Raw genomic sequence first — 72,089 nt, forward strand, 5'->3', positions numbered from 1 at the left:
TTCCTGTAGGCCTTTTTAGGTATTTTCAGTCACATAGTGCCTCAAGCTTGTTTTAGGGTTTCATTCAAAAGATCCTCCCAAAATCGGCATGGGTGTTTCCTACAAGAGCCAAGCTTATGTACATCCCACATAAGACCAGCTTTGCTGGAGACGATGCCACTGCACTCTCATGAGTCTAAGCTCAACCTCACGAGCCTGTTCACAGACCTCTCAGCAACCACCCGTCAACCTCTCAGTTGGGTTTTATTTGCACTGATATTCAAAGCGAGATCACAGCGATTATTATTTTCTTTTCTAATAACAAGGTACTGCACCAATGAAGGCCTCTAGCAGTCAGAAGATGTGGATGGATGAGTTAGCAGAACAGACTTACGGAGCTCTTGTTTCATCCCTGGTTGGCCTGGAAAGTCCTTCCTGTCAGTTTGAATGGCAGTTTGAATAGTTGTGGAAATATTTTGTTTAAGCATTTTCAACTAATGAAAAATATTTTTACATCACTGAAACAGCAATGTCTAGTTTGCTTCACAGAGGTGGCCCCAACCACTTCATTTTGTGATGCTAAAGTTTTACACTGCAGCTTTCATTAGCTGCTACATTTTGTAGGCTTAAGGCTGCCTTCATATTAAAGGTGACATGACTGAACTATGTGTCCTGTGGTGCCCCCAGAGTTGTGTGACATCCATCATGGACTGTGAGATGGCTTGATGAGACATCTGTACCACATTGAGGAAAAAACAGTCAATAGGGAAAGCTATACGTCATAAAAGGCCACCTAGTGGGTTGTGAAATCCATTAAATATGCAAATTATTTAGATTAATTTAAAAGACTAATATTCCAGATGGACCAAACCATCTTGCAGTGAAATACACTGATATTTAGGTTCAAAAATCTTATTTGTCTTCCTCAAATCAGTATGTCCTCTCCCTCACACATATTTTGATTTTATGGAGACACAAAAGCAATTTTCCAAAAGGGAGTTCTAAAACAAGTTTCATTATAAAATATTTCCCAGTCACCCTTCCTGGTATGAAGATACTGCAAGCACCATGATCCTCTAGAGCGATAAGCAGTAATTCTGTTTTCCCAAGGGAATTAACAGCTGGGGGAATAAAACCAAGGGTAGATTTCCTTTCAGTCTCAGAAACAGTTAATACCATTGACAGAGCCTGGCCTGATAGGAGAGGCAGACACTCCCTTGCCTCACAAGTGCACACCAGCTCTAACGCAGGAAGAATCGATCAGAAAAGCAGATTTTAAAAATCACTCTGAAAATCATCTTGGAATAATCATTAACCACAGGAAAGCAGCAGAGCCACAAAGCAAACCTTCCAAGCTGCTCAGCAGCAGCAGCAGCAGCTACAGACCATGACCCCAGAGAGCGAGTCAGCTCTCCTGACGCAGCATCATCCGCTCTCAAAGACTAAAGTGACGTGTCCCCTGCTCTCCACGTGCTCCGCACACCGGGAATGAAGCCGCAGCACTTTAAACAGGAGCCCGAAAATGACACCTGTTCCATACAGACACCACCGAGGGACTTGCAGAGTCAGTCCCTTGCAGCTACGCAACCAAAGATCAGTTTTCAATGAAATATTACTTACTTGAATCAATGTTGTCTTGATTCGTCGTGAAGGGTGCAGCAGGCATAAAATGCGATATTGATTTCTGAGATGGAGCCTGGTCCTTTCTTCATGGCCATTTCAAAAAATGCAAAGTATTTCTTTTCTTTCACACCAGAGATCATGTCACCTCTGCAAACTGGAGGTCAAGGCCCTTTTATGTTACCTCATATTTATCACCTCTCCTTTTTTACTTGTGCTCTTCTCTTCGTCTCTCAGTTTTTCTTCCTCCTCCTTGAGTTTTTATTGCCTCTTCGGCTCTCCTCTTAGCTCCTGTTCTAATTTCTGCCTTTTCCCCTGCTCTCCTGAGTGCTTTTAGATTCTGATCTAATTTCTCATGTCTTCTCCCAGTGCTGCTCTCTCTCCTTTCTCTCTTCCTGACCCTCACCTGTTCTTCTTTCTGCATCTCTGCCTCCAACTCGGCTTTCTCCCCCTATGAAGCGCTGGTGCTGGATTTTCTTCCTTTCCGTTTCCCGCATTGCTCTTGGGCTGTTTTTAGCAGTCATTCCAATAAAGTTTTCCCTGTTGTACATATAAATACAATGTCCCAGCCTCTCATAATAATACATCTTTTTTTTTTTTTTCTAGGTTGCCTCCAATTTCCATGATTAGTGTGCATATCTTTTTAATGAAACTGTAGAAACGAGGAATAAAGCTTCCTAAATCTATAATCACACATCCCATGATATATAAAGGTTACTGTGTTTTCCTGAAGCCAATGTGAATTTAAGTCTATCCCACTGGTTTGGTTTAATTAATTTAGGAGGAAAAGAGGAGTACAGAGCAGAAATGATAATCCTAAAACCTTCTCTCAGTAGGTTGAGACATGCAGTAGGAAAGAACTAATGTATTTTCCAGTTGTATTTCATTGCATCATTTTATATAGGAAAACCACAATTTCCTGAATACACTGCTGGCTAGAGCACTGAAATGAATATTTTAACCAACAAAAGTGGCATGAAGTTTTAAACAACAGTTCAGACAGGCTATGCCTGAAAACTACACGTCTAACACTACGACTTCTGTGATACAACACATGGGCTCAGAGGAAGGTACCTTATATCCTGAATATACAAACTATGTTTCTAAGCAGCTAGTCTGCTTTGCAGAGGTTTGCAAACAATTCTTACTTAGTGTGTGAGAGCCAAAGAGACTGCAGTGCATAATCACATGCTTATAAACACTCAGACAGTGAAGACTGTCATTCCTCACCCTTTATGCTGATTATATATATAGTAACAATTTGGTACCATAATCATATGAAACCAAAGCTTAGATTTAGGTCTACACTACAAATACTTGTGGTTGCAAGCTTGAAATTCTCTTTCAGTTACTCTGTGTTTTATTTACTTAAAACATACTCTGAAAATACTTACCAGTAAACCCTTTTGTTAAGGTGAACTTAAAAAAGGACTTGTTCACACTGTAAACATGATTTTTTTTCCTTTAAGATTAAAAAGCAAATAAAGTAAAGCAATGTCTGGTATACCATGTAATGCATATATATACACTCATATATATCTGTATTTACAATATATATATTTACATGCAGATCCTCTAGAAGTAACACTAACCAATTTTCATTATATTCATATTTCAATTAAATCATCTTACTTATTTCCCTCTATATGACATGAGCTGCAGAGCAGACTAGGGAATTTTGACATTCCCATTTCATTCTGATCCCTTCTCCTTGGATATAGTAGCAAATGCCAGTATCTTCTGCCAGTTTATGGAAAGAAGACCTTCATTTTTGTGTTATTCAGACATGGCTGAATGAAGAGTGTGGATGTGGTGGTGTCTCCTGTGCTGAGAATAGTCCCCAGGTGGGCAGTAATTCAGGGTACCCAGTTGGAGAGTCCGATCCAAAACCAATTAAAAATCCCGTATAGGGCTCAATTAGCTTCAGCTCAGCTTTGACCAAGGAACATGCCCTTCTTCTGTGCAGGAAATCAAATTTTGGGAGCAAACAACAAGACGAAGATGACAAGTGCCTGTAGCTTGCGCTAATTTCCATTCTATGTGAGTTCTGTGGAAATCAGTCAGTCTGTGCCTCATCTCAGGAACGGTTCTTTAAACCTCACATTGTTGCCTGGAGTTATCTGGGTTTAAGCAATGGGACCTCATGACTTGGTTTCTGCTTCTTTAGGTGAGTTACAGCAGTGCTTAGCCCAAATTAGTATATCCTGCAAGACGGAGTGCAAAGACACTGCGCAACACAGGCACATTTCTCTTGCAGAGCTGTGTTTGGAAGGACTTAAGAACTTTGAGCACTTTAAAGCTATTACATGGTCAGCCTCTGAGTTAAATATGCCTCAGCACTGACACTGATCTCACAGGAATGCAACAGCCTTCCCCATAAATCCCATGCTAAGGCTTTTTTCTCCGCTGTTCCATGATGTGCATGTCCAGTATAAGATTTCTTGTGATAGACTTGGTAACAATTCACTGAGCTCTGTGTCAAAGGGCTGGAAGTTGTCTTCAGGAAGGTTTTGCTGAAAGCAATGTCGCTTCTCAAAGAGTCTTCAATGGAAAATATTTTATTTCACTATAAATGCCTTGGAGGAAGAATTTAAATTTGGTACAATCTAATATAACATGTCGTTTTATATTCTAGCATTCCACCAGGCAGAGGTAACATAGTTCAACTAAAGCACACTTTTTTCCAACATGCTGCTTAGCTGGAATGGGTGTGTGCATTTCATATATATTTTTTCTTTGATTTCTGTCTTCAAATATTTTTTTTTCAATTTACAAGTTTTAATTTTTGATAAATGTAACTACTTCTGCTTGGCAAATAGAAAGCTGAATGAAATTTGCTGCAAGCATATTTCTGAGTCAGAAGCAATTACATAGCTCAGGAAAATAGTTTTTGGAGCTGTTGTTGTTTGGACTCATTGCTGTGATTACTCATTAGTATCAGCTTGATAATACTGTGTATTTTAGATACCTGGAATTATTTCTACACCTTGATAGGAGAGTGGAGAGATCTGAACCTAGTACGTGCCTTGAATTTGAGATAACATTGAATATCAATCCAGGTTTCAGATATGGCTGTACCTGAATCAGATGTTTCTGATGTGTCTGTACAAACTCAGGCTATTGAAGAGTATAAGAATTAGGTGTGTATAAATACTTTCTAGAGTGTTGTGTGCACTAATACATACTATTTTCTAAGAGCTTTCTGAACCTTGAATAAATATTGCTTGAGCAAAAGTATGCGAATTATTAATAGAAACTCTAATCTCTTTCCCTATCTAATATTCTTATTTAACCCTAACTATTTTGATACCTGAAAATCAGAAGAATGAAAGGAGTTAGTTTTGCCAAAAAAAAAAAAGGGAAATAGAATGTTCCAAAGCATGAAAGAAAAAAAAATTAAGAATTACTTTCAATACAAATCAAAGAATAATACATCTCGGATTGCCTAATCCTGGCTGTTTAACTTTTAATGGTAAAATCTGTGCCTTCCGCTAACTCTTAGATATTCTTCCATGACTGCTCTCTTGTTTTATGTATGTGAACCAACCTTGCAATATAAGGTGACAAACAAAAAAGATGGAAAAATATATAAAACAGGGTGGGGAAAGGTCTGCTTGCTACCTCAGGCTTTAAAACTCTCCTTACACACTTCAGCACGAAGTCTATTAAAGTGGAATATAGTGGAAATACAATATACAGCAGTGAATGTCTCCAAAACAGCAATTTAGCACTCAAGCTGAGGGCAGTTCTTATGCACCGACTTTTAATACCGAAACGATTTGTGGTCTCACAAGTTCCTGCCTTGGGCAAGAATTGTGCCGCCTTCTAATGGCTCTAGTTTGTTGACTGTCAGAATAACGGAGAAATTGGTAGCAGAGGGCCTGGGTGCCGTAAACAGCTGAGGTGCCATGTTAGCACGGGATGCTCCTGTATCACCCACACCACTAACACCAAAGAAATCTGATGCATTGGCCAAGGAACTAGAAGGTAGGCAGGGTAGTAATCTCAAAGTTGTGATACTAAGTCATTTGCAGGGCATGGCACACTTATAGGGATGAAAAAAGCCAATGTCTTTGAGGGTAATGTGAGGTTTTGGATCTTAATTTTGTTTTTTTGGAAAAAACAGCTTAACCGTTTGGGGCATATCAAATCTTTTCAGAGTTTTGGGGCAGCCAGAAATATGCAATCATCGGATATCATTGGGATTTTAATAAAATATAGAACTAGTGCAAGTGTTCACAAATCAGTAAGGTGCGAAGTTATGTTAAGGTTAAAGTATGTTAATGCTTAATAACAAGCAAATATTAATAAGTTTTGAGTTATAGAGAAACAGGGCGGGAGAGGTGGACCAGGCAAGGGGCCAAGAGACCTTTGTCCTTCCAGCTCTGCCATTAACAAAAGTCACACATTAACTTTGCTTCCCCTCTGGAAAATGAGGCCATCTACCTGTCAAAGTGACTTGGGGATCTCTAGGGGTCAGGTAATTTTAAAGTCGTCACTTACGCATGCTGATATTGGTTACATCTCCTGGGGCGGGCCTGTACAAAACATATTCTCACACATCATTTTTATTTAACGTGCCTCTCTTTCCCTGGATTCATTGAAAAGAAGACGACTCAGGCTACGACTGAATATTTTTAAAATGCCAAAAGGACTTGGATAGTCCCGGGCTACATCAGTAAGGAATAAAAGCGACCCAGTCCCCCTGAATTTTTTTGTGACCTCAGTCAGATAGCAGTATTTCTGGCCTTCTTTTCCCCTCTATCCCAACTCCAGATCAGCCATTTACTTCAGGTCCTGTCCCTGCTTCTCTCAGTCCATCTGAACACCTGAATGGCTGTTACTTTCATAATTCGCTTGTCTCTGACAGGAGCGGAGGAGTCTTTTCTCAAGCGCTCTCAGCTCTGTGCACCAGCAGGCAGCAGACAGTGCCTGATTGCGCTGGGACCTGCGAGCAAACTCCGGCTCGCTGCTGGTGGCTGCGTGCCAGAGAGCGCAGCCTGCGAGAGCAAAACCCTGCTGGAGGGTGAGCGGTAGAAGGGACACGACGGCCAGCTCGGGTCTGATCCGTCAGCGGGGCGATCTCCGCCGAGAACGGGAGCCCACTGGGGAACCGAGGCAAAGGGGAGTGAGGGGCAAAAAGAGCTAATTATCTCCCTATTCCCCTTGCATGCCTGTTAAAGAGCGCCCAAAATAGTGCCTGTTTATGGATGGGAATTTCCCCCCCTTCCTGTAAGGTTAAATGGACATCGCACCCGTCGCTTTGGAATCGCTGTTGGAAGACGGGCTTGGCTGGAAGCCACCTCCTGACAGTGCAAAGCAGGCCTGAACCACAAAGTTATATCAAAACATGAACTTCTCACACATCCAAATGTGCTTGGTTCCAGGACGTGGGTTGACACCATCTTTGCTGCATCTATACGGGGATGATGTGTGAATAGTCCTATTGCTTCATACTGTCATCAGTGTAATTGCTTCCGTTTGGGCGTCCTTTGGAAAGAAAATCTCCTGTCATGATGGCCAACGTGTGATGCTCTGTTGCACAAAGCTTCTCTTCAAAGTCCCTCCAAGACTTCAGTTTTCACCTGGAGATATCCTTGTTGAGCTTTGATGATGACAACTTCCATATTCACACTTCTCATTATTAAGGCAGCTTTAACTCCACGTTTTGGTGAAGGAGTCTTTCCCAAAATACATATCAAAATGCAATATATTTGAGAGAGTTGGGTACAAGCAGTTGGTCTGATCCTGCTGCTTCTTTCACTCCCATTAGTTTTATGCTTTTGCAGCCCCTTGGCTTCAGTGGGATTGCTTCTGATTAGAATTAGATGAGTACCATATTTTCCTATCACCTATGGATCATCTATAAGAACTGATTCATCGGCCTGGCAGTTTATTCACGTCTGTCAATCATGTGAGGGAAAGTTTAGTCCGGGGCCTCCTCTTTTCCAGTAGCCCCATTGCCTCTGATTGCCCCCTCAGTTGCTTCCCTTGCCTCAATATCCTCCTGCCTTGGAACCTTCCTTTGGGTCCAACCTGCCATCTCCCTGCATCACTAAAGGAATATTAGTGTTCAGGCACACTCACGGCATGCACATGGTGACTGATTATTGCTCTTCAGAAAGTAAAAGAAGTTGGTCAGGTCAGCTTGAAGGGAAATTTCGGTTTTCTGGCTGAAACTAAGTTTGAAAAAAAACAAAACAAACAGAAGAACTTCCATTAGATGAAATGTTTCTTCTAGTTGTGAGGCTTTTTTTTTAGACTTTTAAAGTGTAATTATGTTTGACTGAATTTGTTCTAAAATGTTGTTCTGAAAGAAAAAAATGAAATGATTTCTTTCAAGAACATTAAAATAAAACATTGTGACTTTTTCATTGCCTCCCAATAAGCAATTCATGGAGTTTACAGTGGAGTCTGTAAATACATTTCTTAGAAGACAAATACCTTCAGAAATCTAATCTTGATTAACATGAGCAAAGAGGCAAATCAGACCTTGCATATCTAAGGAATTGGTTACTCATCCTCAAGGTGCAAAAAGCGAGCACAGGTGAAGGCCAGTGAAGTGGGTCATCATTTTTGGCAATTAAACTCTTTTTTGGAAGTCAGGTACACAGCTGTGATAAACTACAGAAGAACTCTTGTGTCTAACAGACTCATATAGCAAATCACTGGCAGAAACAGGAGTACAACATACTACATTTGATTCCTTGCATTGTGTAGTAACCACTTGAAAACATGAATGTATATAGCCTATAGCCAGTACTATAATTTTCATTTTACATTGTGATCTTTCCAAATTTTTTTAGGGAAGACTGCATGGAGCAATCATGGATCGGATGCCCTCTGTTGAACTGCCACCAAAAATGTGGTCTCATTTTGTTAAGAAAAAGTCCCATAACTTTTGGCCTCACATACACTTCAGCTCCTGTCAGAAGAAAAATGCAATGAATAGTTCTGTGTGAAGAAAACAAAATGATTATACTTGCAATGTAATAAGCAATTACAAAGGGCAAATTACTTGCACCCTCTGTAATTTTTTATCATTAGATAATTAACATCAGAGGTATTAATGATCATTTTAACAAATTACCATATAATTATAATGTGTTTCTTCATTTAGTCATACATATAGTACAAACCCTTCTAAGATTTGTGTATTAATTGAAAGTATATTATTTATTGGCTTAACTGAGTAGCACCCCACACTGATAACTAAACCCATTAAAGAAATGCTGGGCTGACAGTAACTGGCTGCCAATCTGTTGTTACCAGAGCAATTCTTAGTGGATGCAAAAGTCGCTGACCGAACTCAGATTAAGGATCAAACGAAAGACTGGAAGAAATCACAATATTCACTAGAATCAAAGACCTAGAAATGCTCCATCTCTGACTTGTATGAACTTCATCAGGAATTAATGCTAAGAGTGGAACAAATGCACTCACGAGTGTACAGGGCCAGAACATGCTGGTGGCAACGATGCTCCTTAAATTAATTAATTTCATAACATTTCCATAATACAGTTTAACTTAGTGTACTTTTCGTAATCTAATTTTAGTTGAATTGCTTTGCACAATCTGCTCAAAATGTGTTTACGATTCAGAATTGTTAGAGCCCCATTTTCATTTTTTGCTTTGCTGCCTTTATAAAATCTGCCTAAATTGGTGAAATAAATTAGGGGACTGCTGCCAAAATCTTTTTTTTTACTATCCTAACATATAAGCTAATGCACTTGGGCCAGGTTTGCAGCACTTGCTGCGAATCCTCTCCTAGAGGTGTGCGGAGAGGAGCATGGCTGGAGGAAGCATGGCTTTGGGAGAACGCTGCAGATTTTTCTGCAGGAAGAGGATTTTTGGATTTGTTATTATGAGGAGGGGGGCTGGAAAGCTGGTTCCAAATTACCCATTTCCAATTTGGGAACAGATATGGCCCATGTGACCTAAGCATCTTGTCAAGACAGCTTGAATTTGAAACTGTGAATATGCAAGTGGAGGAGCTACAGACCCGAAATGATTCACACAGCGATATGACATATTTTTTCTGAATAGGCTGAAATTCACCCCTGGGCAAAAGGCCGGGAGAAAGCTCTCAAAACATGGCTCAAATGAGGTATAAGAAACCCCATGGCTTCACCATGACCCCCTTGAACAGGATCAATTGCACATGCAACATATATATTGAGAAAATCAAGATCCACTTGCTGACAGTTCATGAAGAGGGAAACTGGAATAAATTATTCATTACAGAACTACTCAGCTTTGGCAATAAATACACAGGTTGAGGAAGAATGGGAGCTATTCTAGCTGTAATGGTGTGTTACGGCCATTTTCAAATCTGGAGGCCTTAACTTGGTAACCAATTGATGATAAGCTGCTATTTTCTTAATTTATGTGCCTCCTGTGGGACTCTGCTTGGATTCTTCCTGCCAGGAACCCCTGTGTTCACAGGATTCGGTACTCGGAGGGATGAGATAGGGAAATTGCTCCTTTTTAAGATGAGTGATGGTTTTGGTTCTATCTAAACGTTCTTCATACCTTGGTGACCACTTATTTACACTAATGCAAGTTGCTAAACAAGGTACAAGAAGATCAGGGCTGTTTTTCTGTAAAAGTAAAGACAGATAGGTATCCAAAGGCTTTCCAACATCAACGATATATATATACATATATATCTGTGTGTGTATATACACATATATACACACACACACACATACATATATACTTAAATCGCAGAGTTTGGCTATCTACCTAGTTGTATAAAACACTTAGCCCCTTGGTTGCCTGTGTTTGTTTATGTATCAGGGATCCGAGGGATGGAGCTCCTGGCTGGACACGTTGAGTAGGGTTCAAACTCTCGTCCCACTGAAGTCAGCAGCTCAACTCAGCACCTTCCAGGGCAAGCAGGGCTGTGCTCTAGAGAGCACTGGCCATTCATTTTACACGGATATTGAATCTTTTTTTTTAATTAAAAAGAATATTTTTTCTGCCACTGCCATTTTCAGCTGCCTGAATGACTCCGATGACACCTTACAAAGTTGCCTTTACGTTGGTGATATTAGTATTAATCATGCATTGCTTGATACAGTAATTGAATAGTTTTTACGCAGATGATATTAACTGATAAAATATGGCATCCTCATGAGAAAACATTACCTTGAAATATTAGTGTTACAATATGTTAATTTCTGTGGAGGATACGAGTACGGATATATGAGGACATGTAAATTTCCCAGCACTTCTGCTGACAATTTCCATGTCAACATAATTCTTAGGAATTTGTACTCACTATTTTGTGATGACTTATATGATGATGTATAACAACTTAAGGGGGTTTTAAAATGCAGTATTTTGACTAATGCAGTTTAGTAAACAGCACACAGGGCTGTTGTCTTCCTCTTGATTCCCGCAGCACTGACAAGAGCTCGTGGTACTGCTAGGAAGCCACCAATCCGGGTGCAAAATGCAAGAGAGGGTGCCCAGACTGCTGTGAGGGCTTTGCAGCTCAGCCCTCAACCCCTTCTACATGTTGTTAGTGAGGGAAGAAAATCTGATGCGAGGCAACAAAATCCCTGCTTAAGTATTAGAACCTGAGGATCATACTGAAAAAACAAAGAAACAAAAATAAAACAGAGAAGTTGATGGCCACATAAATGGCCAAGCGGAAGCTGTACAACTCTTGTGAAGCTGTTTGCAAATTAACTCAAGTTTGAAATTCATGATCTGCAAAACATAGGACAGAAAGTCCATCCCGTCTATAAATAAATTCTTAATTCTTGTCTCTCGGATGTTTTCTTTATGCCATAGGATGAAGGAGCATCCTCCCTGCCCCCACCCAATAAAAAAAACAAAACCCCCAAAACCAAAAGAGAATGGTTTTCTATTTATTGGAATATGTGGCATATATTGCAATAAACTGTGTCAGGATCCACGCTGACCCTGACCTCTTGGACTCCAAACGCAGGGTCCACCCCACACTGCTGCATTTCTTGTGCTTGCCCTTAGTGTTTTGCACCAACACAACCCCACGGCCTGGCTGGATTCTGACTCGTGTCTCTGCTCCCTGTGATTTCCTTTAGAAAAGCCTATACTCCCAAGATAAAAATGGAGCTAAAGAGAACAGAATGGCACCTGGAAGGCAGAAGAGATGATAGCAGCCAGGGCTCTGAATCCACAAACAGGCAGCTAACCTGGCTGTCTCTCGTGGGCTAATCTGTATTAATTGGTGTTATTTGTGTCTTTGATACTCAAATACAGACCCTGGGGGTGGGAGTTCTCATGAAACAAGTGGCCACTTGGGAGAGCCGTCCCAGGCCCAATCATGTCATGGGCTCATTTGTCTCCCACAGTAATTCACTACTCACTTCAGTCACTTTAAATGTAAAACAGCTGCTGCTGCTTATCCCTCTTTCAAGGTGCCTACCAGCAGCTTCAAACCAGCCTGAATGGGTCCCATCCCATAATAGTCTCCCACACAGTGGTCATTTGGAAACAATTAACCCTTGATTTGAGATCCTCTTAAAGAATCCTTTTGGAGGTTTTTCTCCCCTCTGCTGTAACCTGTTCCTTTATTCCCTCTGCCCTTGGATGGGAATAGCCTTCTCCTTTGGGACCATCATGGATCCAGCAGCTCTCTGTAAACAGTAAGCGTGAGTTTGGTGTTTGGGAGAGTTGGAGAATTGTTATGGGGTATTAAGTCATGGGATTATTGTGTGTGACTATGCTGAAGAAATTTGGAGTTACCAAATCAAAGCAGATTTTGGTACTTTGTTGAAAAAAAAAATTTGGCTCTCCCTCCCCACTGCAGTAGCTGGGGGTTCTGCTCATGTTGCACATGTCTGGCACCACACTGCCCTGTGTCTTGCTCAGTTCCTGGTGTTATGATGAACTGGAGTTTAATCTGTTTTAAGGAGAAGTATCTGAGTTTGAGCTAATAAAACATCAATTTGTAACAGGGAGCAAAAGGCTTTGTGAGAAGTCTGCGTGTGTGAATCTTTGAGACCCGCTTTGCCTGGGGTGTTTAATGGTGCTGGTGACTTTTAGGGTGTTTTCTGAGTGCTTTGAAACCTCTCTGCGTTGGGCTCTCTGCTTTCCCTGCAGTCTGTGGCTTTAGACCCGTGGCCTTTACCGCTCTCATGGAATCACCCAGCCCCAAATTCCCCTGGCAGGCAGCCCCCCTCCTCCTCCTCCTTCTCCTCCTCCTCCTCCTTTCCTCAGGCCTTGCTGGCCAGATGCGGTGGCCCCTCGCTGTGACGCTCAGCTGGCAACACCCTTGATCCAGGCAGGCAGACACTCAAGACGCAACTTGCGTCTTGAGTGTCTGCCCTGCCTGGATCAAGGGCTCCCGTCTGCCAGCTGAGCGTCACAGCTGAGGGCCACCGCATCTGGCCAGCAAGCGCCTGAGCGAAAGGAGGCGCGCACGCTGGTGGGGACGGCGTGGGGGCCCTGCAAAGCGCTCACTGTCCAGGCACCGAGCCACTAATCACAGTTTACATTAGGCAATCAGATACTTTTCCACTACTGAATGATCTGTTCTTCTGTGTTGTGTTTTTTTTCTCCCTCCACCTTGCAGGGTCTTGCGTGTGTATATGGGCTACCTATGCTCTGTGCTTCGTATCTGTACTGTATCTTAAACTGTATCCACAATATCTATAGCATTAATGCTGGCTCAGGCAAGGACAAGGTGCCCAAATCATTGCTGTCCTGATTCCTCTTACCCCTTTCCCCAGCCTGACTTTACACTGAATTACTTGACCATTTAATCTATAGGTTATGGAGTGAGGATGGTTACAGAGAAGTCATGTAGAAAGGCAAAAAGGAAGACTAAGTATTGTACAGCACTCTATAGGTGGGGAGGGTCTGTCCTCCTATGGAATATGTAGCAGTCTATAGAATGAGTGGATGTAATGAATGTTCTCCAGAATTGTCTTGAAGAACCATAGGTTTTAGAGAAAATTCTCTAGCATGTGGCTGGCATGATCCGTCTTTATAGGAATGTTTCATTATCATTAATATTCTGTAGGAATGGATCTGTCATCCTTATATATCAGGTCTGAGTTCTGGATTAGTCTGGTCATGGTACTGTACCTAGATATATGTTCATGTAAGATAAGTGTGCTGTTGCTGGATGTCTAATGCATGTAGCTTCATTTACAATAAGGAGAACTTAGATTTGGCTATGACCCAAAGTTTCTAATTCCAAGGAGCTGCTGATGTTTTGGAAAACTTGTGTGTCTGTCAGAATTAATAGCTGAAATTTTAGGTATTTTTCTGAGCCAAAAAAAGGTGCTTTTAAAAATGTGCTATGTTAAAACATTAGATAGCAGTTAGGTGCCAATTTAAGGAAAGTATATAAACACAGAATATGAAAATTCACATTTTTAATATAAACATTGAGCTGATATTAACAGAAATGTTTTGATACTGGCAAGATGAAATCATTTTTTCTCACTGGTGTGTATTGCCACATTTTTCTTGATTCCTACAAAACATTTTTATTTTAATGAAACTATAGTTTCTAATGCATAATTATAGTCAAAGGTGGGGTGGAAATGCACCCTGTAAGGGGATAAATCTGGAGTCACAGCTGACATAAATGAACTTGCAAGACATTGTGCTCTTGCTGAGGCTGGGAGGAATTGACTCCTGAAGCTCAAGCAAAGCATGGAGCAAAAAGGTAAATTCTGAACTATAATTTTTTAGGCTAATATATCATCTCTCACTTCTCAGACATCACTATGAGATATAACTTTTAGCTGAGGCTCAATCTCCCTATCTGAAAAGTGGCAATATTGCTGCTTTTTCACCCTAAGGTCTCTGCCTAGGTAAAGCACTTGTAAGTACCAGTCAACCTTATTATCCAATTCGTGTGCATAAACCCATGACTGATGTGAAGAAATGGGCGCACATACTGTTGTGCAGATACAAAATTTGGGGCCCAGATTGTAGTTTCACGGTTCCTGGGGCAGAGCTGAAGCTTGCACACTGTATTTCTTTCCCTAGAGAACCTGGGATGCAACAACAAATAAACAACCTTGGTGACAAAATGTGAGCTTTGTGAAGTAAAAGGACCTTTATTAGGTAAATATATTGTATAGCTTTAGCAAGCTGGCGCGTGCATGCACACACACTTAGTGTCTGAGTGAGAACAGAGAGACCCGAGAAATGTATTATGCATTCAGGCAACTCCGATGTGCCACTAATAAAATTAAGTGTTGGAACATAAATGTTTTAATTTTAGTGCAAATGCTCCAAGCAATCCCCCCTCCTGTACCCTTTTTTCCCACCCCCAGCCTAGACTAATCCATTTAGAGACAAATTTACATTTTATTTCTCCAAACCCTATTAGCATTAATATAAAGGTCAGCACTGAAAAGGCAGCTTCAGAAGCTAATGTGCCAGTGTGCTGTGCTCTGTGACCAGACGAGGGCACGTGGGTCTCTCACCCACTGAGTCTGACATGAATTTTTAATTTAAGAGGGAGGTCCCACTCTCCAAACACTCTCATATCTCCTGGAGATGAGCAGGCCACCCTCTGGAAACCGAATGGGACGACTTTTCTTCATATTTGAGGGTGGGAAAGGGAAAGAAAACCCTGTGAAAGGCTCTTGATGCTGTGGAAAAGCTGTTGACAAGATTCAGGGGCTTTTAGGAAAAACAACATTGTGTTTTGAAACAGTCCTGTGCCTCGGGCTTCCCTTTTCCCCAGCTTTATTAACAGGTTAGATGAGGGGCAAGCACAAGCCACATTGCCTAAGAGTTTCGGCACCTCTTGTCTTGTTGTTGGCTTCAAATTTGAAGTCAGAAATCTCTATCAGGAATATCCCCACTGCTGAGTGATTACAGAGCCATGAAGAGAAAATTGCTCTGGTTTCAGAAGTGTAAAATGTTTGTACTAGAGCTGTATGAACTTGATGTGGTTTGTGGTTTGGTTCCAACTGAGAACCCTGCTCTGGGAAAAAGCTTACCCAGAATAATCCTGTCGAATGTACTAGCTCTTCTTATGTGTATAAAGTTACATGCACGCTAATTTTTGGAGGATCAGAGCCAAGGATCTTGACTGTGTATGCTGGACATCTAATTGACTCGGGGCTTTTTGTCTGAATCATGTGAATTTCATCTCAAGTTTCAGACAGATGTTTGGTCTGAAATCCTGTGTCTTAACATGGAATGAAGTCAGCTTCATCGGGATCAGGATCCTGCAAAATTTGTGGGTTTTTTGTATAATCACTAAACACACCCATAAAAGCTAAATACTCTGAATTAATCATTCCTTCAGCCAAAGTGCATTGTGCATTGCACTGATTTCTTTCCTTAAACATTGTGGGCATCACCACAACCACTGTTCCAACAGAAAAAGCCAAAGATTTCTTTACTTAAAAAAAGAAAAACCACTCTTAAAAGCATGAAGACCCAACAAGGGCCCAAATCACTCTGCTCTGAGTTGTCTAATTCAAGAACAGACTGATGGAGCAGGTGGACATGCCAAATGTCATTAAGTTTGCCAGAGCCCAGCCCTGAGGAACACGAAGGTGAGAAGTATATTCTACAACAAATGACCCCTGACTGAGAACTCCCTGCTACCAGTCCCCCTTGCTTTTAAATTAAACCAGTAAGCCTACTTGAGTGTCTAACTTGAGTGTTTCATTTGATTCCACTCCAGGGGAAACAGCCTCTCAATTAACCATTTAGTTTCGTATGCTAGGCCAGAGCATGGAGGTTCTTGGAGCTGATGTAGGGAATTGAGGCAGGAGATCTGAGCTCGATTCCTGCCTCTGCTATGTGGTGTAGTTGAATTGTTTCACCCTGTGCCTCAGTTTCCTGAAATTGGTTTTAAAACTCTAGGTGGAAGTAAATGTCTACTGTCTTTTGTATGTTCTCCTAGCATTTCTATATCCTGTTGCATTCAAATTCTTGTGTTGATAATATTAAACATCTTCCTTGGGTTCCTTTTCAGAAGCCTATAAATAATCATTCAGCAATGAATAAACAAATAAAAAAAACCCAGATGTGTCTCCATAGGTAAGGACTGAAGGAATGCCATAGTTTTCATGCCATCGCATAGGCAGACATTTGGAAGATTAGGGAGTGCTGAATGCATCGCTGTGGATCAGCACAAAGTTATTTGCAGTTGTTTCTGTAATCACGTTACTCCGGGAGAAAATTCACAGTATGTCTTGCTGTCTCCATGCTCCCCAACCATGCACCCTGCCACCTGCGTGCAGTGCTGGGCAGTGTTAATGCCCTGTGTTGTGGCAGGAGCTGTACAAATTGGCTGGCTAAACACCTGCTCTGTTTTTCTTCCTTTTTTGTGCTTAGGATTCTCTGTATAGCTGGATGGATTTGCCTTTTTTCAAATCTATTCAGATTAAGAGGTCATACCTAGATTTGGTCTGTACCAAAAGTGGAGCTAGACATCTAGGTTTGAAAGACAATTTTCTGTCAACTTAACGAGTTGGAACTGAAAAATCAGAGCTTCTAATCCACACTGTTTGAATTAATGTAAGAAGCTCAATTTCAGGCTACAGAAGTGAAGCCTACAAAGTATGCAATTATAGTCATAGCCTTCAGGAAGAAATGGTTCTGTTGTTCTTTTTCTCACTGCTGTGGTCAGCTGCATGATTTCTTTTCCTCTTTAATTTTGGAGGAAAAGTGTCTGGGAATTTGAAGTTCAATATTCATTCTTAGCTTAATTTGATAAAGGAATGATGTTTACCTGATTCCCTTCTGCATACATGTATGGTTAGAAATTCCTGCTGTCCCCTCTTGATAATTCTGAATGCGCTGGGAAATTTCATCCTGCCCTGAAATAGCAGTATTAAATCCCTACGGGTTTGATGAAAAAAGGTGGGCAGAGATGAGGGCCTGCTAATGTACCTCTTCAGGGAAAGAGCATCCGTTGAGTTCAGTCCTTATTAGCTACCAAAGAATTCACATCAGGGAACCACTGTGGATACTCTATCCACAGGAGAAGCTTCAGCTGATGTTTCCAACTGCCTAGACTCCAGAGACTCCATGTACAGCCTCTGATGATGCCATTTGACACCAAAATGCCCTAGTTAGTGGCCTATTTTCTGCTTGAAAGGATGGTTTTGCCATGTAAAAAAAATGGGAAAGCTGACTCTAGACAAAGCTCTTGCTTTCCCAATGCTTTTGAGGGATACAACTCCATGAATGTCAATAGTTGGTGAAAGAAGCTTGCAATAGTGATGGATAATTCTTGAGAAGGTTTAATAGGAGTGCTTAATGCAAATGGGGAGACAGGTCTTCCAATTCTGAACCTGGATGATTAGAACTATATATGAAATGCTTAACCTTTTGCATAGGAAATCTCAAAAAATTGAGATTTGTTCTGGAGATCCCTGTTAATTGTTTTCTCTTGGGCAGGCTCTAGGAAAGCAGCAGTCTCCTGGATCTTTTTTGCTCAGTGTTTTGTCTAAGGTTAATTGAGCCCAAGCCCCCAGTAGCGAGGTACCTGACTGTTAGGTTTATTGCCTGTGCCACTGACTTGGCACAGTATGGGCCACGTCTTCTGGCAGTGTAGATCTGTTCAGCTCCACAGAAGTCAGTGGAGCTACAATAAATGTGGAAGCTCTGGGTTGTGAATGTGTCCCATAATGCTCCCTACAGCTCTCAAAGTCTGGCCCAGCTTCACTAAATGGAAAAGTTGGAACTAGCTTTTTTTTCAGGCACTGGTTTATTTGCTGATCTTGAAAATCTCCTTTGGGGATTTGAAGAAGGAGATCTCTGAGTTCTTAATATCAGAACATCTTGAGATGTCTAAAGGAATTCTTGTTGCTGACAGAGCTTTGAGTTGCTCTTTGCTATAATTGAAACACATAGATGTGACTCCCCATCTAATTTAGATCAGATGGGGAGGAGGGAAGGAGTAGCCCTCAGCAGTTAATTCCAGACAAGGTGATTTTGGATTCACTAAACCCGAGCTTATGTATTTTAGTTTAATAGTGACCTACCCTTTGTGAACACATGTAGAGGAGAATGGGTGTCCCCTGATGACATCTGAATGGGGATAGCATGACTCTAGAGAAATAAATAAAACCAGGCACCCAGCAGTGAGGAAAATGTCAAATTAAAACTCCTTTAAGAAAACTCTCACTCCTATTTGCTAAATCACTCATTCTGTAAATGTCTCTGCTGTGGGTGCTACCACATATAATGTGATCAATAGTATTATTCTCTAGTGTTTCTCCCATTGACTGGTTGAAAAAGATGCCAGGTAGAAGAGGAAAGGGGGTGGGATGTGGAGTGAGGGGGCTGGGAGGAGGAAACTGTACTTGATCCTTATGGAAGTCAGTTAAAATTAATTGGAAAAAGCTTTTAAAGACCTAAGATGAAGACCAAATGTATCTCAGACCTGCGGCCTCATCCCCGACACTGAATGCGAAGGTCATTGCAAAGCTGTAGATTTATGCGGAAGGCTTGGGTGATGGAAAATGAGACAAAAGCATTTGGATTTTATTATTCCATTTACTCTGACCCTGGGCCATAAAGGGTTTGGAGAGCCTGTTTTATGTATTCAGCTGGTTGCCACACTGACAAGCATTTGGAGCCACTTAAATAAACCACCCCAACCCACAGCTGCAACAACACCATATCAAATACAGGTTAGAGTTGAAATGTAGAGCCAGCAGCACAGCGTCTCCAGCAGGTGCATGCAGAGTGTTTTTTAACCCCCTTGGTTTTGGAATAGTTCCCTTATTTATCTGTTGGCTTTGATTTAAAGACCATTTAATCACTGGTATAGATTCGATACTGAAGCCCACACTCACAAACACCTCTACCAGCTGAACAAGCCACTATCTGCTCTGCCTCCTCTTTGCTGATATTTTGAGGGACTAATGTAGAGTTTAAAAATCTCACATTTTGGTGCAGAGCAGGGCAATTCTGTCCTGTCTGCCCCTTTCCCAGGCTGTTCTGTACACCCACTGAATCCTTAGGATTCCTGGCAGGCACTGCTGCTTCGAAGCACTGAGACAGGAAAGAATAATGTATTGAGAGGGGAAGCAGGAGTAAGTTTAGCTTAGAAAGAGGGGGAAAATAGAGCATGTGTTTGGACTGATGACAGCAAAACTAGGTATCCAGGCGTGCTGGGAAAAAGCAGACAGTCAGCCACACATCCACTCACTCAGAAATCGGTGGGAAACCTAATATTGAGTTTCTTAATGCATCTTGCACACTGTATGTGTAGTGTGTGGTGCTGTGTAAACACGCTGACATTCTGCACTGGGTATGGGTGTATGGTTCCAATGTGAAGGGGGATAGGCAAGCTTAAGAAGTTCACAGAAATTCAGGTTTCACAAAGAATTTGTCTTTATCTTGTCTTCTCTGCTCTTGTTCCAGCTTTCCACTGATTGTGTGATTGCTTGTACTACTGCTTTCAGATGCCAGCATTGCCACTGTGAGTGCAACTTCTTGTAAGAACTGACGCATTAGCTCTCGCAAGCCAAGATGCTCAATTGTAGGATTTAAGGAAAGAATTCACCTTGAAATAGGGATCACAACTATCCAGGGCAAAACATTTAATAGCCAGGAGAGCTTAAAAATGTCAAGAGAGTGTGTCAAATACATTTGAGTAACAAAGCAATTGCGATCTCCTCTCAATATCCCACTAGCTGGAGAAAGGGGCTAATTTATGTGCTGTGAATTTTGCACTCAGCCTTCTTCCTAGAGGCTATTCTTTCAGAAAAGAGTTGAAACACATGACGGCTGAGATGAATTGTTGGAAGAGATTGCATTGTGCTAGGCTGTATTTTCTAATCCTGGCTAGATAAGCAGAAGACAAGGGTTTATAGGACTTTTAATTCCCAAATTCAGTTGTTTATTTTCTACTGTAGCACATTTTCTTAGGGATTAAAGTCTCTTAATTGACACCTTTAGTTATGTAACACTAGTAATATTACAATAAAAAGTAAAATAACCAGAATGTTCTAGTTTTTTTGTGCATTTTGTATTTTGAGTGTCAGGCATTGCATCCTCTACGTAATAATCTGGAATGAAGTAGAGACTGTTAACATTTTATTAAATTCAAGCGCTCCTTCTCAGCTAAGCATTTTTCATTGGAGTGAAAGGACAATAATATCAATTCTGACTTGTATAAAGAGAATGCAGTCAGCCCTATCTTAGCCTCAAAGATAACACTGTGATAGACATCTGTCATCTGGAGTAGATGCAGGCTCAAGCCAGAAATCCCAGCTTGTATGCTCCTGCATTTGGAGGGAATGATGGTCTGAAACTGAACATGCGAGGTGAGGATGTTGTCTTCACAGCTCCTACCTGACAGTCACTCACCAGCGGGCAGGAATGGGCCCCTATGTCTCATTCCATAGCAGACAGCAGGTGAATGGTGCACCAGCAATGCCCTTTCTCTCTGTCTGCGATGAAGTACGTGTGTGATGAGATCAGATGTAGACATGTACCTTATAGACATGTAAAGTTACACGAGGCAAATCCCAAGCGGAGTCACCTTGCGGGCTCCTTGCCCCTGCGGAGGCCTGGTGTCGCTTTTGTCTCTTCTGCTCTCTGCCTAGAGCATGCAACAATTTGTCTCCTGATTTCTGAAATGCTCTCATTTAATTAATGTCACTGGGCTCAGCTTAGAAATATGTGAGTGAAATATAATTGTGTGGGACAGAGAGCTGAAGGAGATGAACTGAAGCTCTATCCTGGCCTCAGCCTCAAAGAAACTGAACTGGAGCCAAATTTGGTGTGTAGCTGCTACCCGTAACGTAATCCAAATGAACTCTTGATCCAGACCGTTTGAGGGAGTTGGGAACTTATGCTTGGTTTTTTATTTGGTAATTATTGCTGTAATTTCAATATTAAACTTTGGGGCAAACTGAAATTCTGACCTAGCTTTCTAACATCTGAAATGAATTAACTGATTCTTATTTGCTTTCTTAAGTTAATTAATCTTACTGAATTGAGTGGACTTGGTGCTGTAGCTGCTTCACTGGGGAGATTCCCCCATGTTTTACAGGCATTTAGCATTAGAACTGGGTGGAAGCTTGAGTTTTCTCTGAAAAGAAAATGTTCAATTGATTACTGAGTAATGATCAAAGGAATATCATTACACAATTATATTACGTTATCATGCACAATAATATTTTGCAAAAACCAAGGTTTTGTCTGAGATTTTCTTACTGAACTAATGAAAATTGATATACTTGTTGCATATGAACACACAAATGAGATTTGCTACCAGATAATATTGTCTACATTTATATGATTGCTAGTAATAAATACTGAATAAAACTTATTGGGGCTCATAACTTACATGGTCACTGCTATGATATCAGTTGCTGGAGAAAGAATTGGAAAAGCCTCACATATTATTTTATTGTTAAAACTTGTCTTCCATAAGATGTTCACACTTTCCAAAGTAAAGAGCAATTAGGTCAGACAAAATGATAACCAAATCTGTCTGGTTTCCAGCATCCACAATTGGTTCTTTTCTGTTCAGCCTAATCTCCTTTTGCCTGTGCTGATAGGGAAAATGCTGGTACGTAGCAAAACTGGCAAATCTATACTGTGCCTGAAGCCAAGTATTGCAGAGCTTAACTGTGATATCCATAATGGCCACAGAAGCAGGTGAGAGAGATGGGAGGAATGAGCTGAATCCCAAAATTGCTACATTTTTATGTGGAAAACTGGGGTTTTGACCCATGTATTTGCTGCTGATTGTCCAGTGTTATGTGAGTCATATGGCAAGGCAGCTTTGTATTACTAGCTTACTAACCTAGTATGGGATTACTTAAAACAAATGGGGGGAAAATGTATATATAACCACATGTGCAGAGATTCCTGCTGATCAGTGCCTTTCCCTGAAATTGGGACAGTTGCATTTTAATTGACTTTTTCCCCTATAGCATTGCATTGGGAAATCAACTCTGATATACTTGTAGCAAGGTGGAAAACACTTGAACTCTTGTCAGGTTTCTGTAGAGATCAGATGGTATTTATTTGCTGTGGTGTTCTCTTGGGCTAGATTCAAACTCAGGTTCTGCAGATTACGGGGAAAATCTTTGGAGCCTCAGATGGATTTTACGCTGACTAAATTTAGAAATATTAGCAATTAAATCTGAAGTTGGGTTCCTTTTTCTTGGCATTCCTATGAAATGTTGCATTAAGGAGAGACAGGGCAAAAGTAAGAGCTGGTGGACTAGGCGAGGGATAAAAGATTCATGAATATTTCTGCTAATAAAAAGTGCTGAGCTTGGCCTATTTGATTCATAGGGTCATATTATGCATTATTTTTGAGTATTCAGATGACCTCCAGGAATTTGTAAAACTTTTATGAAAGTAGAGAAATCCTTAATATTTTAACCCAATCTATGCTTTTAAAGAGCACCCATCATATTCAGACCCAATTTAATTCCAATGCTAGAGAAAATATTTTCTTACAATATTTCTTATTAGTCTCAGTCAGTTTGGTAGCCTATATATTTTTGATCTTTCCTAAAAGAAATTGCAACCACTTCATTTGTTTTAGTAATTTGATTTTTCAATATTTATTATCCATCATTCATAAAAATGAGTTGCAGGCAGCTAATCAGAATGGAGAAGAAATTCATGTAAGCAGGGTAAGAAATTGCATCTTTAACTTGACTGGTAGTCAAAGCCAAAATGGTTTTGAGTGTCCCATCATCTGGATGTTATACAGATATTTGTTGAAAAATTGTCAGAAATAACAAATATGAGTAGAAATCATATCCATTTACAAGCTATCAGGTAGTTAGAGGAAAAAATCATCATAAAATTACCAGGAAAAAAAAAAAGGAGGGAAAATTCCTGCCCAATTGCCTGCCATGTAACTTTCTGAAATACTTTTGCTCTTTATGGGTCCTCTAGCCAAATCCAGGCTCTGAACAAAGCCCAGTCCGTGCTGAGGAAACTGCTTTCTAGCTGCAAGCATAGTGACCATTCCTGCAAACAAAGAGAGGAGAAAATATGTAAATTTAAACAAATTCAGTTCTTTTTCTTGGGGAAGAAAGCTTTCATGTTGTTTGAAATATCCAGACTGCTAGAGTAATGTTCTTACATATAAATGGAAATCCTTTTTGATATTTACACTACTGATTTCTGCACTTTCTTTAATCTCTGCTTTCAAATTAATAGACAATAACATCAGATTCCTTCCTTGGCTCACTCAGCACTTGTGCATATTTACCCAAGTGTCTAGAGTGGAGATTGTACACATATCTCTAATCCACCTGCCTATGTTAGTTAAAAGCCCAGATAAAATCAGCAGCACTTAAATCTTAACCTTTTAAGTCTGAAATGTTTTCAAAGTCTGGGCTCATGGCAACTCTGCTGAAGAGGGGGAGAGAGGTGGAAGTTGAATGTAAAACATTTCACAGCTTGAACTATTGTTTCCTTCCAGTGGATGCTAAGCTGGGCAGTCCTGCAAGAGTTACTCTGAGAGCGCTGGTAAAGCTGCCCAGCTCATGAAGTTTGCACTCTTTTTGAGTGCTCCTAGGCTCCCTGAGTTGGCTTTACTTCCCTTCCTATCCATAGGCTGCTCCTGGAAATCCCAGCAAGGGCAGGAGCCTGATTGTGAGCCAGGGTCTTGTGCTCTCCCTGTCCCTTTCTCCAGGGTTTGGGTCTAGCCTCTTTGGAGGCTCCTGAGTGGTTCAACCCCTGGTTGGCCCCAGGATGGCAGAGATCCTCTCCTGGTGTGTTGTGCTCACGTTTTCCTCCGGTGGCATCAAGTCTTCTGTCTCTTCCCATAGGAGCTGTGTCTGAGCCAATGCATGGGCCTATTCCTTGGGAATGAATGGCTGGTTCAGGTTGGGGAGATGAATAGGGCAGTAAGGCAGCTGAGGTCAGTTATTTAGTGTGAAAAAAAGCCTTCCCTGAGCAGTTTTGCCCTCAAAAGTGTGGTACAAGAGAGCACAAAGGTGCATCACCCTCTACAGCATTCTTCAGGGAGCACTTTAATGAGGAAGGAGGACGAGTTACTTGAGATGTTTGTGGAGTTATGGGGACAGTCCAGCTGCAGCTCCCTGGAGCCAGCGCTGCCCTCTGAGCACAACAGGCCGGAGCTGTTTGTTGGGTGTTTGCAGGGTGTTCCTCCAATCTGCTGCAGCTCACCCTGAGACACGCATCCCTTGTGGGCCCAAGTATTAAGTCTTATTTTATTTTTTTTATTTACTCCAAAGCTGACAGAGGGGAAAAGGGCTAGCTGGGAACAACGAGGGCGAAAGTATGTGTGCATCTCTCTCTGCCAGTCTCCTTTTTCTCTCAATCTACCCTCAACAAGGGTGTCTATAGAACATAGCATAATGCTGTATTGTTTGGGTAGGGATTTAATTTCACTCCATCACAAGCTACCATCGGAGCCCCTGTCATTGCAATTTGTCACAGCTTTTTGTGTGCTATATCTCACTGAAGTCACATCTCCTCGGCCCATTGCATAATCTCCTAGTGTGGAACAAAGCTCCCCAACATAATGAAAGAGGTGAAATCAGGAAAGGGAAAGTCAATGGTTACCGTTATCACTATAGAGCTCACTCCCACCGGCTCTGCAGGTTGAGCCGCACCAAGCAAAGCGGAGTAAGAAGGACATGCTGTGTGTGTGTGTGTCTTTTTTCTAAGCCCATTTATTGAACCTACAGGCAGCACCATTGGCTGCTGAGAGATGTAATCCTATTCCCTCCTGCAGACCACCAGCCATAAAGAGGCTGCGGGATGTCCCACTGGCCCACCGGGAAGTTGAGAGCCTCCAAAATAGATATCACTGGGAAGGATGGGGAAATCGCTTTGCTTTAAAGCAGGGGATTGACTCATGTCTCAGGCTATTACGTTATGCTTAGGAGAGAAAACCCTGAGCAGTCAGAAATGAGATAGAATAGGATATTTAAGGGGGGGAGGGGGGTGAGAACATCTGCCAAAATAAGCAGGATTTTATTTTTTTATAGGAGGGTGGTCAGGACTCTGTCATGTGTTGAAGGCTGAATTGCAAAATGTAGCTTAACAGAACTACTTAGATCTCAAAGGGAGTCATATGGTAGTTTCCAAGGCTGCTCATGTGCTCAGAGCTGCACATCTCGCTGCACTGCCCCACTGAGGACCTCAGTTTTCTCCCTGCACTGCCCTTGGGGGGTGACAGCAACATCTTTATGTTCTTGCTTCATTAAAAAATTAGAAAAAAAATTAGATTTTGCTATGGTATGACTACAAGCAATGTGTTGGCCCTTCAAAGGCAAAATAGAGAGGCTTCATAAAGTCCACCAAGGACTTGGTTATTGCAATTGATTCCCTGTGGAAGATCTTTGTATAGAAGAGAGGCTAGGGGGTGGTCTGAGATAATGTTATCCTGTGAATTAGTTATTCCTCACATGTCAAGGCAGCTCTGCCTGCTCAGAACTTGTTATATCTGTCCACTATTCTCTGTAGTTGATGCCTGGATGTAGATACCCAGGGAAAACACCTCACCAGGCTGGAGTTCACAGGCATAAAGGCATTGATTCTTGTGTGCAGTTTACCAGATTCAGTGCCAGAATTGTACTGAAAAATCATTTTGAGGGCTTAAGAAATGTAAATAGTATCCCCTATGAGGGGTTTCAATTTCTCCAAGAGAAACAAAACAAAAGAGAAATCTGAAACATGAAGTGTTTGTGGCCTTGGGTGAACTCTTTAGTATTCTAATTTCTCCTAAAGGTTACTTTCCATTCAATAGAAAAATTGCCTCTCAGTTGCAACTTTGCTCTGAGAAGTTTCCAAATTTTGATCGTTCCTAAATGCTATCCTTTGATGTGAAATAAAGTATGAGGTTTTTGCAAGACATGTATCAATTTGACATCAGTGTAACATTTCTTAAGTGGCTCATTCAGGAGTGAAGCCCATGACTAACAGGCAAATGGCAGAAAGATACAGGGAAAGATGGTTTTACAAAGGAGAGCAATAAGAAAGGAAAATGTTACACTGTTTCCACCGGGTGCTTTATAAGGAAGATGAGGGTAACAATGAGTCACTATGGAAAGGATTTATGGGGCTATGGAGCTAAAAGTCTGTAAAGATTAAAATTCTGATGAAGTTTGGATTTGGAATGGTTTCTGAGTTTAGTTTTACCCAGCACACTGTCCAAGTTATTAATCCCCTTGTGTTTTTTAAGCTGGGTAACTCGTTGTCGATTTGCTCCCTGGGCCAATTTCAGGCCCGCCGCCCCACAGCCTGGTGTAATATTTCTTCAGGCGAATCCCTGGGTGGTCTTGTCTTGTCCTGTGAAGAGTGAGAAGCAGATAGCAGGAGACTTTCAAGATTGCTGTTGCAGGCATCAGTCTTTGAGTGGAAAATAATCCACCTGGAAGGACGCTGCCTTTGCGAAGAGGGGCGGCCAGAGCTCCGATGGGGAGATAAGTTACACGCTGAAATGTTTGCAGGGTAGGGGCAATTTGTCAGGGAGAGGCAGGCTTTGTGATTTGGGCTCTCTGGTGTCTGTTAGCAGCATCTGCCACTCGCATCCACTTGCAGCTTCTCTGGAATCTCGGCACTAGTGAGCAGTGCCCTTCAGTGTGCTGTGAGGGCAGGTGATGGGCATCAGCCCCCTGACACAGCCCAGCGATGTGCTGACGAGCTGCAGAACGTGTCTAGTGTCCGGCTTTCCTCGGGAATGGCCACACGATCTCTTGTAGTGGGAGGACACAAAGGGAGCCCAAGCGGGGCAATCCCGAGTCAAAACAGTAAGTGCTCCACAATAGTCTCAGCTCCGGAGCTGCTATCAAGCACTCTTTTCCCCTGTCACATCATGATTGCTGACATGCTCTTGGAGGAAGAAGAATGGCATGAAAGAAGCAACGAGTTTAGTTTGGGGTGTCTGTCCTTACGGGCAGGATTTTACCTCCTGTGAATGCTGTGAGAGGCGAGATGCCAGTGGAGAGATGCCTGCGGTGTGGGACACAGACCCAGTGGGCTGAGAATGGCCGTGGAAGCCTGGGGTTGTCCTCTGTCAATCCTGTGATGTCTCTGAACTGCTGATGATGCTGGTCTTGCCTCTTGCCCCTAAGGCTGAGTACTCTAGGTCAGATTCATTGTAGTTCTAAGATTTTTGCAAGCATTTTCTCTCCTGGAGCTTTGTGTGCCAGGAGAGGATATCATCTTTCATGGAGAAGAGTATGGTACTATGCCTAGGCATTAGATTTTGGAGAGGAAGTTGGAGAGTTTGTCACTTCCCCACATAGTTCCTCTGCTTTTGCTGTTATAGCAGTTAGCATAGGGTAATGGGATAGGATGGAGCTAAGATCCTTTTTCTTTTGATGTTGAAACACTTGTACAACCCTTACAAAGAGAAGGGTCAGGATGTTCACAGCTCAAGCTCAGCTGTCTGAATTTATCCAGATTACCTGTGCTTGTGTTAAGACAATGAGTCATAAGAGTTGACGCAACTATTTCATGCCCCAGCTGGAACTATCACTAGAAGATTTTCGTATGTTGGTCTGGCATGCTCAAGTGAGCAAAATGCACCTGAATGGGAAATATTTAGCTGAAGGTTAAACCACAGCATCAGACAGAGACCTCAGGATTCATGTAATAGGGCCAAGACTTGAATATTACCAGCACAGAGATTTTCTGCTGCCCAAGGATTCAAATGCCACAGAATTTACTGAGGCTTCATATATGAATGAGCACGTGCCTCAATGTTGAGTGTCTTGTTTCTCTCCTTGGTTTTGGTGTAACTTGCAGAAGGAATAAGTGGATCTTCAGGGAGAGTGACTTTTATTATGCATGTGTATTTAGGTCAGTACTAAAACTCATGAAGTTTGGGAGCTGCTCAAACAGTGCCTCTTTAGCTATAGATAACTCATATATATGCAGCCTTTGATTATGAATTGAAGTAGCACAGGTTATCTGTAGTGTGCTCATCTCCAATAAACTCAAGCTCCGTTAAGAACTTTTTCACATGGGAGAATTCTCCATTAGCTTGTTAAAGCCAAATTTAGGCACTTAAGGTAGTGGGTAGTGCTGAGTGACCTGAAATAATGGAAGAAAATCTGGGCCTTAACAGACCCCAGGAGCAGGTTCTGAAAGCACAGATACTGAGGCAAGGGCTTCAGGGTCTGGATTTTGGGTTGAGTCTGTGCATGAGGCATTATCTGAACAGTGGTTTTGTTTAGTGTCCTTATCCTTAGAAAGGTGGTTTTCCAAAGCAGTGCTGAAGGCACACTGCTTGTAAAAATACCTGAAGGACTAGCTATGAAGAGTGAGTATGTGGCAGAATAAATGAGGTTATTTTCATTATTTTTTACACTTTTTACTGCTCTTACATTATATTTTTATACTACAGTTTAGTAGTATGCATCAGTTCCATGTCTTGCAGAGCAATCTCCAAAGCAGCCTGAAAAATTATGTCAATGAGAAGCTAAGGCTTGATTAAGCACCTCATAATAGCTATATAGATTTGAAAGCAGCTTTCTACTTCTATATAACAGCATCACTTTACTTGAAGCAGAGTGAGTAAGGGAAAATACTTTGAACAGAGTTTTGTTTAAGATCCACTTCAGGAAATGGAGAAGAGCAGAAAACTTTATTGCCAGCCAGTAGATCTTTACAATGCCATAATATGTTCCTATTTCTAGACATTTTATGTAAGATTAAAATGAAAATTTGTTTGAGGTTTTGCTCAGGAGCTTGACTGGGTCCTAATGGCACTAAATTCCCATCATAGGTTTTTAGTACCTGGATTTCTGCTCTGGTGAATGCAGCCCATATGACTGTAGGCAAATCATTTGTGATCAGTTTTTCAGTAGTTCTTTAGCAAGTTCTTATAAGTACTTAAGCAGGTTAAGTGCCAAAATCCTATTAATTTAGTTTTGAAAAGCTGGCCTTTAGTCTCTCTGGCCCATATTTTCATAGGCATTTATGATCCCAACTGTCTTTGCAGATTTGCCACTCTGCCCTCAATAAAAGATGGGTAATAGGGAAGTGCTATCTACCAGAGATGCAGGCAGGATAAGTACATTAAAGATTATGCAGAAGTTGCATAGGCTGGCTGATCACACAGGTGTATTTACATGGCCTGATCCTCTTCCCATTAACACTTTTGAAATAAATGGAAATGCAGTGGCAATAAAACTGGTGTCATTGAAGTATCAATCTCATAATGTGGTATTCAGAGACTGAATGGGTGTAAAACCAAAGGGAAGAGGACTTGTCCTGTTCAATGGGCACCAAGATACATATAGGATGGAAGACTTTTTTCTTATCTCTTGATTGTAGGGGTAAAATGAAGACACTGGTTTTTGCAAAAGTGCTTCTGTTTTTAAAGCCATTGTGTATATTAGCTGAAATATCAGAATTAATCCAGTATTCACAATACCTACTGATTTACTTTTGAGGCAAAATGAGCACCAACACTTTGGTACCAAACTGGCAACTTACGCTCCAGCAAATAGCTGAACACTACTGACATTCAACCTATATGCCAGTGTACATCTTATAGGAAATAGCATTGGTTATGCCTGAGAAATCTTTCTAGGACACCCATTGCCCTGAGACTTCTGCATCTGCATAAAGCCGATGCCATTAGAAACCGAACAGAGCGGCCTGGCTCTCCCACGGTCTTAAGTTAACACTTTTCCTTTTGTCCGGGGCTCCCTATTCCAAACTTGAAATCCAATTGGCCAACAATTAAAGCCAATTAGCACGTGAGGAAAATAAACCACAGGCTCCACTTCTGTGTATTTCCTGGGCTCATAGAAAGCCCAGTTAGCTCAAGGCATTAGCATAGTTCGGGACAGGTCGAGGCGCACAGCAGAGACTAGTTGGCTTAAAGTATTAGAAGGCTGGGATTGGGGCCTGGCTGCATGGTGTTATTCGGGGCTCGCAGCTGCCAAACATTCTTGACAGGAGATGAGGCAGATGTCCAAGGACAATCAAAGGGAGAAGAAAGTTTAAGCCAACGTTTGCCTATCTCATATTCTCTACTTGATCCTCTCCTCAAAGACAAGGCACAGCTGTTGCACTTCAAGGTCTATCTGGCTGAACCCACCACCTCCTCCCTCTCCCTCCCAGCCTGCCTCAGCTTTCTGTGTGTTGGACTTTGGCAACCTCCCAGACCTCATTAACTCCTAACAGGACAATTCATGACATTAAATGGGCCTTATTTAATCTTTTTTGTATGTGTATGAGTATTTGAGTACAGTTTGCTGCATACTAATTGCAGGGAAATGTGGCAGATTTTCATGATGTGAGTGTTGTCCACCAGGCTGCAAGGGATCACTGTAGGCCACAGGAACAAGCACTGTAACATTAACAAGGTGATTTGTTATAGCTGGGATGGCAAAGGTGAGGCAAATACAGCAGACAAGTGTTTCACAGACAAAGGCATCAAGAGGTTCAGTTGTTTTGCTCTCACTGATGAATAAAAATACAAGAAGTGCTGTGATAATGAATGCTGTGAATGATGGCAGGTGTCTTAGTAAGACCAGGAGTGTCATATCTATAGCTCCCAGTCATGAAAATTTATCCCTTGGTTAGGGCAAAGAAAGAGCTTTTGGCCAGACTTGGAGATGTGCAGGACAATTTCTGCTGCTTTTTACTTTTCTTTCTTTTTCTTCTCTGAGAGTCCCACAGCATCTCTTCCATGTTATGGCCCATGTGTTTTCTGTATGGCTGTATAAGATGAGATGCCACCACTTCAGTGGCATAGATGTGTGATGAAATCTCCTAAAGGGAATATATAGCCTATTATGACCCCAAAATTGGGTGTCACTGACCTAGAGGAAGCGATTAGGCCAAAGGAACTTGGGCTCTGTTACTGGTTTGCTTTATAATCTTAACCAAATCATTTCCTTTCTTCATGTTTTATTCTGAGTCACTACATGGGAGTAATAACATTGAGCTACATTTCAAAAGCACTGTGAGACTCAGAGGAAAGGAATTGGGTAACTTCAAAGTAGTACTATTAACTGTATATAGAGCTGTGAAAAACATGTAGCTGGTTTATTTAATTCAAGTACCAGCTGAATTTCCTGGTCAGAAAAAGAGAATTTGTGTTAGATATCCCAAATGTTAGATTAGAGAAAGCAAGTTCCTCAAAGGGAGATACACCTTCATGTTTGAAGCTTTTTTGAGTGTTTTATGTATGGAGGTTTTTTGCCCAGGCAAAGTTGCAGCTGTGTGCCAATAGAGGCTGGTATTAGCCTCTCTTTTTTTCCCCAAAAGTAAAGCTGCAATGAGGTTGAATGAGCAATCCTACAATAACAAACTTCTGTATGTCCACAATGGAGCAGTTTTCCCCCTCTGAAGTTTGTTGAAAATCACTTCTGGACTTCCAGCAGTTGTAGAAAATGTGCCATTTTACCTGTTCTTCATTATATCTATCACTGTTATTACCCCTTGCTCTCCACCCATCCATTTCATTCATCCTTTATGTTTTGCCTTCATCACTATAAGTCATGCACGCAGGCACAGCAGCAAACACTGAGGCCACCACATGCTTGAAGCTTAGAAGTGCTATTATAATACAAATGATATATCATTGCCATGAAGCACGGGGCATGTGACTGAAACGGGTGAATTACTCCTGCTCAATGAGTTACCTCCCATCAGCTGTACACAGTACGGCTCCCCAGTAACTGCCTGCACATATGTTCTTAAAGTACCACAACTACTCAGTTATCGCATTAGCTTAGACTGTGTAAGGGGTTCCCATGCCTCATGTGGCAGGCAGCAACTAGTTAAAGTGTGGTAAATGGATCACTTTCAATTGTGTGCCTATATCCATAACATAATCTGGGATTTCAAAGGAGCCTTGGGCAATCCGTATCTCCCACTGCTTTACAGCGGGCTTTGCATGCTTCCATCCCTTAGGATCTCAGTTATAATTCTGAGAATAAAATATTGTCAAAAACTATTTTGACTGGCTCCTAAATGCAATAAAAATCTATCCCTGAAGAGTCATCAGTGCCCTGTCTTTGTGTGCCAGATTTAATTTTCTGTGTTGGGAGGAGGGGAATAAAAACAAACAACCCCTCAGACAATGACATTGGGATCTGAATGTGCTGTGCTTCCCAAGCCATCCAAAATCAAACACAAAAGCATTCCCAAATGCCTTCTCTTCACTTCTCACAGCAACTCTGATGGACTAAAACCTTTAGTTGAGAATGAACTTGTGACCACAGTGGCAGTTTAGGAGCTTTTTCTCCTTCCAGCAGCTCTTCTCTGTCTCCAAGCCTTTGGTTTGCAGCATTTTGTGTTTTTGGGGGCTGAGGGTCTCAGCAGTGCAGTTTCTGCTTCTCCCTTTATCATGGAGCTAATGGGCTATTTCAAGCTCATCATGAGCTTAACAGACAAATGGAAGAGAGCCAGTCTGAAGGGCTTCAGGACTGGTTTGCAGAACCAGTCATGCTCTAGGTTGCACTGCACTGCTATGGGGTGAGTGACTGAGAGCATCCCAGACACTCTGTGATCTTCCTGCGAAGCAGACAGGCCTTGTGCACTCCCAGGACTCCAGGACAAAATGGAAATACATTATCAAAGCTCATGAGCAAGGCTGCAATACAAGCAATGCATGTACAACCCTGGCAAACAGGCTGGGATGATTTGGGTGCAGTATTTTTGCCTGACTCTCTGCTGGCCGAGGGAGCACTGGTTTCACAGCTATTGCCACTCTTTGCACAAGAGGAATTTGGCAGGGGAGGCCCCATCCTCTCACATTCATTAAAAGCCCCATTTATTCCATGTGATTTAGTGCAATGAGACACATTAGGAAGCAGGATCTAACTGGTACTTGAAAAGTTGCTTAGTCTGTTCTGCTAAAGATATTTAGGCACCTAAGTTGCTTCATAAAGATTTTTCAAAACTGTTGGTGTGATTAATCCCTCTTAATTTCAATAAGAGGCAGTTAAATGGGGTATTTATTTGTCAGTGTCTAACTGCTTAAAAATTGGATGGTGCTGAATATGAAGATTTAGAAGCTCTAGATCTTTAGTGTAGCCAAAATCCTGTGAAACAATGATCATTTTTCCTCTTCAAAGCTCTGCATTTTTCAACTCTTCTTCTGTACTTATTTCCATATTCTAGATAGTTATGTTTTAAGGTTGTGCCTGTGGGCTAATTTGCTCTAATATTCATATAGACAGATTCAACCTAAGGCCTTTAATATGTTTAAGGCAGGGTGAGGCTCAAATCACCCATGGCTTCATCATCAACATCCCCAAGAACAGGCTCCAGTCTCTAATAGTGTTGACGGGAAAGGTGGTTAGATGAGGTGTGATTTTGACCATAGAAGTTTAAAGAAGTAAAAATGAAACACTGTTCCTGTAGGCCCACTCTTTATATGCAGGCTGTGCTTGTGGTGCTTGTGCTGTGAGATGGGCAGAAGCAAACAGTTAGTTTGCAGGGTCTGCTCTGGAAAGGACAGAGCTCTCCATGTGCCTCATGGTAAAAGGGAAAGGATGGAAAGAAATTCCAGCTTTTTGTTGGCTGGGGAGCTACAGCTCCCTCTCTAGCGAGTGCCTCAGGGCTGGGGGCCAGCAGGCCCATGCGAGGAGATGGTAAATTGCTCTTCCCTTGTGAGGGCACGACACTGTGTCGATACTTTCCACCCTCCAAGCTCCACCGGCAGCAAGACGGTCTCAGGTGTCCCCTTTCCTGGCTGCAGCAGCGAGGGCCGTGAGCCAAGGAGGGAACAGGCCGGCATTGAGCCACACGGAGCCGCTCAACCAGGGAGAAACACGAAAAATCTTTCAAGCCCCCAGTCAAGTTTGCCCTGACACTACCCCAGCTTGTTTGAGGGAGGGAAGAGTCTGGTTCCTATGAGTGCCTTTTGTTCATTAAACCGGAGCTGCAAGAACTAATTTGCCTCTTGGGCAAGCTTGCTGCGTGCGGAGCCATGTGTTGTCCCTGTGCTGGGGCCGGCGAGTGCGCTCACACTTCCAGCACTTCATGGCGGAGGAGGCAAGAAAAGGCTTTGGCTGGTGAGCAAAGGGATTTCCTGCTTTTTGGCCTGGCCTTCCTTTGAAATGCGGCAGCACTTTGTGTTGTTGTTGTTGTTCCCCTCACCTGAGTTTTGCTGGTGCTGGAATGGGTCGCCAGGAAGCCCGGTGAGGTTCATCATGCCAATCCTGCTGCTGCCCCTCGCAAAGGGAGGCCTCAAGATGATCCTTCCTTGGCACAGTGAGGATGGGACAAGGTATCCTTCTCTACAGAGCCCTTCCCTTTCCAGGAGGGTCTGTCCCCAGCAGCAGGACACCTTTCTGCCAGGGAGACCAGGCCCATCTAAATGCAGATGGCAACAACTTTGGAGAATGAAATTGTTAGCTGTCCCATGAAGAAAGAGCAAAGGAAGTTTACCCAAGCCCCATATGTAGCTGAGTCATTTTAAGCTGCTCAGGTATAGACACACCTCTTCCTTATCCAGAAACCTCCTCAGGGAAAGAAGGGAAGACATATGTTTGGCCTCTGCAGCAAGCTCTTATCTTGGCAGGGGAAAGCTATTGATGTTCATGTTTCAGGTTTCTGGCACCCAAAACAGATTCTAATGTTTAAAATGAGGCAATGGTGGAACCTGTTTTAAATATGTAACAGTCTCAGAAAGGAACAGTCTAATCACTTCATTATCCAACACAGCAGAATGTGGTTTAAAAACCAAACTTGAAGGAGGGAGGGGCTTAGAGGAACCCTCTACCATGAGACATTGCCAGTATTAACCGTGGTATTTATTGCTCATTTTAACTATGGTGCACAGCAAGCATTTTCTCGGCCTTGTATTGCAAGAATATATAATTCATATGCTTAATATTTAGCCTCAGTTCTCCTTGCATATGTTACAGTGCTGCAGACTGTTTGTGTGTTTGCTATATATCAGTTGACACCTCTGTAAAATCTTTATATTGAATGCCTTTGGCAACTATATGCCAAATAATAGCATTACCATTTGTAATTTTCTTAGCTGCAGCTTTCCTGTAAGCTTTGCTCTATGCATTACAAGTAGGAAGGATTTAAAGAGCTTTATTGGTTCTCAAGTCTTCCTAATGACCTTTCCTTGCTTTTGTAAGTCAAAATAACTTTTTCTTTTCTCCTTGTGCATTTTCAAGTAAGACTGCAAGACCTCCTAAGCAAATAAGTAAGAGAACTAGATAATCGGTGCCTCTGCCTCGGCTTTAACTCTCTTCGTTCTTCCCCTTTCTTTCTTTCTTCCTGATCAGGGCTCTCCGGTGTCACCCTCGTATTTTGTTGACTCTTGCAAATGCTTTTCTTCCCTTGCTCCTGTCTTTGGATCTACTCATTATATTGGCTGCACTGGAAGGAGAAATAGTAAAGATGCTAGCGAAAGATCGAGACCCAGCCATGCTAAGCGCTGTACAAATAACACAAAAGCTGTCCTTGCTTCTGAACTCCAGCGTAGGATTTGGAAAATATGCTGGGGCAGAATCCATTGATAAAGGGCAAGGAGAGGAGTATTTAAGAAGGAGATATGTTTATACCTATTAATGATTATGTGGTGTTTCAACAGTTGCATTATTTGCCGCTTCTATAAATTCTGCCTGTTTTCACCTAAAACATCTCAATACCCTCTGAATCTGTTTTGTCTGTCCCTTGCAGTGTCTGGCCTATGTTAAGCTGTGAACTTCTCATAACTAGGACTGCTTGTGATTCCTGTGTAGGTAGCACTAGATACCTTCCCACAGTTGTATATTTGCTTAATAAAAATAAATAACCAGCAGAAGTTCTAAGCTCAGAATTACTCCAGACACAGCATTTTCCTTATTGCTTTGTCTTGTGGAAAACAAAGCACATTTTATCCTGCGTTTATCATGTAGCTTATGTGATACTTTTCATTTTGATGTATGGCACACTTTCCGATGTGTCTCCCCTCATGTCTCTTTATTACTAAAGCGTTTCAGTGGAAAAGTATATTACAAATAAATAAAACTTTCAACTACTGTCACTAGACTATGTAGTGAACCACAAGCATAGGCTACTTGGGTCTGCTCATGATGAAGCTTTATTCAAGATTTTCAGCTTGGGTTTTGTGACAAGCTGAGCAAGGAAGCAGGGGCTGGAAGTGGCTGAAATGGTACAGGGTGGCTTGCTGGCCCATGGGGCTGCTTGGACAGCCCTGGCTGGTGTTGCCGGTGGTCCAATTGGAAAGTGATGCTGAGTCTGAACATGGCCAGCTACAAAAACCATAGAGAACAAGTCTAGTTGCACAAAATGTTCTTTTTTTTCCCTTTAGGAAAGGGAGAAAGGCAAAGTCATGACCTGAAAATAGCAGCTTGGGAAGCACATGCCAAACACTCATGAGTACCATGAACCTATTGCTGGTAGTTTAGGAAAGGAGCCTTGTGGTGGGTCGGGCCGGGATCCATTCCCTTCTCTCTCAAAAGCACCTGAGGTTGTTTTACATGAGCTGGGTTGTACATGCAAAGCTCTGACAAGCCCATTAAAAGTGTGTTAAATTACAATACTCCTGTTTAGGCGCCTTCACCAAAATGGAGCTTCTAATTTATGGCAACTGCTGGCTGACAAACATATAGATGAAGCAAGGAAGCAAAGAAGCTGCACGAGGGGAGCGGATAGCATGGCATGATCTTCCTCCAGGCAGACCTGAATCAGAGATGTCTGTTTTTAAACATTTTCTATGAAAATACAGTAGTAACAATTTTTAGCCACATCCTTTCTGCTCCCTGCCCCAGCCTGGTTGTGTGAAAAAGCAGCTTTGCCATAAACAGATTTTACTATATCAGAGTCAAATTTTACTACATCATTATAAGAGTGTTCCACTGGGTGACATGATTGGCTGCCCTATCCGAGCACTAGTGCTAATACTGTAGTGAAAACATGCCATCTCACTTCCCCAATAAAAAGTTTTATTGTATCCCAGTGAACATTAAAAACAAGGCTAACTGCATTAATGCATTGTAATTTATTTTTGTGCCATGGAGCTAATGACAAACCTAGTGCTAATGAGGTCATATTTTCCTTTAGCCCAGTGCAAACCCCTGGTTTATTCAGTCCTCTGAGCTTTCCAGTTGGGACTTCGACCCACTCTTGCACACACACATTCACACTGTGCATGTGCCAGCAAGGGATGCTTCCACTAGCATTTTGCCAAATGCAGTACTATAATGTGATCTTGTTGAAAACTGCTGCTCTTGAAACAAATATATATATATTTAATCACTGTGGCTTTTGCATTTTGTTCAAGACAAATGACTTTAACGAACAAAATACACATACATCCCTATCACCACTGCTGACCTTTTCTTGCAAAGTTGCTTTCACACTGTAGAGAGCAGAGATGCAGTTCTGCACTGCAAAAGATGAGGCTGCATGGATCCTTTAGGGATTGCTTATGTTTCAAGTGCAATTATTTAAGAAGCTGTAAGCTTTCCATTTTATTTTGTCATGAGCTGAATGTTAGAAGAAAACTCATTTCTCAGGAGACGTGGATGATTCTTTATTTCTAAACTTCCTGTGGTGTTTTCTTAATGATGCTATTAAATGATTAAGCTTTGCTTTTATAAATTAAATCGCCAAAATGAAACCATTAAGCCTCTCGCAGTTTTATTAAGCATAGTTATTTGCCATCATGTGTAAATTCACTTAAGTAATCATCTACACTATCTGCTGTAAAACTGTGTTGGCAGCAACACTAGGAAGTCAATTCAGAGCAGTGGATGGAGTTGCCTGTTTTTCTTCCATTTCAGAAAAAAGACTCCAGATGTGTTTATGAGAGAGTAAAGGGTGTTTTTGGGTAAGACAGCCAATGCCAAGGGCTCAGTGAGCAGCAGATCTACATGATTGTCCTACAACTGCTCTGCTGTCACTCCAGGGCTCAATGCTTTGCAAAAGGCAAGGAGGGATCTCACACAGGCCTTGCAACCTTCTCCATTCCATGTGAAACACAACTGGGGATCCATCAGGTTGCAGCAGTTAGCAAATGTCTCTTTATTTTCCCTCCAGTCCCTTCCCTTCTCTTTCAGTATCTCTCCTCTGCTCTGTGCTATTTGTTCTTGCCACCTTTTAGTCCCTGCTCTGCTGATGAATTAGTCTCTTACTCAGGGAGAAAATTGATCTTCACTCTTACAGGAGTTGCAAGACAAGTTGAGCTTAGTTCAGGCTGCAGTATTTTGCTTGCCCATGCTAGGATAAGAAATAGTACTTAGTATATGGACTTGAACTGCAGAATCTAAACTAAAGATGTTTGCTGATATTTACATTGAAAGCCATTCCCTTTAGCTCTTAAAAACACTATACATTTTTAATAATGGTTTATGAGTGAGGTTTTATTTGTGGAAAGATTAAAGTGAGAAAGGATGGGTGTCTAGAGATTCAGAAACTAGCTTGAGTGGTTGGCTTTGTATTTCTGGTATGTGACTGCAATGTACGGGCAGTGTGAGGGTTGCAATGGGGAGGCAGCCTCATAGGATCATGCAAGTATCTTAGAAACCACTCATATATGTTCAAAAAGTGGGCAGGAAACTCATCCTCCCATGGTGTCATGATGGGACAGGTTCGTGCTCTGGCGTCCCAGCGAGCAGAGCTCATTGGTGACCGTCACCATTGGAGAAGACGGAGAGAATGAGGATGCTCCAGAAGTGAGCGTGGCTTGTGGTCGGAAACTGTGCTCATAGGGAGAACCTCTGTCTGGAGCAGTTCAGACCTCTCTGAGCCACTGACAAAGTCTCAGTGCTCTCCTCTTTATTTTCCATTGATCTTATGCAATATAAAAATAGAGAGTAATTGTTTGTAGCCTTTTCTCATCTTGCAAGTAGTGTTTCGTGCCATTCATTTTTTACTTCAGCAAGTAAATTATTCCATACTCAATGCTCAAAGATAACCAGCTTTCTAGGAAATAAATAAGTAAATATTTTCTATTATCTTTTAGAAACATTTTCATAAAACTGAGGAACCACAATTCTCAGGAAATGTCCTTAAGCTGATCACAACAGGTAGCTGAATAAAAAAAATAATTTGGGAGGGTGGGGAGTGGGGAGGGGAAAGGAAATAAACCAGTGAGATGCCACTTTCTTTTATCCTAACGTTTATTTGTGGTTCTTGTTCTCTAAACTAATTTGGCAAAACCAAGAGAATTTTGCGCAATAATTTGGTATCAAGAAACCTGATTTTTGTTGTTTATTTTGTTAGTATTGTTGAATTCTTTCTTTCTCTTTCTGATTAATTTTGGGGTTTAATGTGGATCTATAATTTAACATTCTACATTGGAGTTTTATCTGTTTCCATTCTTGCAAGTACTTAGTCTTCTAGAAATCAAATATCCAGAAGTCATGAACAGTTCTCTGATGATGATGCTAATGCAGAACAATTTTGCATTATACATGCATAATTTTATATGTATATATTTTTGCTACTTATATGCTGTTAACATATATCTGCTGTAACTTTAAGGTACCTGAAATATATGAAGTACTTTTAAATTTGATCTGGAAGCATATTAAAACAAATGAAAGTCAGCAGTAAATCTGGGACAGTATTATTGAAAACCTGATGCAGATACTTGTGGTGTTTGCGGAGCGACCTTTCTGTCAGACTTAGAACAGTTTGGGCTGAATTTTCAATGGAAGAGTTTAAACCATAGGAACAATAATTTTTTTGACTTGACAGAAACATTGTTATATAGACAAATAACTGGCATGTGGTAAATAAATGGAGCGCATTTTCCAAACATCAATAGATGCCTGGGCAAAAGCCATTTGAACAGGAAGAGATTTTTTCCTGTGCAGTGGCTCCTGTATAGTATTTGGAAAACATACCCATATGTCTACTCACAAATAATGTTCACCTGTAAGGAAATGCACACCAGGTTTATGGATGCTATTGAGTATTCCCAGTCCCACTACAATGAATAATGATGCTTACATGCCCTCAAACATGAAAAATGCTCATCTGAATGCACTGGAGTAGCCTGACATACAGATTGTTGACATTATTTTTTAAAGAAGTATTCACATGTGGAGGAGTGTTATCCCCACCACGCACGAGGAGAAAGAAGGGCTTTTGGATCTTAGCAGAAACCTGTTTATTGATGTTTGCTGATCCTGGGAGTTTGCTCCAAAGTACTCGGGAGGGTGGCAAGGCCGCAGATTTGGATTCCCAGGGTGGGCACTCGCTCCCTGCTTGTGCATCAAGCCTGAGATAGATGGCCTGGCCTTGGGCAAATAACTGCTGCCTCTTGCCTTCTCCCCATTTGTAATAGCTGGGTGCGTATAATTCTATATCTGTTGCTTTTGAAGATAAATTAGTCCATATTTTGCAAAGCAAGTGTAAGAGAATAGAGCTAATCACCTCTGGTCTTTTCATTCCTCTTTAACTGCCCCTTGGATTTGTTTACCTTTGCTAGGAAAAGGCTATTAAAAGAATAAGAAACGTAAGCTGGCATTTCTTGGACATACAGGGTCCTGCTCTTGAGCGCTAAAATGCCACTGACCTGTTGGGCAAGCTTGCCCAGGGTATGGGCCAGCAAGCAGGCTGTTCGACTGTGGCTACAACAGGTAGTAATTGGGCTTGCTGTGCCTGGATCTGAGCCCTGAGTTGTGTGTTGCTGGGTGGATGCTATTTTCAAACATTTAAGGAGAGCTGTTGAGTGTAATGTGCACTTCTCTCCTTCAACATTTGAAGACTGCAGCAGTGGGAGAGGCATGCAGCAGATCTGTAAAAGCCTGAGAGCTGATGAAATCTCAGTTAGATCTGTTATCTCCCAATGCTTTAAAGTTCTTCAGCTGGGAGATTAAAGAACAAGGTTACTGTGACAATTTGTTTACACGCAGGGAGAGATTAAGATCTCGTTGAAAAGGAATAAAAATAACATCATCTTGAGCTGTCACAGCATGAGACCCATTGTAATCAACACTGGTCTGATTTCAGGGATAATTTAAGACCAATTTATTATCTTAATTAAAAAAAGAAGAGAGAATTCAGTGTTTCAGATGCTAGTTGGACTGCTAAAAATTGATGCCTCTGGAGTATCTACATTTTACACGGTCAGAAACTTTAGAGGTGTTCTGAAAGGGAAGCCAGAACTGGATGATAAACATTTGAATCTGTCTTAATGAACGCTGGGTTAATCATAAGTTAACCACAGAAAATCCACAACAAAACACCCAAATCCAGAAACACACTAAAGAAATGAACACGGAAAGCATCATTTGTTTTTTGTCCCTACCTGGCAGGCAGGTGAAAAATAAATAAATACACAGAGCTCCCTTTGACTACGTTTCATGCTGTGAAATGTTTTAACTATTTAGTTACTAATTTCAATAGTTTTAACTATTTAGTTACTACTAATAATAAGATGACACTGAATATTCATCATATCTGTCTTCTTGAATTTTAAATCCCTTAAGTTGCTGGTATCCCACCAAATGCAGAACCAATTTAGAGTGTAGAGCAGGGCTTGCCATTTTTCAAAGGCCTTTGATGCCAATCAGTAGTTAAAACCAGACCATTCCTACCTTCTAATTCATGTGAAAGAGAACTCCATAACTCTTAAAATGGAGTGAAAAAAATGAAGACTAAATGAATTTCCCTTGCCTGTTTTCATGGTGATTTTGCACTTGATTTTAATGAACACTATTTTTCTTTCATGCTTGTGGGAAGAAACTTTAAATTTGCTTCTCAAGATTGTTCAGCATCTTGGTATTAGCTGTACACTCATTGAGCTGATGGAAGGATATCAGCTGACTCGCATGACGGAGCAGTTGGCATAAATAAATTTTAAAAGCAACTAGATAGACAAAAAAAAATACCACAAGTATATTTAAGTGAATTTGGATCAAATTTAGCAACCTGGAAGATTTTTTTTCTCCCTCAGAAAAAGGTGGCATGAGATGGATGAGTTACTTGCTGCAATTTGCCTAGGTCTCATGACTGTACAGCTCTTTATAGGACCACCCTTGGAGATTTTCTATTCAGCTTTGAACCATTCCAAACCTTTGAAACAGACTCAAATATGGACTAAATGAACGGGATTAAATGAATCCATGAGCACCACAAACAGAAAAAGGGTTAATCAATGAATTCTTACCTATATCTAAAATTCAAAGGGTTGGATGGAGGTTCTGGGTGGACTTTGATTGGATCTCAGTGCTCCAAAGCAACCATACCCATGGGACTGCTGGAGTCTTCCAAATACAAAGACTTTACTGCATCCTCAAGCAAACTATTCCTGTGTTTCACTGCCTTTAGCTTTAAGTTTTACCTATGGAGTGATTGAGCTGCCTGAATATAGGTCTCTACTGCCTTTTTAAATGTCTTATGGAATCTTGCCATGTCTACAGCTTCATCACAAGGTTACAAAGTTCCCCCAGGTCCTTTATCATATCTGCCAGAATGTTTTGGATATCCAGATGCCCAAACTGGCACTAAATATTCATGACAATTGTGTAGAGGCACCTGAATTGTTCCCCTAACATGAATGCCACTTGCTGTGAGGTAATGTCTTTGCTTTTTGGCCTAGCTAGCATGGCTAGGGCATACAGATTATTTCTGTCTTTCCTGATCATATCTGATCATATTTTCATTAAGGAAGGAGAATTACCTCCTTGCTGCCTCTCCCTAGTATTCATATATCTCATTCCTACTCAGATGTAGGATGCAGAACTCGCCCTTAGGAAGTGTTATCCTATTTTTCCAGACCATTTTTTTCCCGGTTTCTCAAGTTTTTTGCATCGCCTGCCTTCCTTTCAGTGAGCTTAATGTACTCTGAAGATTTAATATGTATTTCTGATTTCATCAGCTTTAATGAAGATGTTGAGTAGAACCAGGGTGGCCCTTTGGGACCTTGTTCAGTAGAGCTTTCCCTTTGACTCTGTTAACTTACCTCTGGCCCTTGTTCTTCAGAGATGCTTTGCCACATGGTTCTTATTCACTAGTCGCTTTCCTGGATATGTGGGCCTGGGTGTAAAGGCACAGTGTGTCATTTTACCCCGGCAGAGGACCTGCCTGCTTATTTCCCTTCTCCATTTAATTCATTTGTCCGGTTTCTCTGCATATAAAGGCAATAGGAATAACCCCCAGCATTTGTGCTGGGGGTGGTTACTGTGACTCACCCTGCCATGCTTTTTTCTTCCCCCCTTGCTGCTGCATTGCCTGGTGCGTGTCCTCGCTCCTGGCTCTCGCCACAAAAGGCCAACCTCGGAATGAGTAATCTGCTCACAAAGAGCCCTTTGAGCGCACCGAGCGGTTGCAGGGAGGAAACGTCCCACTGGGGAACCAGGTGGACAGCAAACATTTGCTTTCCATTACAAATGAGTTCAAGGGAAATGGAGTCACCCCAGCATGGGATGCCAAATCCGTATCCAAAGCTACTTCCCACCACCCAGACCAAACATGCTTCCCCTTTCTCTCCTTCCTCATCTCCCCTCCTTGTTTACAAACACGTTTACAAGTACTTGATAGGTGACCTTATTTACTTAGTAACCTGTGGATTCATTTATCTTGAAATTAGCAGGTAATGAACTGGAAACCCTCAACAACCCTCCCACTAATTAACATGATAATAAGATTGTTTTGCTACAGAGGTACAATTAGCATGTATGAGCTAGAGGGGGAGAAAGATCAATAAAATGTCTGAAGGGTACTAGGAACCCGTCTGGAGAATAGAACAAAAGGAGAGAGCTTTATGGGGTTACAGCAGCAGCAGCAACAACAGGCAGGGCCTGTCCCTTTAAAGATATCCAAAGTCCTTGGTATTCTTTCCATCAGATTGCCTCCAAACAGGCTGGAAGGAGCTACCTATATACTGTTGTGGTGTGTGTGTTGCTTTTTTTTTTTTTTTTTTGGCCATTCAGAGTAGATTAAGATATCTGAAGGGTATTCATATCCAGTATGTCCTACAATATGAAAAAAAATGTGCTATCTGGCTTAAAATTGGGAAATATATATGGTATCTGTCCATAAAAACAATTCAGGTATTTGACTGTGAAAGGAAATGATGTAGAGTCATTTACTGCCCATAATCATGCGAGGACTTGAGCATGTGCCTTCAGAAACCCCTGTTCACTGTTCAATTGACTTTAAGGAGATTACTTCAATAAGCAAAGCAATGCTTAAGCATTGCAGGATCATGCCTTTGCATAGGGAACTGAACAGGAAATAATCAGGATAAAATTGCATAAGAGTTTTAATAGCCACTGTTTGCTAAGCCAGATCAGTTTGGCTGAAGGGTCTAACACCCTTCAGTGCTCCCTAACGGAGTGTTCCCATGAGAGGCTAATGTAGAGATGGGGAGAGCTAACTTTGCCCGACAGGTATGTCTGTCTTCAAGTTGCCGATCGCTTGGAAGAAAGCCACTCTAAAACAAGGATGAAAGTAGAATTCCTCCCCAGAGCAAGGAATAATAAGAAAAGGGGAGATTTTTCTTTTGCATATTCATAGTTCCTTGTCTACTAATGTAATATTTCCATATACATGGACTGGATCCAACACATCCAAGGGTGTGTTGGGGATGAGAGAAACACAGCTGAGATCTGTTATACGACTAGAAGCAAACATTGCATAATGATTAGTGCTGGTGGGAGAGAGAAAGGGGCCAGGGCTGCAGCCCTGTGGGGCTCCCTGTGTCCTTCTGCAGGTAAACCCATGCCTCTTCATTGCAGATAAACTGTAAAGTAGCAATCTTACTATTGGTGCACTGTTTGATGAGGAGTGGAAGAGTCGGCGAACTCTAATACTACCCTTCTGCTGGATAAATCAAGAACTCTAGCCCTGGTTTTGGAGGAGGAGCTCAGTTTAAATCCCTGAAGGTCTCAGTGAGGCTCAATTGGATTTTTTTTTTTTTTAAAAACTTTTTTATAAGCCCCCATAAGTATTCTCTCCTCTACACAAAGCCAGATTTTGCCCTAGCTGACTTGGGAAATTAGATCATTCACAGTTGCTTGACGTCCATGGTGGGTGCTGAAGGCTTGAATGTGGCCCTAAGCTCTTTCCCTCACATCTGGCTTAACCCCACATCTGTCCTTCCCATCTGCACTGGAGCCTTCTGTCACCTCTGAAATTTTACGTTGCACAGCGCATTTCAGCACAGACACGGCCGAGGAATTTGGGATTGTTGTGTGCCTGGAGAGCAGTCGTTAGGAAGCACTGACAACTCCCGTGAATATTTTACCATGCATCTGATTTTTGAATGTTATTCCGTATTTGAGTGTTATCCTCAATTGTTGGAGCTAACAGATTATTGTTGCCTGGCATTCTTTAGAGTGTGAGGGAGGAAGGCAAACTATTAATTACTTTTGATTGGCGTTTTCCATTTGCGTGTGTATGTAGGGAGTTGTTGTGCTTGCTTTTTTTTTTTTTTTTTTTTTTTTTTTTTTTTTTTTTTTTAAATAGAACCTCAGGTTTGAATTGGGTAAACTGACACCTTGCAATCTGATCTGACAGCCCCGCTTTGTGTGGGAGGTTGTGCGGCTCCCAAATTTCAGCTGTGAGACTTTCTGCGTGAGCAGTCATTTTATTAGAAGTTTTGACACCTCTCCTAGCAGGGATCAGTGCCCGCTGTGTGAACGGAAACACCGAAAAGAACATAGTGTGATGTGGAGTGGGAAGGGAATAAAAGAAGTTCTTCATGAAATAACTGAAATAAGCTCCAAGATAGATCTTTGCAGACCTTACCTCACAATAAAAATAGTGGGACAGTGGGGGTCAATGCACTGTAATTACTGTCATGAATTTACGCTATCATTTAAAGCTCGTAGATGCCCACGTGGTTTTGTTATGTTTCATTTCTGTTACAGAATCTGTCTGATTTCTGCTATTTTGAGTTTTAACAATTTATGATTTTCTCTCATAAGAAGGTGTCAGTGTCTTTGGTTTGTTCCACTTCTGTGGCTTGATATTCGTAGCCAGTTTGTTGGCGCTGGGCTCTGAAACTGTCGCCTGTAGTTCCATGGGGTGGCCCAGATTCACTGGTGCAACCAATAGTGCCCCCTCCTGCTGCCATTGGTGGGACCCTAAGGTTTCAAATCTGCTGTTTAGTGCATGATTTTCCATTCCTTCAATAGCAAAACCAAGGCAGGACTCCCTGGAAGTGTCTACTTGCATGTGGAGTGCAAGTGGTTAAGGCACTTGGCCAAGGCAAAAATACATCAAACAGAGTCTGATAACAACACTGATCCAGTCCAGTGTGCGATGCTCGGATAGACCCAAGAGCAGGCCTATTTTCAGGATGGTTCCAAATAGCTAAAAGGGTCTTTTTGTGATGATCTGTTGCCTGACTGTGGTCTTGGTGGGAAGGTTATGAGAAGAAGTTGCTCCTGCAATTTACTGTCTTTCAATCATTTTTCTGGACATACTCTTCTGGGGTTAACTGGAGGCTTCTTGTGCAGTTTTTGTATCAGGAAGGTGGAAAACAAAGGGATTAGTTATAGAAACTGGGTTGAAGATTCTGTGGGGGAAAAGCATGATGTTTTCTTTCTTTTTTTGTTCTTTCTTTTTTTCTTTTTTTTTTCCTGATCCTACTCACCTGCCCTCAGCTAGGTTGATAAATACCTGTGAAGCAGTTGCTAGAAAAGTTCCTAGGAGTTCATTGTAATGAGCAATCCTTCTGGCCTAGATTTGTATCTTCCTTGAGAATAGGTGTAATTTTAGATCTGCTTTGCAAGCTCTTTTTTTTTCCCTTTTCCCCCCTTTCTTTCCAATACTCCTCAGTACAATAGGAATCTTGTCCCATGGTGTGAAGCCCCTGCAGAGTTATAAAATTGTGTCACCTTCCCTGCCTCCCTTATAAGTTACTCTATGTGACATTATTAAAAAGAAAAACCACAGGATCTCCTGGGATCAAAACAATGTCCTGTTGTTATCTTAACACCACTCCGTTTGGCTTTTTTGGCTTTTACCTTTCATTTCCTACGGCTCCATGCAAGCAGAGCTTGCCTCGCTTTGTGCTTCATTCTGTGCATGTATTTTCTCAGAGAAGATGCTTTTATTTCTGAAGGATATGCTGGGTGGCCAAAGGTTTCAGATTTCTCCAGCAGGGATTCATCCCTTCCAGGAAGGGGGAGGTTGGAGGGAACAGGCCAACTAAGAAACTTTCATCTCTGTGCGAAAAGGGAGGAGAGACTTAAATGCTCATCACTTCCTCAGATGAAGATTTAAACTCGAGTATTAACTAATAAAACCCCTATCCCGTGGGAGCCCAGGCTGCGTGTGTGGGGGCAGGGAATGGATTGAACATGTGTGAGATTCCCACTTCCAGCAGGAGTTTTGGTGGCCTGGAAAACGTAACGTGTTCTTTCTTGCAGGCTCTCTGGAGTGTGACTCATAAGTCTTTGCAGTTCAGACAGTTTTAGAGAATGAGCTACTAGCAACCCCTTTGTCCTTCGTGTGATGTTACTGAACAAGCTCAAGGTATCTCAAACCTTTCAGCAATCTACTAGTGTAAGTAAGTTGCTGTAACTGGCATTTTTATACTTGTTTCGCATTTGCTAACAGTAACAGAAGTTACCTATGTAGAAGGAACAGATTTATCCCTGTGTGAGTAATCTGGAATAGACCTGTATGTTATACCCCTTAAGTCTGTTTGAATGCATTCAGTTGAATTTTCTGTGATATACAATTCTGCAATGTTATTTTATTTATATACTTGAAGACCTGGCTAGTTTATAACTTGGGGGATGAAACTCTTCCTAATGATACTTTACACATATTGTTTTTGATTGAAAAACCCACAAAGTGCCTGACAAATGCTAAATAGCTTTACCAAAGACCCTTGAGGTCATTAATTATAGTTATATCCATTTTACACACATGCTAAGTGAGGGTTTCAGTACTTTGTACTAGATCATGCACTGAGTTGGTATAGTGCATGGCACAAGCAAGCCAAGAGCCAAAGTTTTCTGCCAATCTACAAAATTTACATCAGGATCTGGATTTTAAAATATCTGGAATTTTAAGTGTTTGGGTCAGCAATACTGAGACAGAGGTCCACGTTGTGCTCCCTTACAGCAGCTCAGGGTCTGTAAAGGGCTGTAAAGTCAACTAAACTGGCAGTAACTGCAGACTAAATCTAGTGTCATCCTTTCAGCTTATGCCTCCTGGGGCTGGGCACAGAGCCCATCAGTTTTCCTGAGAGAGAGCTGCAATTACACAGCCAACAAGTTCTTGATCTCCTAAGGTTGGACTATCCAATAGCACAGAGTTCCCTGAACCCCTAAAATTGAAAGCTGCCGTCCTCAGCTTGACCTGGGAGATCCTCAGCATCACTGGTGTTTAGCACTGGTCTTCTTGAGAGGCAGGCACAGAACTGGAGCTGGGCCTGAAGGACCTGAGAAGGGGAGCTGGGCCTGAAGGACCTGAGAAGGGGAGCTGGGCCTGAAGGACCTGAGAAGGGGAGCTGGGCCTGAAGGACCTGAGAAGGGGAGCTGGGCCTGAAGGACCTGAGAAGGGGAGCTGGGCCTGAAGGACCTGAGAAGGGGAGCTGGGCCTGAAGGACCTGAGAAGGGGAGCTGGGCCTGAAGGACCTGGGAAGGGGAGCTATGCTGCAGGCCCAGCACTATGTGCACTTTGGGCATTGGGTCTCTACTTTGAACCCTCCCAGAAGGAGGACAGCTCTAGAACTGCAACAACCTCCCTTTTCTCAGGCATATTAGCCCTGGGAACTGATGCCAGCTCTCCTCAAGGACAGGAGGAATTGCTGGGCTGGAGAAGTGTTGCACTTCTTGAAGGTCTCCCTAGCAATGACAAAATTGTCTTACAGAGATTGTACAATCCTACCTCATCCCAATTGCAGTAACAGGATGATGATAGTGCATTAATGAGATGCTTTGTCAAACTACTCTTCTGCCCAGGCATTTATGTGTAATGTCCTTTTTGTCATGAGCGAAATTCTGTAGCAAGGGCTGTCTGCTCCTCCCTGTAAGAAAGTGATGTAGTCGAGGTGGAACCGGAGCCAAAACTGCTGCATTCCCATCCAGAACTCCATCCATTAAATAAGTCATTCTTAGCTTTAATTTTTTTGAGCAATTAATGCTCAGAATTGTCTTAATTACATAATTAATATGAAAAAGTAGCATTCTGCAGATGTAATTTGTTGAAGGCAACCTCCTGTCTTCCCAGCCTTTTGCTTTCCTGCAGGCACTTGAGCATTGGCAGCTCTGGCCATCAATGTGCAGGTCCGAGGCCACTGCATTAACCGAGCTCACCTGGTAGCCAAGGCAGGGAAGTGAGTAGCCTGACTCTATGGTTTTGCACAAAGCCTTATTTTGATATGGTAAAAACCTTTGTCCCTTTTACCTCTGTGTGACATTTCTGAATGCTTTGAGGAAGTTGGGTTTTTTTTGGTTTATTTTAATTAAACATGACTAAACAATGATTCTCTGGTTGGGAATCATTCTTCCTAATAACTGCACTGTGCATACTAACTATACTAAAAATAAATCTTGTCTCTGACTAGTTAAAAATTGCAGTGATTTGTTGATGCTTTTTACCTGTCACTAGTAAGATATAAATATAAATAAGTAGAATTACATTTAAAATATCCATCACTTCACATATGGAGTGTGGCAATGAGTGGGCTGTAATAATAAAATATACTTTATAAGTGTCATAATCATTCAGACACCAGGAACTCATAAGCCACTGATCTGACATTCAGATGATGAATTGTGATTTTGTTTTAAAAGCCAGACATGTCAATTCCATGTGCATATTGGGAATTGTAGTTCAGGTGACCTCTGCTAAAACACTGACCTTAACACTGACTTTGTTTTACGTTTCCTCACAACTTTTAAAGTAGATATGATGCTTTGAAAATTCAGTTGTTGCACTAATACTAATATAGAGTCATTTAAAATATTTTTGACAACCTTGTCTCTGTCATATATTATATGATACAGAAAATGAGATTCAGTGAATGGCTTAAAATTAATTCTATTTTGGGGTCTTGGTAACATCATAAACCCCTTGAGATTCACCTGTGTGATATATGATATCACTGGGTAAGATGATTTTCTTCTAAAACTCTACAGCTCATCCCTTCTTGCATGCAATAAATAAATACATTAAATATACATATGGAGGAGTGTTTGTATTTGTACATATGAAAGAAGATTAGATAACACTCAGGGGAGACTCCATGGACTGTAGGGATCTTAAATCTGATGGAGAAAGGTTGATTCAGTGGACTTCAGAGACTGGGGTTCTGTTCCCCTCTGCTGCAAGTTCCCCCTGCGTGACCTTGGACAAGCCATTTAAACCCAGATCTAAAAAGTTTTGTGGATCCTGATTGCTGCTGAGATGCCTGACTGCAGTGGGAGTCAGAGGATTCAAAAGCACTAAAATCCCTTGAAAGGTCAGGGCCGTGTTCCTCTGCCTCAGTTCCCTGTTTTTAAGATGGAGATAATGCAATTTCACAGGGACTTTGCTTGTGTGAGTGCATGGAAACCTGCAAGGCAGCACAGTCCTGGGATCTGTACAGAGGTGTGAAGTCTCTGATTCCGTATGAATAGCTGCATGTGCTATATAGATATAATTATACTCATATCGAATGAAAACACAATTAAGTTTCAGAATTGAAGCTGATTGGCATAACAAAGCTGAGATTTACTGCTTCCTTTACCAGGGCAGTGCAGGTTCTAACACAAATCATGCCTCTTAGCCTTCAATTTGATAAACTTTCAGCTATTTTGACATGTAGAGCCAACTGCAGCCTACTCCATCCTGACAAAAAGAGCCTAACAAATGGATTTTCAGTCACCCACTGAACAGAGCTAGATGACAGATCTACATGAAATCCTTTTTGGAGGGAAGGCAGCCTTTTAACTTGATTGATGAAATTATATCTAAATCTGGTAGATTTGGGACTTCAAAGGCATTTTTGCCTACTTAGGGCATCCCAGATGAAGGGAGTATGCTATTTGTACCAAACTCCCATGCTCAAGTGGTTTGCAAATTGACCCCTTTGTAATAGGTTAAAGGTTCCGCGCTAGATAACGGTGGTTCATTTTGATTAATTATGTCAGGGAATTAATGTATGATTACTAACTTTTAGCAGACCCTGCTCTTTCTGACCTCGAGCTGCTTGTTTGTGTGGCTGGTTGTAATTTTCGACCAATGGGTTAGGAGAGGTCACTGTGTGGTCAGCAGATTTTAAACAAAGAAAAGGGCGCTGGGGAAGGGGGAGCGGAGGAGCAGCAACCGCAGATCAGAGCGGAGGGGCTACAGTTTACTGGCCTGACAGGGGAGATTTGTTAAGTGTTTTAACAGTAGATTTTTATACATTTACCCTTTCCAATAAAATATTCTTCTGAAGAGCTAAGAGTGGCCTGCAAAGATGTTGGGAGGATAATTTAACAGTTGAATGTTAAGCCCATAAATTGCACTTCATACTGGTTTCAATAGGAGAGAACCTTGTTAAAAAATAAATTGGGCAGAATTCTGTTTAGTACTCGGATTGGCTGGGAGTGAGGATGAAAGTCAATGCCTGGGAAATGCTGCTTACAAATTTCTTAACCCATCACTAGGGAGGTGACAAAGGTTGATAAAACAAGATTTGTTGGGGTTTTAGTTCCACTTCATATTTAAAATTCTTCGGTGGGAGTGTGAAACCATCCAAGATTTTCTAAAGAATAGAATGCGAAGTCCCAATCCTGTAAAAACCTGTGCACATTAAGTCAACTGCATTCACTGTGTTCAATATCGATTTCAATAGAATTGCTCATGCTTAAAGTGAAGACTACGCTTAAGTCTTTACAAAACATTAGCTATACTATGGAAAAGCACAGTAGACTACTTTGTAGATCAAGGGCCTTAGGAATCAGGATTCTTAAATTCCTCCAGTCCTCATATGAACTTGCCGTTTGATTTTTTGGAAGAAATTTTGAGACAGAGACATGTAACTTTTAAGACGGCTAAAGCAGAATGTGGATATTAGACTTGCTAAATTCTAAGAGTCATTGGATACTTAGCGCTTCTGAAAATCAAGCAATACTGAATGTTGTGTCTAATTGTATGTAGACTTAGGTGAGTGTAAGAAAATTGCTATTATCTTCTCTAGGACTCACTCTTCCTGTGAAAAATGGGTCTAAAATATCTCGCTGGTTTATAAGAGCACTGTGAGGCTTAGTACATTAATGTTTGCACAGTGCTTTATGGTCCTTAGATGAAAGGCACTACTGATGCTTAAAGAATGATTATTATTATAATACTTGTTATAAGAACAATAGGTACATTTGTTTTATTTTCCACTGAGTCCCTTCAAACACCAGGGTGTCCAATTAAGCTGTAATCAGAGTAAGGCCTAGGAGCTGGCTGAAACGTTTCCAGCTTGCTTTGGAAACTCACGGTTCTGCTGTCATCTTAGTTGTAACTTACTGCTGCCTACTGCACTAGGGGCTCTTCAGTTGGCTTTGGATACCCTTAACTTTGTTGCACCTTGCAAAAACGTGTTCTTATCAAACTGTTTATTACCTTTCAAGTGAAAGCATTGTAACAGAGTGTGTTTTTTTTTTTTTTTTTTTTTTTTTTTTTTTTTTTTTTTTTTTAAGAAGTCTAGAGAATGGTGGGACTCTGTACCCACCAGGAGAAGCAGGTACCAGGAAAAGCAAATTTCAGGCAGGACTGAAGCTGGGCTCTTGCAACCAGCTGGCACTCTGCTGACCACTGCTGATTGCTCAGCAGCTTCTATAGGCCAGCCTGCAATGATCATAATTCAAACAAGTATCTTTTTCCACTAAGCACAAGAAAGGCTTGAATCAAAGGGAGAACTTCTTAGGCCAGTGCCCCATTTGCAAAGGTAACTAGGAACAGATAACCTCAGGGAGAAGTAAACTGCGATGCATCCTGACCTTGCTTGGTGAGGAAGGCCCAGAAATTAAGTTTCCTAGTCCCTGCTTTAACTGCTAAGCACAATTGCCTCTTGAGCTTTCTGTTTAATGGAAAGTGCCATGCCTGCTGTCAGGCCATGCAATGTCACCATTATTTACTTATTTAGTCGTTTTATAGTAGTGTTAGGCATCTCAAGCAGGTCACTGTATGTGCATTTAATAAATGGCAATCTTGCCTCAAATGATTTACAGGCAAAATTGTTGGTTCAGGAAAGTACTTGCACATACCTGCTCTTCAAGCAGTCACAGAAGCACGTGCTTGCACTCACCAAATGAAATCTTTCTTATCTGCTATCCCTTGAGAATCTGGGCCCAAGCTCCAAATGTAACAGGCTGTGAGGAAAGTAAGGAATGGTAGGGGATAAAGGATCTCAGGATGTGCTAGCAGAGCTATAAATTTTTTCAGCTGGGTTTTGTGAAAAACAAACAAAAAACTTCTAAACCAGTGCCAAAGAATAGGCAGTGCTAGATTTGCTCATTTGGAAGATACCTTTGCTCTCAATGTGTGTGAATTCTCTACAGGCTGTGACTGTGGATATCCTTGGCCAGAGACCTAAGTGTTAGGCCAAATGTGAAAGCAGGTCCCAGAGCAGAGGCTTGTAGGTCTTCAGTTCCTCAAAGTTTGATGGTATTAGTTGGTAGGCTAAAACAAGACAAGCACAACCATGCTTTTAGACACATGAGAATCTACCCCTCAGAAAGCTCCAAACAACAGGCTTTAGAAATTCCGCTTCTCAGGGAACTACTGGCTTATTTGTTTTTGAGCAGAAAGGGATGAATTTCCAAGCCCTTTGAAGGCAAAGGGAATTTGCTGTTGCTTCCTATGGAGCTAGGCTCAGACACTGTGTACACAGCCTGTAGGGATAGAGAATATTTGTTTCCTTTGTTTCTGGGGAAAAACAAAGCAGATGAAGAGCAACAGGCTTTGGTGCTCGCAGAAAGAACATCAGGCTCCAGTTGCCTTTCACACGGCCATGCATCAGAGCCCTGCATTTCCCTGCTCCCCTGTGTGCCCAGGTTTTGGGTGCTTGCACATGCTCTGATTCAAGAACAATGCTATTTAATTTAATGATCTTAATAAACACATTGGGAGGAGGGGTGTCTTTACTGTACAGACACAAACAATATTACATGCTTCAACATGAAACATAATTAAGGTGTGCAGTAAAATAAAAGGGTTGGGGGGAAGGGGACTTTTTTTTTTTTTTTAAATGAGAACAGAGGTGACTTCCAACAAAACTTCAAAACCAGCTTGGCTAACAATGAACATAGCCCCATTCTTTTTAATCATCAACAAAATCTATCACACATGTTCTTTCAAGTAAAGTTTATTAGAAAGAAATTGCTACTAGAGAACCACATGTGAGCTCTGACTTGGCAAGGTCAGGCCAGGGCAATAAACCCTTGAACTTTACAAATATGCAAAGCTGACATAAATAACAAATTAAACCCAGCCAGGTGTAGAGCTGCAGTGAGCTGCTTGCCAGAAAGACTCAAACTCTGGCCAGCGTGACCTCTGTTAGCTTGGTGGAAAGCAGGGGCTTATCTCTTTGGCTCGTTGTCTGCTGGGGTTCATCCCTGTAGGCTCAGGTCACCTTCTTCTCATTAGCTTATAAAAAATATATTGCTTTATTAGAGTTGTTTGTCCAGCCTATGAGCCCTGTCAGGTGCCTGGGGATGTTGCCAGGTGACTGCTGTTTTTGCCAGGCCTGAAGCTGCTTGCCCTGGTCCTCTGGTGGAAGGTTTGGTGAGATGGGATGGGGAAGATGGGACTGGGGGGCTTTGACCACTGTGGAGGGTGGCAAGGACCCCAGATATCTGAAGTCTGGAAACTGGTAAACATCCATGTGCTAAAAGCTGGCCCTTTCTAGCCCTCAAGAACTGCTGTTCTTGTCACCCATGGAATTACATGTCACCTAAGCACTTTTTTGGTCAAATGTCCAAGGGCAGCTCTGTAAAAAGGAAGCAATCCTCGCACCAATTTTGGCCATCCCCGTTGCAAATGTTCTGTGTAGTCAGAACTTCCTTAGAGGTGTAGCTCTCACTGCAATCAATCACTGTATCATTCTGAGCCTCGCTGCCAGATTTCCAGAGGTGTTCAGCTGCAGATACACCCTCTCAGCGGGATTTTCAAATGTCTCCTAAGTGCATTAAGCACCTAACTTCTACTGAATGCTCAAGGGCTTTTTAAAATCCCACTATGTGTGTCTCTACATCTTGCCCTTAAACAAGTGCTTAATTTTAAGTGCAGGTAGTTTCCTTGATGTATATAGTGCTTGTGTGGTTAAATTTAAACACGTACTTAAATACTCTGCTAAACTACGGCTGTAATGGGTGGGGGTGGAATCTGATGAAAATGTGCAATACTTTAAATATACATGTTTTGATATAGAACCTTAGCTTTTGGATACTCATTTGAGGTGCAGCAGTTAAAAAAAAAAAAAAAAAAAAAAAAGGCACATTTCTCTAGATTTGAAAATTGAAGAAATCTGTGCTGAAAATCACAAAAAGCAAATAATATGGCACCCTGAGATGCCATGTTCTACACAATCTCTTTAGAACTGCAACCAGACTTTACAATATCTTTGTCATGAGAATAACTTTGACATTTTTTCCCTTTCCTTTTATGCAAACTCCTTACAAAAATGCTTACCTGGAGAGGCAATACCCTGTAGTGACTACTGAGCTATTGTGTCATCTTGAGCAACACGTTTCACCTCTCTGTGCTTCTATTTTCCCTCCCACTGACTTTATTATTTATATTATAAGAGCTCTGGGGCAGGGACTGTTGCTGTGTTTGTATAGCTCTGTCCGTAATGCTGTTCTTTATCTGCTGGGACTGCTCAGTGCTGCTGTTAGGAAAATCTAGGGGCTTTCTCGCACAAACGAGGAAAAATGGTAGAATTAGGTAATGAAAAGAACTTTTTTTAGTTACTTAAATTTTAGTTTTGCCTCTGAGTCATGGGTTTGGTCTTTTCAACTTAAGGAGATCTGTCCCGATAAATAGATCAGATGCTTTTTCCATGGAGTTCTCCACCGGGTCCACTCCATCATAATGAAGCTTCAACACAGGCCTCCACGGAGCTCCCAGAGAGAAGTTGGGGAAGGAGAAAGTGAGGGGAGATGGGGTGAGTTTACACTGTGCGTTAAGTGGAAGAACTGCAAAGAGGTTGGGAGACTTGTCATGACGTGTAATTAAAGGCTCCTCTGGGAGGGTCTGTATAAACTCTGCTCATAACAGAGAGAAAACAGATAGCTGACAGTTGTACTGCGAAGGCTTAGAAGAATACACCGTGTCCACTGCTCGGTCTCCAAAGTAGTTTTGTCTCACTCTGTGATATACAAAAGATTTTATTTAAAGTTATGGACAATTCCTATCAAGGAGGAGCTTGAATTTCTGGTCTAGCTTGTGAGTAAACTTATGAGAACCTCTCTTGAACAGAACCTGATGCACTTTGTTTTAATTACATTTCCATTTGGTGAAGCTCCTTGCTCAGGGTATTAATTGCGACTGGAGTGTGTGATGTGTACCCTATCTGCCTACTTTCCTTCACATGCTGAGATTTGTGGGTCAGGTTTTGTTGTGCGTCATGGATTTTGTAGCAGGTCGACACATCCAGATGGGAGAAATGGAGAAAGGACATGTTCTGCAGGACTTTGAGTGCTACTGAACAAAGAAATCTTGCCTGTAAGGACCCAGTCTTTAATATCTTGGGAATGTTAACTTTCTTTAAATGGACTCTTTTTTTTTTGGGGGGGGAAATAAATGTGGAACTCTTTTTTTTTTTTTTTTAGTGGAAAGATTAAATTTTTGTCAAAAATGTCAATTCACTGAACCAGAACTTTTGAGATTTATCAAACTTTCATTAAGAAAACTCTTCAGGTCTACCATAAAACTTCTGTTCAGAATGAAAAATAGCTTGGCATACTCTATAGAGACATAAGTCCCAGCTTGTATCAATCTCATTCAAAGCAAGACTTTAACCTATGTCTCTTAGTGACCTGGGTGAGGTCCCCAAGCAACAGGCTATTGGCTATTTTTGGGTTAAGGCCCACATTTATCATAACATTTCAATGGGTCAGCTTTGCAGGGTGGCTTCTGCTTACTCCACGGAAGAGCTCCTTTTGGTCTCAGAGAGGTTGTTATTGCTCTTATTCCTGTAGTTACCAGAACAAATACAATGAGGTCAGTAGGTTAAAGAACTAGAGAGAAAACTCACCCTTGCTTTGAATTATTCCAGTATTCCGCATAGGGGTTCTCAAAGAAGGAACCAAGCTATGGAGAAACTAGCAATTTTTCACATCTTTAGAAACACTAACACCAAATATTCTGGTTATTTCTTTCAAGGGGACACAATTTAACAAAATTTACAGAAGTTCTACAGAAGGAACTCAAAGTAGATCTTTATTTTCCCTAGACATAGAGGAAAGGAAAATGAGGAAAAGACACCTTGGAATCCAGTGGAGTATTTAAAGTACAGATGTAATTTATGTGGGGATACTGTGATGATGGGAACTATAGAAACTCTAATTTTGATGGTTGGACTAGCCTCAGAACCGACAGGCACATATTACTGAGGAGGATTAATATTTAAAAGAAAGTTTACTCAGAGTTCCCAAAACTGAAAGGATCTTAAAACAAGCTCATATGACAAGAAAGTTCAACATCATTTTTGTCAGGGTAAATTAACTGTGGCATCTAACCCTGTGTAAATTGGCAGCCATGGAACTTCCCATCAGCATCACCTCCAGTCATGGGACAAAAGAATCTTATCAATAGCAGCGTATTGGTCATCCTTGTGCAAAGAACCTGAGAATTCCCCTTGAGACAAGCCAGAGTAGAAAGAAAAAGAACAGACTCAACATCTCTTTTGTGAGTCCAATATTGTTTGGACAACTCCTGATGTGGTTAGTTATGAAGAAGCATGTTTATTGGGCAGTACAACTGGCATTAGTTCAAATGAGTGATGTTTATAGTGCATTTCATGAGTCAATTTTTCAACACCTTTTAGAGGTTTCTTTGAATCTTTGGGGAGTGCTACTCCTCTGGGAAGGAAGCTGCTGTTATTATTGGAAGGATAGCTAGGATGTACATGAAGAGTCACTTAGAGTATTAATTTGTTCTTTTGCTCTTAATCCTTCTCACCACCACAACCTTTCCTGCTTCAGAAAATGGATCCCTGTACTTAGGCTGCCGAAAATTAGGTGACCCAGGAAGTATTTTGGCCCAGTAATTTTAAATGATTATTTATATCAATGTGTTCCTCATCCTAATGTAAAGAATGTGAAAATCCCTCCCCGAAGAGGTGAAATTTAGAAAGCTGGTGCTGGCCAAGGACTGCAGCAGTGTACCTGCTGCGTTATGTTAATGCTGACCTCCTTGAGTGTTGTTTATGCATCATAAGATCTTGGAAAGCTTTTAAAGATCTTTGCTATGCCAAAAAGTCTCCTTTGGAAGCTATAATACAGAGCTGCCAACCTGCTCTTTGTAGGACTGTGAAAGCCTTTCTCCAGAAGGTCAGTGGGGTAGTGTAATCGGTTTAGAACTAGGTGTTTTAGCTTACTTGAATGAAAGATTTTTCTAAAGGTGATGTTAAGATGAAATACTTAAGATAAACCAGGAGATTTGACTGGAAATTCACAATGTCCCTCTGAAACAGACCATGCTGATTTACTGATCTTCCATTTTCAATTTATGAGCTGAGACCAGAGCACACCGCTGGAGGATGAGAATAGAGTAGTCATATTAGAGCCAGCTCATATATCCTACAGACAGACTTTGGAAGAATTAGAAAGTATAATAAAGTGCTTGTCCCTTTAAGACACTGCTTGGATCCTTGCCAATTTAGATCCTAAGGCATTAGATATTTTAAAAGCCCTTAAAACTGTCTGTCTTTTTTCTTTTATTTTTGCATTGTCTGAGGTTTTCACCTTTTATCAATGAAGAAACAATGACAGAAGCATCCTTTGCTTTACAGTTTTCTCCCATTACAACTTGTTGTGGATTCTGTTCTCTATGACATCATTCTAAATATGAGAACCCTTTTGAAGTCCAAGGAATTGGCTTATATTTACACATGTGTAAGAGAGGAAATGTATGCTGCTTTGAAAATCAAATTTTGTTTTCATATAAGGCAGCAACACTGGGACTCACAAAGGTGCCCAGATACTTCTCAGGCATCCGAATACTGCTGTGGCATTCCAAGGACTTTTGGTCTCCTATGTGTTCATCCAATAGCCACCAAACGTGGCATAGAGCCATCCAGATGCACAAGTATGGGACCTGGCTTGAGCTCTAGGCTATTCCTTGGGTGCAGCCACCTTGTCATTGAGCTCTAACATCCCAAGAGCCAAGTGTGCAAGAACTTGGAGGCTCTGCCACAGCACCCTGGTAATGCGTTCAAAGTAGTGCTCTGCTCTGCAAGGCTCACGAGGAGGCTCTTTAAAGACACAGCAGTATTTACAAAGAGGAGTTTTCTTCAAAATCAAACCTTCAGCTTAAATGTCTTGATAAGTATTTACTTGAAGATATTGTCCTAGAAATTCTTTCTAGGGTCTCACTGTGACTGAGCTCTGCAATATAGTTCCATGCAACACAGAAGGAATTTGGTGGAGAAAGAGCGGAAAGGTGGGTTGAGGGGAAATAAACACATGACAAATACCAGGCCACGAACCTGGGGTCATTTGCTGAATGGTACAAAGTAGAGGAGGGACCGAGGGATGATCTTGTGTCACAGCAAACTAATGGAAAGTTGTTCACTCAGCTATTTGTCTCTTTGCTGTTGCTCCTTAAAACCTAACTCTTACTCAGGTCGTGACTCAGGCAGAGATCCCCTTTTGTTTTAAGCAGCAGTTTCTTCCCATGTGGTAGAGAGATTAAGCCCTCTGAAAGATCTCTTTAAGGGAGGATTCTATGTTCCTTTCCCCTCTTCCTGGAGATTAGAAGATAATGCATCTGGAACAACATTAACTCATCCAGGTTTGTGGTTTTATTTCTGATAATCGCATCCCAGCAATCTCATTCTCCATCTGCCTGAACATATTTTTGGGTAAGCAGTAGATATCAACTAGCACACATGGCTGTGGTCAGATATTGTGAGATCTTCTAAACATGAACAGAAAATTTCCATCCTCAAGTTATATCTAAACATTCCTTTTTCTCTTGTGCTATATCTTCTTTCTGCAGCTGAGAGAGTTATGGTAGTTCAGGCCAACAGAACATGTTTATTTCTCCTTTGGTAGTGCTTATGCAACACACTCCCAAACTTGGGTTCAGACTACATTTACTCTCAAATGAGAACTATTTTGATGACTGCAGCCTTATTCGATATAGTGCAGTTTCTATTTGTGTCAAGAACTAGCATTAAGTCATTGTCTGCCTGTATTAAGTGTTAAGAGTACAATAAAGAGTCTGTGGACATCTTGTTGGGAGACATCTGGCCAAATGAAAGCATGTTTCCTTCTGAATCTCAGCAACATCTGCATTCCTAAACAACAAGAGTATTTCTTACAAAATTAAGTGGGTTTTCTGTCAAGTTTAGCCTAGAAGTGAGATAATTATAGGAAAAAGCTGAAACACATCTTAGGAGCTTTTGGGAACTTGTGACACTTCGGCCATTTGTAGAAGCAAATAGTCATTTATTCCCTTTCAACAACAGAGCCCTGGCGTATAGCATCTGTGCTCTGCTTCACCTTAGAGCTTCCTCAGGGTCACTGGAGCAGGGATGGAGTAATTCTTCCACCTACTAGCATCCGCTTTCTGTCTGGGGTGTAAAGTCTCAACGCCTCTACCGTATCTGACTCATGCAGTCCCTGAAAGTTTTGTATTTTGTCAATGAGGACATCACAGATGGGTGCAAAAGTCACTTTCATAGTCTACCATACAATGTTGAATCTTCCTAATTTTACATCTTTAACAATCAGTGTACCATACTTAGAAAATTCCTAAAGAATAGTCAGTTCTGTATCAACATGTTCTCAGTATAGTTCTCATGCTCCTCAAGCATTCGTATTTGTATTCGTATTTGTTAAGAGCTACAAAGCAGCCAAAAGTCCACTCTCCTTTTTTTATTCTCACAACATGAGACTGAATTTCCTAATATTCAAGGACTGCAGCAAAAAGTAATAGTATCTTCTTTAGTAATTTAGTAAACCAACTGAATTCCAATGTCTTATTTTGAACTTGAAGAATATTTGTATGCTCATTCCAAATTTTGTTAAAGATATAGATTGTTTGATATGTCTTTTCAGATTTGCTTGGATTCACTGGTTTGCTAAGAAACATTTAAGCTGTTTCTTCTGCTCAGCTCTTTTTCTTTTACTAAGATCGCACATATCCTTGAGATCATGATAAGCAGACTGGTGAAGGATCTGAACAAATTGCCCTGCATTTTAGCCCTCAATTATACAAGCTGATCTTATGAAAACAAGAAATGAAGTTTTGAAGGGTTCCTGAATAGCAAAGGGAAATAATTTGTGCCAGATTGTTCTTGTTATTACCCAAGGGAGACTTCTATGACTTGATTAATACAGAGAATTCAACCATCTCTTTTACATGCTGTTTTGGTCTGACACTATGGCAATGGATGGAAAGGCCTTCCAAGTTACGAGGTGCCTTATCATTCAGAAGGGAACCTGAAAGAGCAGAGTGGCTCCGTGACAATTCATCTGACAGTCCAGCTGTCAAAATAACTGCTTTATAAACCACAGGAGGATGTTTTTCAGGGCCTCCACCATCTCAGATCTGTAGAAAGATGGAAAGGTATCACAGTAAGTTATCATAATAATATTTTTGATTCTCAAAGATTTTCATCAAACTTATAGACGTAACAAAGTAAAAAATGCAAAGTGCCTGCTCAGCCGTGCCACTGTCTAGAACTAAACACTAGTGCTGAGATTATATACTCCATTTAAAGACAGTCACCAAGTTGACCTGAGAGGTCTGCAGAGTTGGTCTTGCATTCCATCAAGGCCCATGGCTGCTGCCAGGTGGCCATGTCCAGCATGGGGCTGGACAGCGGAATCATTTTGCAAATCTCACGTTTTGCATCCACACAAACAGCCTGGCAAACTAGTGTGAAAACTGAATCTGAAAAACACTTTTTTTCTCCTCCATCATTTAGTTTTGCCATAAGGCATTGAAAGGTTCCTACAGCTTCAGTCAGTTCTGGGCTCACATGACAGCTCACATGGCCTGACAGCTCATGTGATTCCCATGTGCTCCGGGTAGGGAGCAGGAGAGTGATCTTGAGGTATGCCCAGAGAAAAGCACTTGCAAACTGTTGTGTGCTGGCCCTTGATCATATAGGCAGCTAGCAAATATTTACAGTTAACAAAGATGTTCATGGGATGCAGGATTGTTTCACGCTTTCTGGCACAGAAAAGAAAAAAGAAGCTCAGTGGGTAATATTTGGGGGGAATAACAGGAACTGCATCATGTATAAGCTACATCTACAAAACACTTCTGCTCAGCCCAGGCACTGAGAAGAAATTTTCTTTGGAAGGGTGATGTAGGCTCAGTTTTCCTTACAGCAGCACAAGTACTATGGAATTTTTTTAAAAAGGAAAACAAAACAGAAGAATAATTTAAATGATTCAAGCTGGCCAGGATATAAAAACGTGATTTTGAATTTGTTCAGGATATTTGAATGGGGGCTGCATAATATCTCACTGGAGGTTCTCAAGTAGGACACAGGATCCCAAAGAATAAATAAACGCGGGGGGACTTTTGCTCTTTTCCTTTCCCGCATGTAAGGTTACTCCTCTGTCGGCACAGTTCCTGCTCTGCTAGCTCGTTCCTGCCTTGGGGGAAAGAACATTATTTACTAAATCTGTTTTGGGTTTTAAATAGGAGGTTTTCCATTGAAATACATGTCTGAGACAGCCCAGCAGAGCTTGTGAGATCTGACAGGAGCAAAGGAGAGGCAGTGGTAGACCAGAATGGCTGCCCTCAAAAAACAGGAGATAAATATTGCAGCTGAAAGGAAACCTCACTTCCTGCATTTGTGGGCTTTGTTAATATGTAACATGCATGTATTATAACTACTTGGTGACAGACTCAAAACCCCCTCCGGCTTTGGGGTTCTGTTCAATATATTTAATCATAATTTAGGTGTGAGGGCTGGGATTAACAGCAGGCAAACATTAACTTAGGCTGTTGGACCTCAGTGAGCCTACCAAAATTGGAGAGAGGGCTAGCCAAGAGAAAATTCACTGGGGAAAAGTGAGCTCAGACGGATGGAAAAGGTAAAGGAAAGTTGCAGGCAACACAGGGAAGGAAGTGAGGGAAGGATAAAAAAGGGATCCTTCCTGGTCTAGATAGAAAAGTGCAGAATAGTGACATGTTGAAGGCATGTTTATCCTCTATGGAGAAGGGTCTGAATCTAGGAAATGAAAAAAAAAATATTCCTGTTACTTTTGTCTAGCAATGGATTTGGTGCCTTGTGCTGTGGTGGTAGAATAAGGTTCAGGGGTACACGGGAAAGCTATGCTGATATGGTGTGGCTAGGCCTAAAAGGGGGCAAGCTGAGAAAATAGGAGGAACATGGGAGAGCTGTGTGTTATTAAAGAAAAGAAGTTATGGCTGCTATGGCAGGTGGGTTGAAGCAGAAACCTCATACCTCTGAAAGTGATACCAGATCCCAAGGGCTGGCTACATGGAAATCTCCCCTATCTACTGTGTTCATTAGGCCATTTGCCTCTATAAAGATCAGACAAATTTATGTTGGGCTAGGTCACATGAGGCCAAAACCTCACCTGCTTCAGGCTTTCAGGACTGTACTTTAATGGCAATTTAGGACCTAATGGAAGGCCAGGAAAAGGGTCATTTTATATCTGGAATATACTAGTATCTAATGCTCAGATGATGTAATACATCTGATTGCACGTTATGTATGAATCAGGATAGCTCTTGGCAGAAGGGCCATATGTTCTCAACGCCAACAGAGATTTACAGGGATTCCTGGGGCTACCTGGCCCAGCTGAGGCTGTGCGACTCCTTTTCTCCCTCCCCACAAGAAACTTGGCCACAAAGCTGCCATCAACCCGGCCTTAAAAAACAACCAACAATAACAACAACTAGGTAAAATAAATAAATAAATAAATAAAAAAGCCCAGGCCAAAGCCAACAAGCTGTAGTCAGGCCCTGCTGCCATAAAGCCGTGGGCTGGCATTCTTTAGGACCGGGGGGAGTTGTTGTGTTGCGCTGGAATGCGGCGAATGGCTTGTAAATTAGAGTCCCTAATGAAAACGCGCTGGTGTCCAACTGCAGCAATCATCTGGTTAAAATCAGGCAGTAATTCCACTAATTTTACTGCCCTTCTCCCGGCCCTCAACGCCTCATTTAGGAAAAAATGTTTATGTTCCCCTCAAAACACCTGCGTTTTAACTCAGGTCCCCAAAGCAATTATTTTTATTTTATTTTATTTTTTAAGGTTTTTTTCTGTTGTGAAATGCAGCATCCCTCCCCTTTCTGAACTGAAGCACGTGAATGCCCTGGGATTCCCAATCTTCAGACATGTTTAACTAGCACTGTTTTTCTTGTGCGCTTCACAAGCTTTACCATCCTATATATTTTCCTGCCCACAGCTGCTGTCCAGAAGTGTTTAGGATATATTTTTTTTCCCCTCTCAGTAAATGATGAAATAAAACTACGTAGAGCTGTTTACATTGTGACTAAGGAAGTTAAGGTTGATGGAGGTGATAGTGACTGACACTTATCCAATTTCAGGCTTTCCAAAACGTCTGTGGCTCTTATCATGATTTAGTCTCTACCAGACCTTGTAGACATTAAACAGCAAGAATGAGCACTATTCTCACTTGGAAAAAGAAACATTGCATAGTGGATGCTGAAACACTACCATGATGTGCTGTGAGATCTTACCATCTGCTATTCCATTAGGATGAGTTATTCATTTTGTCTCCTTGGTTTCATGTTCATTTAAAGCTTTGATAGACTATGACTAAAGATCACCTTCAAAAGTTCTTAGCAGATATTCTCACTCTATGATAATAACATTTCTTGAAACACAGGGATACCAGACAAGAGGCTTAAGATTCCCATAAAGGTATTCAAGCATCTTCATTTCTTCAGGCTTCACAATCCTGTAATATTTGGCCTGCTAGCACCTCCTGAGAGTAAATAAATAACCACTTGGATGCCTCCCTTTCCAATCATCTGAGAATGGCTCTCTCCAGTCTTTTTAATAAGAGCAGAGATTCAACTGTGCAAGGTGTGCAAATGTTAGGGTTTACATCATCTGCTCAAGGCTCCTCAGTTCGATAAAGTCATACCAGATAGGGAAAACTGGGGTTAGGATCAAATTCTCATGGAATTTCATCTATACAAACTTTGTCAGTTATCAATAGTAATGCTGTTTGCAGTTATAACTTGGTAAAGTAGGGATTTTCCCAGTGAAGCAAATTTGGGGCTGGGGAGGGCACACAGCATTGATTTGTTAAAGCTAAAAATTCAGCTGGGCTTCGTCTGGCCACAGATAAAACTGCTGTGGAAAGTGATTTTGAGAGAGAGAATTCAGAGCAGAGACTAGGCTGTGGGTTAAGCATTCAGCTTGAGTGTGGGGCACCATCTCTCCCACATATCAAGTGGGGAATACTTTAAATGGGAAGACAGTGTTCTGATTGCAACTGACAGTCTACTGGTGGAGACCCGGGTATCGATGAAGCCTGTTTTCCTCCAGCACCCCACAAGAACACAAAGAAGCCTCCTCCTGTCATCAGGCCTTTGCTTTCTGGGCTGCAATGGAAGAACAGAACCTGCTTGTGTCCACTCAGAGCTCAAGCTCACCGTGAGTTGAGGGACGGAGAGCAAGTCTCACTCCTTTGCACCCCGATCAGAAAAAGGCATTGCAGCAAAATCAAGCAGCCTGTTGCCAGCACCCAGAAACACTGGGGAGGGGAGGTGGGGAGGCAGTAACTCAGGCAGGGCAGCAAAACCAGGCCCAGGCTTAATCTCAGACTTCAAAGAAGAAAATTCTTTAGAGCTAATAGGTCCCAAATCAAAATATGATCAGGTATGGAACATATGGTCACCACAGCATCCTCAAGGCTGCAAAAGGTGAACACTTAGGGAAGCAACTGTGCTTCTTCCTTTCTGTTTTTTTTTTTCTTCTTTTTTAAAATTTTTGCTAGTCTGCTTTCTTTTGTTTTGGCCTCGCTGTATCTGAACTCCTTCATAGTTCATGGTGCAGGTCTACAGCTGAGCTGAATATACAAATGTAATCCCAATAATAAATGGGAATGAAGGAAATATCACATCAAGCACGGTGTCACATTCAGTTTTAATTAAAATTATCACAAGCAGATTTATGTTCAGTATAACTTTTCCTGCTGTTTCCAGGTTGTGTTTATCTTCTAATTTGATTGCTTTTCAGTGCCAGTTACGAAAACTGCCTCCCAACTAGAGATAATGTGGCATTTTAATACTTCAGTTGAGTTTACATTTTCAGTGAGTTTTCTGTTTTGGGAATTTTTTACTCGATTTGACGTCTTTCTGAGTGATGGCAGAAGCTGTGTACGACATAGTGGTGTAAAACGTGCAGTTTTTGGAAATGAGGGAAGCAGCCTTTCTTCAGCTGACTCTTACTATGAACTTGTTGCTGGGGCTAGAATTGGAAATCAGCAAATAGCATCCTATTAAGGCCAAAGTGCAGTGTTTGTAGGAGGAAAGAGAAAGTAGGGGAGCTTCCTGTCTAAGGTGTTAAAGAAAACCTATTTGAAGGCCTATTCTTTGAATTTCTTTGGGGAATATCATTCTTCTTCTTTTAATTTGAATGAACTCAAAGTTTCAAGCTGCTAGTATTTCTTCCAGTGTTTAGCTAAAATATACCAGAAGTGTTAATGGCTCTCTTTTACCTCTGAGATTCGTACTTGATTGAGTCATTAATAATCTCCCAATTTCTATGTTTTCCTTTCTTTCTGTCCTTGGGGATATCTGGAAGTAACCAGGAAAAAGGGCTTTTGCTGGAAACTTTTTTACAGTTTTGCAGGTGAGAAATAAAGAAGCTTCTTTTCATGAGGCAGCAGGACAGCTAAAATTTAAAATAGGATCTGCATCCTCAACTCTAAACTGTCAGACAATTTGAAACCCCCATTTCATTACTTGGCTTTTTGTTTTGAGAAGTCAAGCCAGAGTCCCAGACACATCCATTCCCAAACCTTGGGAGGTTTCACATCCTGGTCTGAGCTTTGCAACGTGCTCCCATTTCTGATTAATGCATACCAATCCTACTTGGTTATAAAGTCAAATCAATGCCAAATGTGGTGGTGATTTTTTGATAGGGAGCAAGTAACATCCACCAATATATTTAACACAGGTCAGTAGACGGCCTACAGTCATGACAGTCTTGAACTAGTGACCTAGAAATGAAAGACTCCTTAATCCCTTTACCAAATCCTAAACCACTCAATTCCTGCCCCACTTTGGCAACCAAGTTCTTTTATAGATGTGCTGGAGGGTAATATGCAGGCCAAAAGAGTGTAAATTAAAGAGAAAAAAAGAACTCGACTTACAATAACATCGTAATTGTGGAATTTGAGAAAATAAGGCACTCAGGAGAGGTCTTCAGTCAGCTTTTCTCTAATTCAGTGCAAATTTATTCAGAGAATATTTTGGCACCTGCAAACAGCCTGAAACTTTTATAAGCATCATAGCAGGGGAGAAGTGATGGAAGTGAAAGACTGAAGATAGGCTCCCAAAAAGGTCTTGATTGTTCATCTGACCTGTTGGCTTCCTCTATCACTGTGTGACATCTATGGGTGTCTAACTGCACTGATTACCATGATGACATCATGAAGTCACACTGGCATGCAACTAGATCCCTTATTTCAGTTCTTCAGGGATGAAACTTGTTTGTAGCAGAAGACCCACAGTTGTAACCTCTTCATCTCTTAAATCCCATTTTGTTTTGAACAAAACTTTGCCCCGAGACTGTCATGTGAAGGTTTGCTTCTGAGATTTTTCAGTCTTTCTCGTAGGTCCTGACAAGATGCATCATGAGGAAGCTGTTTATTTCAGAAGCTGTTTCCTATAACATAACAGAACCTTAAAAAAGGAGTGGGTTTGAATTCTAATTGGATTCAAAGCTACACAGCACTGAGCAACAACAGCAAATTCTGTGCCTGTATGGTTGGAATTTTGCTGCCAAATGTGGTTAAACAGTTTTTCACTTTTCCCCAAAACATGAACATTGTCTAAGTAGAAAAGTATTTCCATTCGTAGAAGGGACTTTTTTTCATTTTGTACATCTGCAGGCATAAAAGGACCATAATAGACCACAAATTAGATCCGGGAACTGAAACAAGCTCAGCTTGTAACTGAGACCACAGGTCTGTAAAAATACTATAGCATCATTTTGGGGTGAGGTTTTTTTTTTTTTTCTTGTTTGTTTGTGTTTTTTTTTCTTTAATGGCAAAGCAAATGAAAACTCATTCTATATTCAAATATGACACCATCTGTTCCCTGAGTTAGAAAAACTGGGCAAATTGATCCAATATACATTGAGCTAGAAAGAGGGGAACAAATGCAGAAAGATCCTTCTTTCTTTCTCATGTCGCTCCTGTTTTGTGCCCCACTCTTCCATGCCTTGACCACAAAGGAGTTGCAGATGGCACATGAGCGTTTTTCCTCTGTTTGATCTAGTCCTCTCCGTTCTTCCGGTCAAATTTTTTCCCCTCTCTACCACGATCTGCTCTCTATCCCCTCATTCCTATGACGCAGACTCTCCTAACACGCTTCCCTCAGAAGAGATGGGACCAGTTCATGCCTCTTACCAGAGCCCTGAGACACTTAGGTGATGGTGATGGTAGGCATGAACGAGAGGGATTTTCCATAGGCAACACTGCTGTTGGCTTCCTCTACTGCTGTCTGTGTTTAGCTCTTCTACTTTTTGGCTCCAACACCCGTCAGAGTGGAGGGAGCTACACTGTGGGCATAGCCTTGACCACTGTCCAGGTGGATGCTGAGGGCTGCATCTCTAAGACCTGAGGTTGCCAGACATGGCTTCTGGATCTGTTCTGAAGAAGCCCCCTTTTTTTTTTTTTTTTTTTGACTGCAGCTGTTTGGAACCAAAACCCGAATAAAACAGATCTCTTGCAGTCATCTGAAGCATTGAATGATCACTGAACATACCAGCAACATAAGGGAAGTAAATGAAAAGGAAGAAGGGAGCAACTAAAAACCTGCTGTAGCTCTCTGGGAATGTGAAAAATACATAACTTTTATATTCAACTATATAATTTTTAAAATCATTTAAAATAGCATAACAAAAAATTCTTGCAACAACTGCTCTCCCCATGGTTCCCCACAAAAAGCAGGAGACTTGATGCTGGCCTGGGCGCTGACAAAGCCTGGTTGTGATGCATTTGCTAAAGAGTTTTCAGTTAATGGGCAAAGGAAATCAACTATGAAGCTGTATTAAGGAAATATGAGAGTACTGTAATCTTCATAAAAATAAATTTGGGTATATTCCCAACACACTATCACACTGTGGAATTGCAGGAAGTGGGCTAAGGGGAGGGAAGCTTTGCTTTCCCTGAAGAAAATCTGCTCAGGATTATTTTTTTACTGAAATAAGACTAGTTTTATATTCTTCTTTATAACACTGTCCTTTGTTTGAATTTGTGTGAAATAATTTCCTTGCTGAAATGAACCCTAGATTATTATTGCTCGTGGATTGTTGATAACATGCTGGGGTTACCCACATTTCCTTCTTTCTAATTGTTCAACAGGTTGAAATCATATATGAATATTCCTCTAAGGATCGATCCAGGCTTGTGTCATCAGATGTTCGATGCCTTTGAGGTGCTGGAGCTATGTTAGTGATTGCGCCTGGCTGCTTTGCTTTTCACCTTTTCCATATCGCCTTTGTGAGGGATGGGTAGCCAGGAACCTCAGAAATAGAGCAAATCTGAGAATATTTGCTTCCGAGGCGGACTGTGCAATGAGGAAAAGGCTCTGTGAGCTTTCTTCTTGCTCCAAGTGCTCTCCACACATGCAGAATGTGCTGGAGCTCGTGGGACTGCAGCCCAAGGGGGCCCTTTGTTCTTCTGTAGCGTTGACCCAAGGCTCCAAGGGAGCGGGCTGCTACAACCGGCCGCAATGCAGACCTTCCACCCTGCAGGAAACAGGTTTGGTTTTTGTTATCCATTTGGCTTGCCTCCCAGTTGAACAGAAACCAACATTTTTCAAAACTCTGAGCGAGGCAAGGCCTCTCGCGTTTCCGTTTGGAAAGTCCTGGGGGGCTAATGGGGCGCACACGCTGTGTGCCACGCGCGGGGGCCTTCCCGGAGCAGCGCGTCCGCGGGGCCTTGGCGCTGGCCCGCTGGGCACCGCGGGGCAGCCTTGCTCCGGATGGGTGCTTGGCCATTCAGAAATGCCCGCTCACTGGCCACATCCTTCCTTATTTTTGCCTGGATAAAATTTCTATCAGGAAAAAGAGGACATGTCCGTGGAGCTTTAGATGTTTAGGAGCTCGATGATAAATCAAAGCCTCCATAAAGTGGATGTTCTTTGTGGCTAAAAGTGACACTGTTAGCTGAGCAGTTCCTACGTGTCCTGTGGTCCAGACCCACCAAATCCCCAGTGTTTCACCTCAAAGGGAATGAAAGTGTCTCTAATCCAAAGTTTCCAGTGATGTTGTATAGAACCAGGGGTGAACTCGGTACTGTTCCTCCTCCTTTCTTTTTTTTTTTTTTAATTTTTTTTTTAACTTGGTAAAAAACACATCTGAACTTTTTAGGTTGCAAATTTTAAGGAAGGAATGGAGTCTTCTCCTTCCTTCCCCACGATTCACCTACACAAAACAACCCGAAACTTGTAGTTAAGAAAATAAACTGCAGAGAAAGCCCCTGAAGGGCTTTGGCAGCAAACATTGCTCACCAAATTGGGAATCTGCACACTCATAGTCTGAAATAAATTAATGTGCTGGGGCTAGGTGGAGAGGGAAAGAAAGAGAGAGGGAGAAGACAGAGGATAATCAACAGCTCCAGGGTGAAACACGGGTTGATGCTGCCTCATCGTTTTTAAACCTAAAATAAAACAAGCAAATTTTCTTTAACTGCAGGTCAAAATAAAAGGGGGGAAAAAATCTTTCCTCATCTGTTCATGGTAATTACTAACAGAAAACAGCCGCTGCCAGCTGCAGAGTTCATGGATAAACGGTGGGACACATTATTCTCTCTCTCTGGGATCAAAAACCCAAACTTCGTATCTCAATTTGCCTGTGATGTGTCTTTCATATACTCTTGCAAAGTCATTTCTCTGAACTGTTCGGTCGAGACTTTTTCATCAGGCAAAAAATGTGGTGTTTTCAGGCTTTTAAGTTTATTTTAGGTTTGCTTCTGAACAAGAAACATGACTCCTGCAATTTCCCAAACTTTTAGTATGTCATTATAGTATATTTATTACTGGATCTACCCACTTTTCTTGTTAGCAGCCAGTCAGAACAGAGCAAGCGAGTGCTCTAACCTTCGTGCACTGGCTGCTCTGGATGCAGATGTGTGCACAAGTCCTCTGGAGGTACAACTGCAAAGCATATGAATTTCTGAAGATTAGCGCTTATTCCCCAGGACATCCCATTCTGCTCTATGATGCCAACGTGGAATAGCTATGGATTTGTCACTGGCAGTGTCCTGTAGGGATGGCAATCACTGATTCATGTGCTGGTGTAGATCTGATGG

This window comes from Tinamus guttatus, unplaced genomic scaffold (genome assembly GCF_059628265.1).
Source record: "Tinamus guttatus ecotype Peru unplaced genomic scaffold, ASM5962826v1 Tinamus_guttatus_pri_ptg000004l, whole genome shotgun sequence".
In the NCBI taxonomy this organism is placed as follows: Eukaryota; Metazoa; Chordata; class Aves; order Tinamiformes; family Tinamidae; genus Tinamus; species Tinamus guttatus.